General features: G+C 48.4%; 1 protein-coding gene and 1 pseudogene across 1 annotated transcript; both read right to left on the bottom strand.

The window, feature by feature from the left end:
• Nucleotides 1–30,470: 30,470 nt before the first annotated feature.
• LOC127326876 (replication protein A 70 kDa DNA-binding subunit B-like) lies at nucleotides 30,471–51,647 on the bottom strand (annotated as a pseudogene).
• Nucleotides 34,654–35,634, bottom strand: LOC139830318 (uncharacterized). Its single transcript, XM_071818327.1, has one exon. It carries the CDS (start codon nucleotides 35,632–35,634, stop codon nucleotides 34,654–34,656), a length of 981 nt encoding a protein of 326 aa, XP_071674428.1.
• Nucleotides 51,648–72,089: the final 20,442 nt, after the last annotated feature.

Below are 72,089 nucleotides of genomic sequence, written 5' to 3'. Positions count from 1 at the left end.
ATGTTGATTATCAAAGTTATATCTATGTGTTGTTTATGATTTTGCATGCTCTCCGTTACTAGTAGATGCTCTGGCCAAGTAGATGCTTGTAACTCCAAGAGGGAGTATTTATGCTCGATAGTGGGTTCATGCCTGCATTGACACCTGGGACAAAGGATGAAAGTTCTAAGGTTGTGTTGTGCTGTTGCCACTAGGGATAAAACATTGATGCTATGTCTAAGGATGTAGTTGTTGATTACATTACGCACCATACTTAATGCAATTGTCTATTGCTTTGCAACTTAATACTGGAGGGGGTTCGGATGATAACCTGAAGGTGGACTTTTTAGGCATAGATGCAGTTGGATGGCGGTCTATGTACTTTGTCGTAATGCCCAATTAAATCTCACTATACTCATCATGATATGTATGTGCATGGTCATGCCCTCTTTATTTGTCAATTGCCCAACTGTAATTTGTTCACCCAACATGCTGTTTATCTTATGGGAGAGACACCTCTAGTGAACTGTGGACCCCGGTCCAATTCTCTTTCTTGAAATACAATCTCTTGCAATACTTGTTCTACTGTTTTCTGCAAACAATCATCTTCCACACAATACGGTTAATCCTTTGTTACAGCAAGCCGGTGAGATTGACAACCTCACTGTTTCGTTGGGGCAAAGTACTTTGGTTGTGTTGTGCAGGTTCCACGTTGGCGCCGGAATCTGTGGTGTTGCGCCGCACTACATCCCGCCGCCATCAACCTTCAACGTGCTTCTTGGCTCCTACTGGTTCGATAACCTTGGTTTCATACTGAGGGAAACTTGCCGCTGTACGCATCACACCTTCCTCTTGGGGTTCCCAACGGACGCGTCTTTGAACGCGTAACAAGCAGCTTTTTCTCGCGCTGCTTGCTTGGGAGATCAAGACACGCTGCAAGGGGAGTCTCCACTTCTCAATCTCTTTACTTTGTTTTTGTCTTGCTTAGTTTTATTTACTACTTTGTTTGCTGCACTAAATCAAAATACAAAAAAATTAGTTGCTAGTTTTACTTTATTTGCTATCTTGTTTGCTATATCAAAAACACAAAAAAATTAGTTACTTGCATTTACTTTGTCTAGTTTGCTTTATTTACTGTTGCTAAAATGGCCAACCCTAAAAATACTAAGTTGTGTGACTTCACAACCACAAATAATAATGATTTCTTATGCACACCTATTGCTCCACCTGCTACTACAGCAGAATTCTTTGAAATTAAACCTGCTTCTTGAATCTTGTTATGCGAGAGCAATTTTCTGGTGTTAGTTCTGATGATGCTGCTGCCCATCTTAATAATTTTGTTGAATTATGTGAAATGCAAAAGTATAAGGATGTAGATGGTGACATTATAAAATTAAAATTGTTCCCTTTCTCATTAAGAGGAAGAGCTAAAGATTGGTTGCTATCTCTGCCTAAGAATAGTATTGATTCATGGACTAAATGCAAGGATGCTTTTATTGGTAGATATTATCCCCCTGCTAAAATTATATCTTTGAGGAGTAGCATAATGAATTTTAAACAATTAGATACTGAACATGTTGCTCAAGCTTGGGAAAGAATGAAATCTTTGGTTAAAAACTGCCCAACACATGGACTGACTACTTGGATGATCATCCAAACCTTCTATGCAGGACTAAATTTGTCTTCACGGAATTTATTGGATTCAGCTGCTGGAGGTACCTTTATGTCCATCACTCTTGGTGAAGCAACAAAGCTTCTTGATAATATGATGATCAACTACTCTGAATGGCACACGGAAAGAGCTCCACAAGGTAAGAAGGTAAATTCTGTCAAGGAAACCTCTTCCTTGAGTGATAAGATTGATGCTATTATGTCTATGCTTGTGAATGATAGGACTAATATTGATCCTAATAATGTTCCATTAGCTTCATTGGTTGCACAAGAAGAACATGTTGATGTAAACTTCATTAAAAATAACAATTTCAACAACAATGCTTACCGGAACAATTCTAGTAACAACTATAGGCCATATCCTTATAATAATGGCAACGGCTATGCTAATTCTTATGGGAATTCTTACAACAATAATAGGAATTCACCCCTGGACTTGAAGCCATGCTTAAGGAATTTATTAGTACACAAACTGCTTTTAACAAATCTGTTGAAGAAAAGCTTGGGAAAATTGATATACTTGCTTCTAAAGTCGATAGTCTTGCTGCTGATGTTGATCTTTTGAAATCGAAAGTTATGCCTAATGAAAATCATCATAATAAAATTGGTACTACAGAAAATGCCATCCAAGTTAGAATTAATGAAAATATAAGATTGATGGCTGAACTGCGTGCTAGGTGGGATAGAGAAGAAAATGAAAAACTAGCTAAAGAGAAGAATGTAGCTAAAGTTTGGACTATTACCACCACTAGTAATGCTAATGCTACACATGTTGCTGCACCTCCCACTAATAATAATAAAAGAATTGGTGTTAGCAATGTTTCTACTTCTAATGCAAAGCGCGAGAAACTGCCTGAAACTGCTAAAACTGCTGAAACTGCCTGTGATAAAGCTGCTGAAATTTTTTCCAACATTAGGGATGATGATCCCATTGCTTTAGATTATAATGGTTTGAATTTTGATGATTGCCACATCTCTGAAGTTATAAAGTTCTTGCAAAAACTTGCTAAAAGTCCTAATGCTAGTGCTATAAATTTGGCTTTCACACAACATATTACAAATGCTCTCATAAAAGCTAGAGAAGAGAAACTAGAGCGCGAAGCCTCTATTCCTAGAAAGCTAGAGGATGGTTGGGAGCCCATCATTAAGATGAAGGTTAAAGATTTTGATTGTAATGCTTTATGTGATCTTGGTGCAAGTATTTCTGTTATGCCTAAGAAAATTTATAATATGCTTGACTTGCCACCGCTGAAAAATTGTTATTTGGATGTTAATCTTGCTGATCATTCTACAAAGAAACCTTTGGGGAAAGTTGATAATGTTCGCATTACCGTTAACAATAACCTTGTCCCGTTGATTTTGTTGTCTTGGATATTGAATGCAATGCATCTTGTCCCATCATATTGGGAAGACCTTTTCTTCGAACTGTTGGTGCTACTATTGATATGAAGGAAGGTAATATAAAATATCAATTTCCTCTCAAGAAAGGTATGGAACACTTCCCTAGAAAGAGAATGAAGTTACCTTTTGATTCTATTATGAGAACAAATTATGATGTTGACACTTCGTCTCTTGATAATACTTGATACACACTTTCTGCGCCTAGCTGAAAGGCGTTAAAGAAAAGCGCTTATGGGAGACAACCCATGTTTTTACCTACAGTACTTTGCTTTTATTTTGTGTCTTGGAAGTTGTTTACTACTGTAGCAACCTCTCCTTATCTTAGTTTAGTGTTTTGTTGTGCCAAGTAAAGTCTTTGATAGAAAAGTAAGTACTAGATTTGGATTACTGCGCAGTTTCAGATTTCTTTGCTGTCACGAATCTGGGTCTACCTCTCTGTAGGTAACTCATAAAATTATGCCAATTTACGTGAGTGATCCTCAGATATGTACGCAACTTTCATTCAATTTGGGCATTTTCATTTGAGCAAGTCTGGTGCCATTTTAAAATTCGTCAATACGAACTGTTCTGTTTTGACAGATTCTGCCTTTTATTTCGCATTGCCTCTTTTGCTATGTTGGATGAATTTCTTTGATCCACCAATGTCCAGTAGCTTTATGCAATGTCCAGAAGTGTTAAGAATAATTGTGTCACCTCTGAACATGTTAATTTTTATTGTGCACTAACCCTCTAATGAGTTGTTTCGAGTTTGGTGTGGAGGAAGTTTTCAAGGATCAAGAGAGGAGTATGATGCAACATGATCAAGGAGAGTGAAAGCTCTAAGCTTGGGGATGCCCCCGTGGTTCATCCCCTTCTTCATCGACAACATTATCAGGTTCCTCCCCTGAAACTATATTTTTATTCCATCACATCTTATGTGCTTTGCTTGGAGCGTCGGTTTGTTTTTGTTTTTTTTGTTTTGTTTGAATAAAATGGATCCTAGCATTCACTTTATGGGAGAGAGACACGCTCCGCTGTAGCATATGGACAAGTATGTCCTTAGTTTCTACTCATAGTATTCATGGCGAAGTTTCTTCTTCGTTAAATTGTTATATGGTTGGAATTGGAAAATGATACATGTAGTAATTGCTATAAATGTCTTGGGTAATGTGATACTTGGCAATTGTTGTGCTCATGTTTAAGCTCTTGCATCATATGCTTTGCACCCATTAATGAAGAAATACATAGAGCATGCTAAAATTTGGTTTGCATATTTGGTTTCTCTAAGGTCTAGATAATTTCTAGTATTGAGTTTGAACAACAAGGAAGACGGTGTAGAGTCTTATAATGTTTTCAATATGTATTTTATGTGAGTTTTGCTGCACCAGTTCATCCTTGTGTTTGTTTCATATAAGCCTTGCTAGCCTAAACCTTGTATCGAGAGGGAATACTTCTCATGCATCCAAAATACTTGAGCCAACCACTATGCCATTTGTGTCCACCATACCTACCTACTACATGGTATTTTCCGCCATTCCAAAGTAAATTGCTTGAGTGCTACCTTTAAAATTCCATCATTCACCTTTACAATATATAGCTCATGGGACAAATAGCTTAAAAACTATTGTGGTATTGAATATGTACTTATGCACTTTATCTCTTATTAAGTTGCTTGTTGTGCGATAACCATGTTTTCTGGGGACGCCATCAACTACTCTTTGTTGAATTTCATGTGAGTTGCTATGCATGTTCGTCTTGTCTGAAGTAAGAGCGATCTACCACCTTATGGTTAAGCATGCATATTGTTAGAGAAGAACATTGGGCCGCTAACTAAAGCCATGATCCATGGTGGAAGTTTCAGTTTTGGACATATATCCTCAATCTCAAATGAGAAAATTATTAATTGTTGTTACATGCTTATGCATAAAAGAGGAGTCCATTATCTGTTGTCTATGTTGTCCCGGTATGGATGTCTAAGTTGAAGAATAATCAATAGCGAGAAATCTAATGCGAGCTTTCTCCTTAGACCTTTGTACAAAGTGACATAGAGGTACCCCTTTGTGACACTTGGTTAAAACATGTGCATTGTGATGATCCGGTAGTCCAAGCTAATTAGGACAAGGTGCGGGCACTATTAGTATACTATGCATGAGGCTTGCAACTTGTAAGATATAATTTACATGATACATATGCTTTATTACTACCGTTGACAAAATTGTTTCATGTTTTCAAAATAAAAGCTCTAGCACAAATATAGCAATCGATGCTTTTCCTCTATGGAGGACCATTCTTTTACTTTATTGTTGAGTCAGTTCACCTATTTCTCTCCACCTCAAGAAGCAAACACTTGTGTGAACTGTGCATTGATTCCTACATTTTTGCATATTGCACTTATTATATTACTCTATGTTGACAATATCCATGAGATATACATGTTATAAGTTGAAAGCAACCGTTGAAACTTAATCTTCTTTTGTGTTGCTTCAATACCTTTACTTTGAATTATTGCTTTATGAGTTAACTCTTATGCAAGACTTATTGATGCTTGTCTTGAAGTGCTATTCATGAAAAGTCTTTGCTTTATGATTCACTTGTTTACTCATGTCATATACATTGTTTTGATCGCTGCATTCACTACATATGCTTTACAAATAGTATGATCAAGATTATGATGGCATGTCACTCCAGAAATTATCTGTGTTATCGTTTTACCTGCTCGGGACGAGCAGAACTAAGCTTGGGGATGCTGATACGTCTCCGACATATCGATAATTTCTTATGTTCCATGCCACATTATTGATGTTATCTACATGTTTTATGCACACTTTATGTCATATTTGTGCATTTTCTGGAACTAACCTATTAACAAGATGCCGAAGTGCCAGTTGTTGTTTTCTGCTGTTTTTGGTTTCAGAAATCCTAGTAACGAAATATTCTCGGAATTGGACGAAATCAACGCCCAGGGTCCTATTTTGCCACGAAGCTGTTATCACCAGAATTTGACCGAGTCAGAGGTGTGCCACGATTGAGATAGACCTGAAGATGTACATGGAAGGAAGAACAAGAATTGGCCTTATACGCGAAGTTGGGCTGAATTGCCCATGTATCTGTAATATAGTAGATCGCATCTTAGATTGGAAGTTAGAGTTTTACTCGTGCGCGGTTAGGTGCACGTCCGAATTAGAAAGTCCTCTGGACTATAAATATGTATCTAGGGTTTATGGAATAAACAACAACACAACGTTCACCCCCAAAACAAACCAATCTCGGCGCATCGCCAACTCCTTCGTCTCGAGGGTTTCAATCAGGTAAGCGACATGCTGCCTAGATCGCATCTTGCGATCTAGGCAGCACAAGCTCCACGTTGTTCATGCGTTGCCGTCTTGAAGCGTCTTTGATGGCGGGCAACGTAGTTATCATAGATGTGTTAGGGTTAGCATAGTTCTCCGTATAACATGCTTACGTAGTGCAACCCTTGCATGTCTAGCCGCCCTCACACCTATCTCAGGTGTGGGGGCGGCACCCTGCTTGTTCATCGTTTAGTAGATCTGATCCGTTACGATTGCTCCTTGCTCTGCAAGGATTAGTTTAATATCTGCAATAGTTAGGCCTTACAAAGGGGGGGAGGATCCAGCGGCACGTAGGGTGGCATTCGCAAGTCCTAAACAGGATGTTCCGAAGATCAACACCATGTTGGTTTTGTGGCCTTGTTTAGGATCGGCTTACGAGCACCGTGCGTGGCCGCGAGGCCCAACCTGGAGTAGGATGATCCGATTATGCGGTGAAAACCCTAAATCGTCGTAGATCTCATTATCTTTATCTTGATCAAGCAGGATCACCAAGTATTCGTGCACCCCGCACGAATCATGGGTGGATCGGCTCTTTGAGCCGATTCACAGGATAACCTGAGAGCCGATCGAGGCTCTTATTTAATGTTTACGTGTATGCCATGCAGGAACTAAGCGAGGCATTCCCATCACCTTCCTGACCAGGTATAGGTCAGGTGGCACGCCCTTGCACTTCGCATCGCCGCGTGTGACCAGAAGAGCATTGCGGGCCGTCGCTCGGAGGGGTCTCAGCCAGCCGCAGCTCTAGGCTCTTCCCGGCTCTACCGTGTTGATTCGCCGCTGCCCACCGGTGGGTTTTGGCAGTCAACACATTCTGGCACGCCCGGTGGGACAATCATCTACATCAACCACATCGCCATCTACATCTGAGATGGCGGCGGACGGCACGCCAGTCACCTACGAGGAGTTACCTGCCGAGCTCAAGAAGAAATACGACGAGATCAAGGTCACCCTCGAAGCCGACCTCATCGGCTCTTTTCAGAGAACCCGTACCCATGGCATGAGATGGAAGGGATTCTCACCACAAGGTGCACTCGATGGGATAGATCTCTCCGCCCCGTCGGAGGAACGCACCAGGGGCCTACGGCAGGAGATCAACTACTTGGTGGCTCACTCGCTACACCGCCACTCTGAAAACTTGGTCAACGTGTTGGAGCGTCTCGCTCTGCGCGTGATCCAGGAAATCATGAGCCACCAGTACTCGCCGTCAGGACCAGCTCTCGGGACGCATCAAGGGGAGTTGCCACTCCAGTCCCGTCCACCGCTGCCATATGCGTTGGCAGCACCAGCTGAAGTGCCGGCTACACCGGCATTCGTCGTCTACAAGATCGGTGGTGACCCTAGTGACTACCAGTTCTTGGCTGAGGCGCCGAAGGAGATCCCTCAAGGATACGCGTGCACATATGTGCCAGATTGTGGCAACTGGCCACTCTCAAACCAGGCCACAACGTCAGGGACTCCGGCGCAAACAGGAGGAACGTCAGCAACAGAGCTTGAGAAGCAGACGTGGCTAACCAAGTACGCCACCCCGACGAAACTCCCGAGCCCAGCTCCTGCAGTTGGCTCAGAGCTGGAAAAGCAAACATGGCTGGCTAAGTACGCCACCCCGGCGAATCTTCAGAGTGCATCTCCTGCAGCCAGCACAGCGGATCAGATCAGTACCATACTGAGAGACCAGTTCGGCATGGTGCCGAAAAGAAGGGCAATCGGCTATTCCAAGCCGTACCCCGACGAGTACGAGATGATCCCGCTTCCACCTAAATATCGGCTCCCTGACTTCTCCAAATTCAGTGGATCAGATGGCTCCAGCTCCATCGAGCACGTCGGCCGATATTTGGCGCAACTAGGACCGGCTTCAGTGTCGGATCAGCTACGCGTGAGGCTCTTTTCACAGTCCCTCACGGGATCGGCTTTTGGATGGTACACCTCTTTGCCAGCAAACTCCATCCGGTCTTGGAAGCAATTGGAAGAGCAGTTCCATACGCAATACCATTCAGAAGCTTCCGAGTCCAGCATTGCCGATCTAGCACAACTACGTCAGAAGCGCGCAGAAACGGTGACAGAGTACATCCAGCGCTTCAGGAATCTTAGGAACCGATGTTATTCAGTTCGTATAACTGAAAAGGAAGCAGTCGAGTTGGCAGTAGCTGGCCTTGCAACATAGCTCAAGGACATGGCCTCCCAAGCAGATTATCCCTCGCTGGCGCACATGGTTCAGAAACTATCAGCATATGAACAGCGCCACCCAGACCTGTACCAAGACAAGTTCAAGCGTGCAGTAGTCATGGTCGATACAGAGGAAGGTGAAGTGCCTGCGGGAGACCAAGAAGTAGCAGTGGCTGAGTGGACTCGGGGAGGAGCCCCCGTGTCCTGCAAATGGGTAAAGCCACCAGGGCCGCCCAGGGGATTTGATTTTGACGTTACCAAGACTGAACAAATCTTCGACCTCCTGCTCAAGGAGAAACAGTTGACGATTCCTGAAGGTCTCAAGTTCCCCACGGCGCAAGAGCTAAACGGAAAGCCGTACTGCAAATTCCACAACTCGCTTTCCCATGCCACCAACGACTGCAGGGTGTGGCGTCAGCACATCCAAGCGGCGATAGAGAAGGGGCGTTTAATTTTCAACCAGTACGCCATGAAGGTAGACACCCAGCCCTTCCCCGCCGTTAACATGGTAGAAGTCATCTACCCTGAGGGTTGCCAGCCAGGTCCCACGTTCAGCATCAACATGGTAGGACTTGGGAACCACTCTGGCAAAGATGGAGATGAGGGCAGCTGCTCTCATAGCAAGGACACAGAGGAGGCCGCTCCACGCGATCGGCTCCATCATGATGGCAAGCGCTACGTCACAGAGGGAGAAGTGAAGAACATAAGATATCAACGACCTCTCTCTGATCACCTCCTCAACAAATATGTGAGTCAGTATGACCAACGCCGACGGTCCAACTATGATGATGAAGGAGATCGTCTGGCTAGAGAAGCCAGAAGACATCGTCGGCAGGATCGCGATGAGGAGGAGCACGAGTGCCGTTCCACAGACAAGTCAAGGGAGCAAGACGACAACGCCAGACACTGGGACTGCCCTTTCTTCCGACACTGCTGGGATTCAGGAATGAGCCGATTGCCCACAATCGGCAATTGCCCAGAATGCAACAAGAAGAAGAAGGAGGCAGCCAACGTGTCTGTGTTTGAGCGCTTAGGGCCTCTCCCACCACCAAGCAAACGCGCTGAGTCACCTCGTTGGGCAGATCTTGAGGATTCCGAGGACGAGGGACCAGAAGAAGAAGACAGGTACCACCGTCCAAGGTGGTGCCCTGACGGACTCAGCCGTTCACAAAAGCGCAGGGTTCAGCGGTTGCGCGGCCTGGAGGAAGCCGAAAGGTTATACCTGCATACGCTAAGGAAGGCACGGCCTGATCTGGCTGCAAAGATTCAGCGAGCCCTGGATGAGGAGGGTCGTCCACGGAAAATGGAGTGGCGCCCCAAGCAAAGGAGAGCCGATGATGGAACATCGGCTGGCACGAACATGGTGTTCATCCTCCCTTCAGAGTTTAGTGCTCCAGGGTTAGATGAGACATCCGTGGCACAACTTGACTGCGGCCCACGGCCGGTTATCTTTGAGAAGCCACGAGATAAGAGCTACGAGCATCGAAGGCCCTAAATTTGCGCGGATATCTCGATGGGAGCCCTGTAAACAAGATGCTGGTGGACACCGGAGCGGCAGTTAACATCATGCCGTACTCTATGCTACGTCGGCTGGGACGCTCTAGCTCGGATCTAATCAAGACCAACGTGACATTGAGCGATTTCAACGGCCAAGCGTCTGAGGCACAAGGAGTTCTGAACGTGGATCTGACCGTAGGAAGGAAGACTATCCCTACAACGTTCTTCATCGTTGATAGTACGAGCAGTTATGCTGTGCTGCTAGGAAGAGATTGGATCCACGCCAACTGCTGTATTCCCTCCACAATGCACCAATGCATAATACAGTGGGATGGAGATGAGGTAGAGGTCGTCCAGGCCGATGACTCAGCCGAAATTTCAACGGCTGGCATGAACGCATGGGAAGCAGCAGGCCAAGAACCCCTCTCAGGCATCAACTTGGACGACTGCGAGCGCATCGATGTGACAAAGGGAAGGGTTAAGCTGGTTTTATCCACTGGCCTGACCATGTAGTTGAAGCAAAGCGATGTGCAACTTGGCGAGGCTGATCCTTGTGATCGGCCCCAGAGGTCTATGAAGGGACATTACAGAACCTTCAGTCAGCGCTCCAATCATTATGGAGGCCGATCCTAGCAATCGGCCAAAATTATCCTCACCACATGTTCTGTTTGTGTTCACCCTCGACCCTATCAGGAGCCGACGTGCGAATTACAGAGCCGATATCTGCCATTCTTTGACAGCCTCGGCTCGGGGGGCACCTAAACAGAGGAACAGATGCAGGGATGCATGTGTGCAATGAAATACTGGGGGCCGATAGGAGAAAATCGGCCAGTAAAAAAAAATTTTTTACAGCCGATGCAAGGGCATCGACTTTAGAATTGAGAAACAGCCGATGCGCAGCCATCGACTCTAGTGGAATTATGCGATAATCCAGGCCAGCGGTGGTGCCTTCTGTTGCTTCGAGGGAATAAAACAATGGAAATTTCTTCAGCTGCTTCGAAGCCGATCTGGGTTCCTGAACCTTTTTGTCGAGGATTTCCAATCTTTGGGGCTAGTTCAGCCGAAACGGAAGATTATCGGCTCTCTGAGGAAGAAAGAGGATCGGCTTTGGCGCATTCTCTCTGACATTCTCGCCTCGAGTAAGGCTCGGGGGGCAGCAGGCTCGAGTAAGGCTTGGGGGGCAGCAGGCCTGGTGGATGCTCTGTTTTACTCGGTTTAAAGAGCCGATGGGGATACCATCGGCTGCTCCTTCATTGCAACCTTCTTCACAATGATGAGTACTGAAGAGGTTTGTTGGATTTGGTTGGAAAAGTTCAAAGGTTTCCCTGAAGATCCTGCATTTTCCACCAGATTTAGAAAGTCATCAGTTGAAGAAGGGAAGGGTGAGTTTTAAAGAACCGATGCGGTGCTATCGGCTCAATACGCATTGGCAAAGGGGACGAATCGGCAAGGTCAGTAGAAGAGGGAATCGGCTCAATTAAACTCCGAAGAAATCGGCAAAGCCAAATTGGGGAAAAAGTTCTTCATTGATAGGCGAGATTTCTTACATAAAGAGCTAATTGCTCTCAAAAGGAAATGCTAGGGGATACATTGCCCCATCTACTACTACTGGCCCTATTCTAGAGGTCCTATCTACGGGCCATCACTGCCCTCGTCGTCGCCGTCGTCGCCGCTGTCGGCGCTGCTTCCGGCGGGCTCGTCGTCGCTCCAGTGGCCGCCGATCGGGCCCTCATTGTCCTCATCTTCTTCGTCAGCGTCATCGTCGCTGTCGAAATCGCTGAGGTTGCCCGGCCAGGGGCAGAACCGCTTGGCCGGCGGCTCGTCGGAGGAGGTGTCATCCTCCTCCTCTTCCTGCTCCTCCTCCTCCCCGGAAGAGGTGAAGTCGCAGGAGAAGCTGTCGTTGTCGCTCTCCTCCTCCGTTTCCCCAACGGCGAGGAAGCGGAGGTCGCTCTCCCCGTCCGTCGAGGACTGGTCATCTTCGGACCAGATGGAGAAGTCGTGGTCTGACTCCTCCCCGGCCGCAATGGCGTGGCGGATGTTCGCCGCGTGGACCTCTGCCGGGTTGTACTCCGGCGTCGGCTCACGGGATGTGGAGGACTGGCTGGAAGGATCCGATGGAGCAGAGGAGGAAGAAGACATGGTGGCCGGAGGGCTTTTGGAGTGCTAGTGCAGAGGAGAACTGTTCGTAGCGGTTAAATAAAAGGAGATATAGTGGAAATTCAATGCCACAGCAGTTTCCGAGGAAGTGGTGCCTAAAGAAAAAAAAAGCTGCCAGATCACACGGAGAAGTTGAGAAGGCAGGGCATCATGATAAAGGATACTGCAACGTTTCTGCCATGACATGACCCGACGAAGGGAAACGGAGTGATTTTAGAATTACCAATTCCAAAACCAGGGGGGCATGTGTTATCACCAGAATTTGACCGAGTCAGAGGTGGGCCACGATTGAGATAGACCTGAAGATGTACATGGAAGGAAGAACAAGAATTGGCCTTATACGCGAAGTTGGGCTGAATTGCCCATGTATCTGTAATATAGTAGATCGCATCTTAGATTGGAAGTTAGAGTTTTACTCGTGCGCGGTTAGGTGCACGTCCGAATTAGAAAGTCCTCTGGACTATAAATATGTATCTAGGGTTTATGGAATAAACAACAACACAACGTTCACCCCCAAAACAAACCAATCTCGGTGCATCGCCAACTCCTTCGTCTCGAGGGTTTCAATCAGGTAAGCGACAAGCTGCCTAGATCGCATCTTGCGATCTAGGCAGCACAAGCTCCACGTTGTTCATGCGTTGCCCGTACTGAAGCGTCTTTGATGGCGGGCAACGTAGTTATCATAGATGTGTTAGGGTTAGCATAGTTCTCCGTATAACATGCTTACGTAGTGCAACCCTTGCATGTCTAGCCGCCCTCACACCTATCTCAGGTGTGGGGGCGGCACCCTGCTTGTTCATCGTTTAGTAGATCTGATCCGTTATGATTGCTCCTTGCTCTGCAAGGATTAGTTTAATATCTGCAATAGTTAGGCCTTACAAAGGGGGGGAGGATCCAGCGGCACGTAGGGTGGCGTTCGCAAGTCCTAAACAGGATGTTCCGAAGATCAACACCATGTTGGTTTTGTGGCCTTGTTTAGGATCGGCTTACGAGCACCGTGCGTGGCCGCGAGGCCCAACCTGGAGTAGGATGATCCGATTATGCGGTGAAAACCCTAAATCGTCGTAGATCTCATTAGCTTTATCTTGATCAAGCAGGATCACCAAGTATTCGTGCACCCCGCACGAATCATGGGTGGATCGGCTCTTTGAGCCGATTCACAGGATAACCTGAGAGCCGATCGAGGCTCTTATTTAATGTTTACGTGTATGCCATGCAGGAACTAAGCGAGGCATTCCCATCACCTTCCTGACCAGGTATAGGTCAGGTGGCACGCCCTTGCACTTCGCATCGCCGCGTGTGACCAGAAGAGCATTGCGGGCCGTCGCTCGGAGGGGTCTCAGCCAGCCGCAGCTCTAGGCTCTTCCCGGCTCTACCGTGTTGATTCGCCGCTGCCCACCGGTGGGTTTTGGCAGTCAACAGAAGCTTCCAGAAGTCCGAAGAGGAGACGAAGAGGGGCCACGAGGGGGCCACACCCTAGGGCGGCGCGCCCCCCCCCCCTTGGCCGCGCGGCCCTGTGGTGTGGGGCCCTCGTGCCGCCTCTTGACCTGCCCTTCCGCCTACTTATAGCCTCCGTTGCGAAACCCCCAGTACCGAGAGCCACGATACGGAAAACCTTACTGAGACGCCGCCGCCGCCGATCCCATCTCGGGGGATCCAGGAGATCGCCTCCGGCACCCTGCCGGAGAGGGGATTCATCTCCCGGAGGACTCTACGCCGCCATGGTCGCCTCCGGAGTGATGTGTGAGTAGTCTACCCCTGGACTATGGGTCCATAGCAGTAGCTAGATGGTTGTCTTCTCCCCATTGTGCTTCATTGTCGGATCTTGTGAGCTGCCTAACATGATCAAGATCATCTATCTGTAATTCTATATGTTGCGTTTGTTGGGATCCGATGAATAGAGAATATTTGTTATGTTGATTATCAAAGTTATATCTATGTGTTGTTTATGATCTTGCATGCTCTCCGTTACTAGTAGATGCTCTGGCCAAGTAGATGCTTGTAACTCCAAGAGGGAGTATTTATGCTCGATAGTGGGTTCATGCCTGCATTGACACAGGACGATGTGAGAAAGTTCTAAGGTTGTGTTGTGCTGTTGCCACTAGGGATAAAACATTGATGCTATGTCTAAGGATGTAGTTGTTGATTACATTACGCACCATACTTAATGCAATTGTCTATTGCTTTGCAACTTAATACTGGAGGGGGTTCGGATGATAACCTGAAGGTGGACTTTTTAGGCATAGATGCAGTTGGATGGCGGTCTATGTACTTTGTCGTAATGCCCAATTAAATCTCACTATACTCATCATGATATGTATGTGCATGGTCACGCCCTCTTTATTTGTCAATTGCCCAACTGTAATTTGTTCACCCAACATGATGTTTATCTTATGGGAGAGACACCTCTAGTGAACTGTGGACCCCGGTCCAATTCTCTTTACTGAAATACAATCTACTGCAATACTTGTTCTCATCGTTTCTGCAAACAATCATCTTCCACACAATACGGTTAATCCTTTGTTACAGCAAGCCGGTGAGATTGACAACCTCACTGTTTCGTTGGGGCAAAGTACTTTGGTTGTGTTGTGTAGGTTCCACGTTGGCGCCGGAATCTCTGGTGTTGCGCCGCACTACATCCCGCCGCCATCAACCTTCAACGTGCTTCTTGGCTCCTACTGGTTCGATAACCTTGGTTTCATACTGAGGGAAACTTGCCGCTGTACGCATCACACCTTCCTCTTGGGGTTCCCAACGGACGCGTGTTGAACGCGTAACAAGCAGTGCACCCTCGCGCGGAGAAATCTAGGGGGGTAGACCCGCCGGGGCACACGTTCCGCTGTTTTGGGGGGAGGAGGGGGAGAACAACCGCCGGAGCACCGGAACCCCACCAAATCTTGCATGTGGGCCTATGCTATGTGTCAAAGTGTGGTGCAAGGTGTGATGGTGCAAAAGTGGCTCCCCTAAACCCTAGACCCTAGCCCTGACCCTACGCCGAACCCTAACCAGTAGATCAGGCACACCCTCGATCGTGTGATAATGGCTCGAGCTGCGGGTGTATGTGCCAAAGGGTCCCAATCTTGGTTCTCCATGTGTATATGTACCAAAAAAACCTAAAAGAATGAAAAAGTACATTGGTGCACCCTCGCGCGGAGAAATCTAGGGGGGTAGACCCGCCGGGGCACACGTTTCGCTGTTTTGGGGGGAGGAGGGGGAGAACGACCGCCAGAGCACCGGAACCCCACCAAATCTTGCATGTGGGCCTATGCTATGTGTCAAAGTGTGGTGCAAGGTGTAATGGTGCAAAATTGGCTCCCCTAACCCTAACCTAGCCCTAACCCTACACCTAACCCTAACCAGTAGATCAGACACACCCTCGATCATGTGATAATGGATCGAGCTGCGGGTGTATGTGCCAAAGGGTCCAAATCTTGGTTCTCCATGTGTATATGTCCTAAACAAACCTAAAAGAATGAAAAGTACATTGGTGCACCCTCGCGCGGAGAAATCCAGGGGGGTAGACCCGCCGGGGCACACGTTCCGCTGTTTTGGGGGGAGGAGGGGGAGAACGACCGCCGGAACACCGGAACCCCACCAAATCTTGCATGTGGGCCTATGCTATGTGTCAAAGTGTGATTCAAGTTGTAATTGTGCAAAAGTAGCTCCCCTAAACCCTAGACCCTAGCCCTAACCCTACGCCGAACCCTAACCAGTACATCAGGCACACCCTCGATCGTGTGATAATGGCTCGAGCTACGGGTGTATGTGCCAAAGGGTCCCAATCTTGGTTCTCCATGTGTATATGTCCTAAACAAACCTAAAAGAATGAAAATGTACATTGGTGCACCCTCGCGCGGAGAAATCTAGTGGGGTAGACCAGCCGGGGCACACGTTCCGCTGTTTTGGGGGGAGGACGGGGAGAACGACTGCCGGAGCACCGGAACCCCACCAAATCTTGCATGTGGGCCTATGCTATGTGTCAAAGTGTGGTGCAAGGTGTGATGGTGCAAAAGTGGCTCCCCTAAACCCTAGACCCTAGCCCTAACCCTACACTGAACCCTAACCAGTAGATCAGGCACACCCTCGATCGTGTGATAATAGCTCGAGCTGCGGGTGTATGTGCCAAAGGGTCCCAATCTTGGTTCTCCATGTGTATATGTGTTATCACCAGATTTTAACCGGATCAAGAGGTGGGCCGTGATTTAGATGGGCTTGGAAGCTATGCACGTAAAACGGTCATGAATCGGCCTTGTGCAAGAATTTGGGCTAGATTGCCCGTGTATCTGTAAACTATAGTAGATTCCGTGTCGGTTAGAATTAAGATAGAGTTTAGTTCGTTCACGGTTGGGATTATTCCCAAGTTAGAAAGACTACGGACTATAAATATGTATCTAGGGTTATTGAGAAGGAGGACGATCACGTTCACAACAAACCAATCTAGGCGCATCGCCACCCCTTGTTTCGAGGGTTTCTTTCGGGTAAGCGTCATGCTGCCTAGATCGCATCTTGCGATCTAGGCAGTATCTGTTTATTCGTTATATGATGTTGCTCGTACTGAAGCCTTGTTGATGGCGAGCAACATCTTTATCGTAGATGTTTTAGGGTTGACGTGGATGCTTTTCTAATACACTTGTTTAGCCATGCCACCCTTCAATGTCTAGCTGCCTTTACACCTATTTTAGGTGTAAGGGCAGCATCTTGCTTAGTCTTACTTGGTCGTTCCGATCTGTTATAGTTGGTCCTTGTTCTCCAAGGATTGGTTTGATATCCGCATGGTTAGGCCTTGCAAACGGGTTGAATGATCCAGTAGCGCGTAAGGTGTAGTTTGCTGCTCCTAGAGGGATTGTTCCGGGGATCGACTTTATGTTGGTTTTTAGGCCTCTTTAGGACTAGTTTTTCTATTATCTTACGTGTCTGCTAGGCTCAATTACGTGTAGGATGTTCCGGTTATGCGGTGAAAACCCTAAGCTGTCGTAGATTGATTCTTCTTAGTATTGATTAAGCAGGATTCCCATGTTATCGCAAATCCAACATGAACCATGGGACAATCGGCTCTTTGAGCCGATCCACAGAGTAACCTAAGAGCCGATTGGGGCTCGTATTTAATGTTTACGTGTTTTGCCATGCAGGAAGCTAATCGAAGCAATCCAACACCTTCCTGACCAGGTATAGGTCTGGTGGCACGCCCGGGTATTTCAGCCGGGACGTGTGCTAGGGCATTGCGGGCCGTCGACCGAGGGACCAGGGCCAACCGCAGTTCTGGGAGCCTCCCGGCTCTACGGTGTTGCACGTCGCCAGCTCGCCGGTGGGTTTTGGCAGGCAACACATTCTGGCACGCCCAGTGGGACAGTCTTCAGCAACCACGTCAACATCTGCAGTTGAGATGGCAGAAGAACCAGTCACGTACGACGATCTGCCTGACGAGCACAAGAAAAAGTATGATGAGCTCAAGGCTCTCTTCGAAGCCGATCTCATCGGCTCTTTCACGAAGACCCGTTCGCATGGCATTAGGTGGAAGGGTTTCTCAGCCGAGGGTGCTCTCGATCAAGTAGACCTGTCTACCCCTTCAGAGGAACGCACCAGAGCTCTGCGCCAGGAAGTTAACTACATGGTGGCTCACTCTGTACACCGCCATTCTGAGAGCTTGGCGAATGCCTTCGAGCGCGTTGCGGTTCGCGTGGTTCAGGAGATCATGAAGCATCAGTAGTCTCCATCGGGGCCTGCCCTAGGTACTCACCAGGGGGAAATCCCGTTCCAAACCAGACCACCGCTACCATTTGCACTTGCCGCTCCAGAACCGCCGGCTTCACCGGCGTACGTCGTCTACAAGATTGGAGGCGATCCTGGCGATTACCAATTCCTGTACGAGCCGCCTAAAGAAATCCCACATGGATACGTGCGCACGTACGTGCCAGATTCTAACTCCTTCGCGCGTACGAACCAGATGTCAGCAGGAGGGGTTTCTGGAGCATTAGCAGTGATTCCTGGAACAGACGCAGATAAGCAGGCGTGGCTAGCTAAGTACGCCACCGGAACAAGTCATGACAGCTCAGCTCCTGCAGCTAGTACAGTGGAACAAATCAGTATGATCTTGAGAGACCAGTTCGGCATACTGCCAAAGAGGAAAACAATTGGCTATTCCAAGCCGTATCCTAATGATTATGATCTGATTCCACTACCACCCAAGTATCGGCTCCCTGAGTTCTCAAAGTTCAGTGGATCAGAGGGGTCCAGCTCAATTGAACACGTGAGCCGATATTTGGCACAGTTGGGCATGATTTCAGCATCAGACCCACTACGTGTGAGGTTTTTTGCGCAATCTCTCACAGGACCAGCTTTCGGGTGGTACACTTCATTGCCACCAGATTCCATCAGGACATGGAAGCAGCTGGAGGAGCAGTTTTACATACAATATCACTCAGAAACTACCGAAGCTGGCATTGCCGACCTAGCGCAGGTACGGCAGAGGCGTGGAGAAACGGTGTCTGAATATATCCAGCGTTTTAGGACTGTCAAGAACCGATGTTATTCGGCTCGTATAACTGAGAAAGAAGCAGTCGAGCTGGCAGTGTCAGGCCTCGCAGCACCAATAAAGGACCTGGTTTTCCAAGTGGAGTACAACTCGCTGGCGCACATGGCTCAGAAGTTAACGGCATATGAGCAGCGTCACCCTGAGTTGTACCAAGACAAGTTCAAACGTCCGGTAAGCCTGGTTGAGACGGACGAATTCGGAGACTCAGCAGAAGACCAGGAGATAGCCGTAGCTGAATGGGCTCGGGGGCAGCTCCCGTGACCTGTACATGGGTGAAACCACAAGGGCCAGCAAAAGGATTTGACTTCGATGTAAGCAAGGCTGAGCAAATTTTTGACCTGCTGCTTAAAGGAAAACAGCTGAAATTACCCGAAGGCCATAAAATCCCTACCACGCAAGAGCTAAACGGGAAACCATACTGCAAGTGGCACCACTCGTTCACCCATGTCACCAACGACTGCAAAGTGTTGCGTCAGCAGATCCAAATGGCGATAGAACAAGACCGTCTGATCTTTGGACAGTTTGCCATGAAAGTGGACACGCATCCATTCCCTGGCGTCAACATGGTAGAACTCAGTCGCTCCGCGAGGAGTCGGCTAGATTTCTCGTTCGATGTCAACATGGCAGGGCCTGTATACCACCATGGCAAAGATAAAGAAGAAAGCAGTCACTCCCGTGGCAAGGACAAGGAGGAGGCCGGTTCAAGCGATCGGCCCCGATATGATGATAAAAGGTACCTCACTGAGGAACAAGTCAGGAGCGTGCGGTACCAGCGACCACTCTCAGACCATCTCCTTAACAAATACGAGCGTCAGTACGACCGACGTCGGCAGTACGACACAGATGACCAAAGGTATCATCGGTCTGACGTAGATAATGGAAGATATCATCGATATGATCGAGATGACGAGAGATATGAACGCCGCGCAAAGGAGACGTCACGAGAGCAGAAAGACATGGACAGACACTGGGATTGTCCTTTCTTTAAGCACTGCTGGGATTCAGGGATGAGCCGATTGCCTACAATCGACAATTGCCCGGAGTGCAGACAGAAGAAGAAGGACACAGGCGACGTGTCAGTGTTCAAACGTCTAGGGCCGCTCCCACCCCAGAAAAGGCGAGCTGAACCACCTCAGGAGGAAGATCTTGAGGAATTAGAAGACGAAGAAGAAGACCGATACCATCGGCCAAGGTGGTGCCCAGATGGACTCAGTCACTCCCAAAAGCGTAGGGTTCAGCGGCTACGTAGCTTGGAGGAAGCCGAGGCGCAATACCTGCACACATTGAGGAAGGCACGGCCCGATCTGGCCGTGAAAATTCAGCAAACCTTGGACGCAAAAGATCAACCACCAAAGAAGGAATGGCGCCGCAAACAAACAAAAGCCGACGCGAAGGCATCGGCTGGCACGAATATGGTGTTCATACTTCCCTCGGAGTTCTGTGCTCCAAGAACCGAAGAAGTGCCGATAGCGCAGTTCGACTGCGGCCCACAGCCAGTTATCTTTGAATAGCCACGAGAGAAGAGCTACAGACATCTGAAGGCCCTGTACCTGAAAGGATATATCAATGGGCAGCCCGTCGGCAGGATGCCGGTTGACACGGGAGCGGCAGTCAATATCATGCCATACTCCATGCTACGGCGTTTGGGACACTCTAACTCAGATCTGATCAAAACCAACGTCACGCTAAGCGACTTCAACGGCCAAGCATCAGAGACTCAAGGTGTTCTGAACGTGGACCTAACTGTGGGCCGGAAAACTGTCCCTACATCGTTCTTCATCGTCGACAGCAAAAGCACCTATGCTGTCCTGCTAGGGAGAGACTGGATTCATGCCAACTGCTGCATCCCATCTACGATGCACCAATGCCTGATACAATGGGACGGAGATGAAGTGGAAGTCGTCCACGCCGATGACTCAGTTGGGATCTCGACAGCTGGCATGAACATCTGGGACGCGGACGGTCAAGAGCCACTCTCTGGAGTCAATTTGGACGACTGTGAGCGTATTGAGGTTACAAAAAACGGGGTGAGGCTGGTCTTATCCACTGGCCTGGCAGAATAACCACACCAAAGTCACTAGACATGTGTAGCAAGGCCGATCCCTGCGATCGGCCCCAAAAAATAAAAATAAGTTGTAAACCTTCGTTGAATAATGCAATAAAAAAGGAGGCCGATTCAGGCAATCGGCCCATATTACCCTCGTCATATATTTTGTCTGTGTTCATCATTGATCTAGCAGGTGAAGGAAAGCTAGGGTATGGGTTTACATCGTCTGATGAGCTAGAAGAGGTCGACATCGGTCCTGATGTAGCCGATGCTCAGGTACAGTTCCTTGGACAGGATGACTAGAGAGCCGATATCTTCAATTGCCTGAAAGATTCGGCTCGGGGGGCACCTAAACGGATAAACATGTGTGATGATGGACACATGTGCGTTGATGGACAGTCGAATATAGGGGCCGATGCATAAAAATCGGCCGGTAAAAAAAATGCACACACAAGTCATAGCCGACGCACAAGCCATCGACTCTAGAGGTACAAGCTCGATTGAGCAGTTATCAGCAGTTATTAGATTACATGGAGGGGCTCTACTGAAGGAATACATTGAGGGCATGGAGGGCGTCAGCACGAACACGATCCACCTCGGCGATCTCGGCCTCATCATCCTCGTCCTTGCCTGTCACCAGCTGGCTGTTCAGGGAGTGTATTTCGGCCAGATCAGTCTTCAGTTCAGTTCTGAGGCCTTCTGCTTCCTCTCGGGAGCGGGCAATGAGAGCCTCCTTTTCTTGGATAAGCTGTTTGGTTACCCTGACCCTCTCTTCGAGGTTCTCAAACTCCTTGCGCAGGGTCTCAAGTTCGGTACTGCTGACAGAAGTATCAGTTTTGGCGTCCAAGGCAGCCTTTTTCTCATTGAGCCGTTGACACTTGTCTGCGATATCAGCTTTCAATGGGAGCTGGGCGTGGCGAAGGTTAATTCTCTGACGAGCCAGCTGCACCCTTGACTTGAAAGCTGACAGAGTCACGACTGGCCAGAGTTTCACCTGCAATGTCACAGGGAGATGGGGTGGAAGGTCTTCAAGAATGCCCTTCACTTCCTCGGGGTTTTCAACCAATGTCTCAATGGAGGAGGAGAGAAAATCCTTGAGACGCTGGAGTTGACCATGGGTAGTGCTGGGTCCTGGCTCTTCGCTTGCCCTGAAAGTAGCTGGTTCGATGGATTCAGGGTCGAACGTTAGCAAGCTTGAGAGGTCACAACCCTGACAAGCAAACAAGAGCAGCGTCAATATGCAGCAAAAGGGAAAGGATAGAGCCAAGAGAAAGGAATGTACCTCTCCTAGGACCAGAGGGACAGCCGATGATGAGATGATCGGCTCTTGTGTTTCTGCTGTGGGCTTAGCCAAGTTGACTACCTGGTCAGCTACGCTCTTAGAGGTTGCTAGGTCCAAGGTGGCGGATGGCATCAGTACCTCCTCAACTTCCCCACTAGAGGTGTCATCAGTCTGCAAAGGGAATGGTTAGCCAATGCGAGCAGTAATGAGTCAGCATGAAATATGAGCCAAGGAGGGTATGGAGAGTAATTACATTTGAAGCTTCTTGATTGGACGCAGGGGCTTGCGGTTCCTTTCGAGCTCTCTTGATGCATCGGCTCTTTGTGCGTCCCTTGGTTGGAGCTTGGGGGGCAACAAGTTCAGTAACTGACCTTTTCTTGGAAGCCGATGGTGGCGAATCTGGCTGGCTCTGCATAGTGATCTTCCCAGAATGGCCCGAGCTTGAATACCCTTGACTAGTTTGCGTTTCCTCACTGGAGTTGTCATCAAGGGAGGTCTGTAAGAGAAGAGTTATTAAGCCCCAACATATTTACAACCCATGAGACAGATCAGTCAGGGCACGAGCCGACTTATGTGTGAACTCTCTGGAATTGGAGTAGGGTTTTGGCGCTTCAGGGTCTTCCTGGCAGCTACTTTCCTCACTGCTGCTCTCGAGACTCGGGGGGCAGCCGGCTCGGAAGATACTCTGCTCTTGGAAGCCGATTTTGGTGAAATCGGCTGGCTCTGCATCACCACCTTTTTCAAGGGTGGCGAGTTCTTGCAGAAGAGGAACACCGGAGCCGGTGGGAGAAATGTGAAGGGGGAGCCGTCATCATGCATAGGCTCTGGACCGTCCTGCTGCTGCAAAAAGACAGGGTAAAGGTGTGAAACCAATCCTGTTGCCTTGTGTAAACTACTTCGAGAGAATTCATGGGTAGTGATACCTGTTCTGCGGGGACGTCATATTCAGCATCAAGTTGTTTCAGCAATGGCCCCAGAGCTCTCCTGAAAGCATGAGTCTTTCACATTGACCACCAGGTCTCGAAACCATCAGTCGACGAGGTAAAAGAGAGGTTGTGAGGGACTGGGATGGCTAGAGTGTCAAAGAAAGTGTAACACCTCTGACCAGTGAGGACGTCAGGCAACTCAGCCCTGCTCTCTGATAGGTGGTGGAGGAAGAAATGAGGAGACACTTGCCCAAGACCGAACTGCCGGGCTGCTACGACCGGCTGGTAAGATTCGTAACCAGGTTTGATGACCCGGTTGGAGGAGCTCATGCCAACTGGAAGGAAGCAGGGACGGATCATGATGGAATACAATTTCCGGGTGCTGGCGTCATCGGCAAAGCTGTCTAGCCTAAAGGAGACTGGATTCTCAAAATTTTCAGACTCTTCGTAAGGGAAGAAGAGAGGGTTGTCCAGGCCCTGGTAGAAAACTTTGAACCATTCTGACGCTTCCTGGGGAATCAGTTTGCTACCTGGAAGACTATACAGAGCTTGGCCATAGCTGGTGCATCGGATTGGCTTCCCATTAGCATTTGGAAAGGAGCAGGTGGCCAGAGATGGGAAGTTCGGGATGTGATTCTGGAAATACAGCTGAGCCCATAGCTGAATAAACCACCAGGGACCTCCTGTTTTGACTGTCTTTTGGGAAAATAGATTGACAGACATCAGTTGGAGATATCGATAGACTTCTCCAAGGAACAGCTTGCCGATGCCAAGCTGAGTGCCTTTGGCGAGTTCATAGGACAAGGAAAGGTAATTCTTGGTTGGAGCAAGTGAAGGGCCACAGAATATGAAGTGTTCCAACCAGAAATTCAGAAAAGCCGTATGTTCTTTCTCTGTTACAGGGCCTTTAGTTTTCATGTGGCGTCTAAGATAAGCACCCCAGTTTGTGCACTCTGTTTTGGAAGAAAGTTTGAAAGGGACCTTTGGCAGCCTAAAGGCAGAGGGGCTGGGGGATGCAATGTCTAGACCAGTGATCATGGCCACATCTAGTAGAGTTGGTGTCATGGGGCCGTGGCCGAAGATGAAACAGTTCAGAGCATCAGACCAAAAGTAGCCGATGGTTTTCAGGAGGTTTTCATGCTTCTCAAGCGAAGACAACGATAGAGATAAAGCATCGGCTATTCCTATGGTTTCCCATTTGGCTTGTTGGGACTTGGATACTCTATTGTACCATGATACCCAATCTTCAGGAGGGTTAGGCCAGGCTCGTAAGCAGTCGGCCCAAGAGGTCGGATCTAGATTCTGGTTCACGAAGGGAATTCTATTGGCCTCGCATGAAATCAAATGGGCAGGACTCTCGGTAGAACGAGGACCAAGACAAAGGGAATTTGGAAGAGAGGGATGCGGCAGCAGGATGTCTGAAACCTAAAATTATTGATGAGATGAAACATTAATTCAGGGTGTTTTGCCGTTAATTCTAACATTATGCTCGGATGGCGAGGAGCGGTTGAGGATTACCTTCAGGCCGAAGACCGTAGCAGTGGCGCTGGATGATTCTGCCATCAGTCTTGCTGCATAACTGAATCTGCGATTGGGATCTGGGATTCTCGTGGTTGAGATTTGAATCTGTTCGAGTGGCGATTTGGGGATCTGAGTTTACTCTCTTGGACGAAGGTTGCAGGTTACCGTTTGAGGAGACAACTAAGTTTGGCCTTATTAGCGTTTTATGGTAAAGGCCGATGCGCTGCCATCGGCTCTTTAGGTGTTGACTTACTTTGACTATCGGCAAAATCAGTTGGAAGCGGTTTTCATTGATAAAGGGGATTTTTTACAGTGAAGAGCCGATTGCTCGAGGAAAGGAAGAACAAAAGAAAAGCCGATTACTACTACTAGTCCTATGCTAGTAGTCCCTAATCTAGGGACCGTCGCTGTCTTTGTCGTCGCCGTCGTAGCTCTCATCGGCGCTGCTGCCGGCGACATCCTCGTCACTGCTGCCGAAGCCCTCGGCAGGGGCTCCGTATTCCTCCTCCTCGTCGTCGTCGTCGTCAAACGACCCGGCGCGGAAGCGCTTCGCCGGCGGGTAGTCCTCGAGGGAATTGTCGTCCTCTTCTTCCTCCTCGTCGGAGGAGGTATAGTCGTCCCAGGAGAAGCGGTCGTCTTCGCTCTCCGCCTCCAGCTCCCCGTCGATGAGGAACTGGAGGTCTTCTTCTCCGTCTGTCAAGGACTTGTTGTCCTCAGACCAGACGGAGGAGTCGTGATCTTCCTTGTCCCACGTGGTTGGGGCGAGGAGATCGTGCGCCGCCAGCGAGCCCCATTCCGGTGTCGGCTCGCGGAAGGGAGAAGACTGGTAGGAGAGGCCAGAGGAAGCAGAGGAGGATGAGGAGGAGTCCATGGTGTAGAGGAGGGTTTTTTGCCGATGGCTAGTACGGAGCAAGGGGATGAAGAGCGAACTGCGGTTTCCGAGGAAGTGGTGCCAAAAAGAACTGTCAAGTCACGCGGTACAGAGAAGTTGAGAAGGCAAGGCATCATGATGAAGGATACTGCGACGGTTCTGTTCTGCCACGACATGACCCGACGAAGAAAAAGCAGAGTGGTTTTGGAATTACCATTGCCAAAACCAGGGGGCATGTGTTATCGCCAGATTTTAACCGGATTAAGAGGTGGGCTGTGATTTAGATGGGCTTGGAAGCTATGCACGTAAAACGGTCATGAATCGGCCTTGTGCAAGAATTTGGGCTAGATTGCCCGTGTATCTGTAAACTATAGTAGATTCCGTGTCGGTTAGAATTAAGATAGAGTTTAGCTCGTTCACGGTTGGGATTATTCCCAAGTTAGAAAGTCTACGGACTATAAATATGTATCTAGGGTTATTGAGAAGGAGGACGATCACGTTCACAACAAACCAATCTAGGCGCATCGCCACCCCTTGTTTCGAGGGTTTCTTCCGGGTAAGCGTCATGCTGCCTAGATCGCATCTTGCGATCTAGGCAGTATCTGTTTATTCGTTATATGATGTTGCTCATACTGAAGCCTTGTTGATGGCGAGCAACATCTTTATCGTAGATGTTTTAGGGTTGACGTGGATGCTTTTCTAATACACTTGTTTAGCCATGCCACCCTTCAACGTCTAGCTGCCTTTACACCTATTTTAGGTGTAAGGGCAGCATCTTGCTTAGTCTTACTTGGTAGTTCCGATCTGTTATAGTTGGTCCTTGTTCTCCAAGGATTGGTTTGGTATCCGCATGGTTAGGCCTTGCAAACGGGTTGAATGATCCAGTAGCGCGTAAGGTGTAGTTTGCTGCTCCTAGAGGGATTGTTCCGGGGATCGACTTTATGTTGGTTTTTAGGCCTCTTTAGGACTAGTTTTTCTATTATCTTACGTGTCTGCCAGGCTCAATTACGTGTAGGATGTTCCGGTTATGCGGTGAAAACCCTAAGCTGTCGTAGATTGATTCTTCTTAGTATTGATTAAGCAGGATTCCCATGTTATCGCAAATCCAACATGAACCATGGGACAATCGGCTCTTTGAGCCGATCCACAGAGTAACCTAAGAGCCGATTGGGGCTCGTATTTAATGTTTACGTGTTTTGCCATGCAGGAAGCTAATCGAAGCAATCCAACACCTTCCTGACCAGGTATAGGTCAGATGGCACGCCCGCGTATTTCAGCCGGGACGTGTGCTAGGGCATTGCGGGCCGTCGACCGAGGGACCAGGGCCAACCGCAGTTCTGGGAGCCTCCCGGCTCTACGGTGTTGCACGTCGCCAGCTCGCCGGTGGGTTTTGGCAGGCAACAATATGTCCTAATCAAACCTAAAATAATGAAAATGTACATTGGTGCACCCTCGCGCGGAGAAATCTAGGGGGGTAGACCCGCCGGGGTACACGTTCCGCTGTTTTGGGGGGGGAGGGGGAGAACGACCGCCGGAGCACCGGAACCCCACCAAATCTTGCATGTGGGCCTATGCTATGTGTCAAAGTGTGGTGCAAGGTGTAATGGTGCAAAAGTGGCTCCCCTAACCCTACCCTAGCCCTAACCCTACACCTAACCCTAACCAGTAGATCAGGCACACCCTCGATCGTGTGATAATGGATCGAGCTGCGGGTGTATGTGCCAAAGGGTCCCAATCTTGGTTCTCCATGTGTATATGTCCTAAACAAACCTAAAAGAATGAAAAAGTACATTGGTGCACCCTTGCGCGGAGAAATCTAGAGGGGTAGACCCGCCAGGGCACACGTTCCGCTGTTTTGGGGGAGGAGGGGGAGAACGACCGCCGGAACACCGGAACCCCACCAAATCTTGCAAGTGGGCCTATTCTATGTGTCAAAGTGTGATGCAAGGTGTAATTGTGCAAAAGTAGCTCCCCTAAACCCTAGACCCTAGCCCTAACCCTACGCCGAACCCTAACTAGTAGATCAGGCACACCCTCGATCGTGTGATAATGGCTCGAGCTGCGGGTGTATGTGCCAAAGGGTCCCAATATTGGTTCTCCATGTGTATATGTCCTAAACAAACCTAAAAGAATGAAAATGTACATTGGTGCACCCTCGCGCGGAGAAATCTAGGGGGTAGACCCGCGGGGGCACACGTTCCGTTGTTTTGGGGGGAGGAGGGGGAGAACGACCGCCGGAGCAACGGAACCCCACCAAATCTTGCATGTGGGCCTATGCTATGTGTCAAAGTGTGGTGCAAGGTGTGATGGTGCAAAATTGGCTCCCCTAAACCCTAGACCCTAGCCCTAACCCTACGCCGAACCCTAACCAGTATATCAGGCACACCCTCAATCGTGTGATAATGGCTCGAGCTGCGGGTGTATGTTCCAAAGGGTCCCAATCTTGGTTCTCCATGTGTATATGTACTAAGCAAACCTAAAAGAATGAAAAAGTACATTGGTGCACCCTCGCGCGGAGAAATCTAGGGGGTAGATCCACCGGGGCACACGTTCCGCTTTTTTGGGGGGGGAGGAGGGGGAGAACGACCGCCGGAACACCGGAACCCCACCAAATCTTGCATGTGGGCCTATGCTATGTGTCAAAGTGTGATGCAAGGTGTAATTGTGCAAAAGTAGCTCCCCTAAACCCTAGACCCTAGCCCTAATCCTACGCCGAACCCTAACCAGTAGATCAGGCACACCCTCGATCGTGTGATAATGGCTCGAGCTACGGGTGTATGTGCCAAAGGGTCCCAATCTTGGTTCTCCATGTGTATATGTCCTAAACAAACCTAAAAGAATGAAAATGTACATTGGTGCACCCTCGCGCGGAGAAATCTAGGGGGGTAGACCCACCGGGGCACACGTTCCGCTGTTTTGGGGGGAGGAGGGGGAGAACGACCGCCGGAGGACCGGAACCCCACCAAATCTTGCATGTGGGCCTATGCTATGTGTCAAAGTGTGGTGCAAGGTGTGATGGTGCAAAAGTGGCTCCCCTAAACCCTAGACCCTAGCCCTAACCCTACGCCGAACCCTAACCAGTAGATCAGGCACACCCTCGATCGTGTGATAATGGCTCGAGCTGCGGGTGTATGTGCCAAAGGGTCCCAATCTTGGTTCTCCATGTGTATATGTACTAAACAAACCTAAAAGAATGAAAAAGTACATTGGTGCACCCTCGCGCGGAGAAATCTAGGGGGTAGACCCGCCGGGGCACACGTTCCGCTATTTTAGGGGGAGGAGGGGTAGAACGACCGCCGGAGCACCGGAACCCCACCAAATCTTGCATGTGGGCCTATTCTATGTGTCAACGTGTGGTGCAAGGTGTAATGGTGCAAAAGTGGCTCCCCTAACCCTACCCTAGCCCTAACCCTACACCTAACCCTAACCAGTAGATCAGGCACACCCTCGATCGTGTGATAATGGATCGAGCTGCGGGTGTATGTGCCAAAGGGTCCAAATCTTGGTTCTCCTTATGTATATGTCCTAAACAAACCTAAAAGAATGAAAAATTACATTGGTGCACCCTCGCGCGGAGAAATCTAGGGGGGTAGACCCGCCGGGGCACACGTTCCGCTGTTTTGGGGGGAGGAGGGGGAGAACGACCACCGGAACACCGGAACCCCACCAAATCTTGCATGTGGGCCTATGCTATGTGTCAAAGTGTGATGCAAGGTGTAATTGTGCAAAAGTAGCTCCCCTAAACCCTAGACCCTAGCCCAAACCCTACGCCGAACCCTAACCAGTAGATCAGGCACACCCTCGATCGTGTGATAATGGCTCGAGCTACGGGTGTTTGTGCCAAAGGGTCCCAATCTTGGTTCTCCATGTGTATATGTCCTAAACAAACCTAAAAGAATGAAAATGTACATTGGTGCACCCTCGCGCGGAGAAATTTAGGGGGTAGACCCGCCGGGGCACACGTTCCGCTGTTTTGGGGGGAGGAGGGGGAGAACGACCGCCGGAGCACCGGAACCCCACCAAATCTTGCATGTGGGCCTATGCTATGTGTCAAAGAGTGGTGCAAGGTGTGATGGTGCAAAAGTGGCTCCCCTAAACCCTAGACCCTAGCCCTAACCCTACACCGAACCCTAACCAGTAGATCAGGCACACCCTCGATCGTGTGATAATGGCTCGAGCTGCGGGTGTATGTGCCAAAGGGTCCCAATCTTGGTTCTCCATGTGTATATGTCCTAAACAAACCTAAAAGAATGAAAAAGTACATTGGTGCACCCTCGCGCGGAGAAATCTAGGGGGTAGACCCGCCGGGGCACTCGTTCTGCTGTTTTGGGGGGAGGGGGGAGAACGACCGCCGGAACACCGGAATCCCACTAAATCTTGCATGTGGGCCTATGCTATGTGTCAAAGTGTGGTGCAAGGTGTAATGGTGCAAAAGTAGCTCCCCGGTGTGACCTTCCTCACATTTGGGCGATAACACTTAGCAGATTTTCCGAATCGCGTATTAATTGCTCCGAAACCCTGATATATGTGGGGGATGAACATGGAGAGTAATTTTGTATTGCACATTGTCTTAATTAACACTAATAAATATTCATAAAAAAGTAAAAGTAATAAAAAAAATATAAGTATTAGATGAAATAAAATAGAAAGAAAAACAAATAAAATGAAGTATGGCGCACGACAAAGAAGGAGTCGCACGGCAAAGGCGGCTTTGCCGTGCACATTGTCTGGCCGCACGGCAAAGGGAGGCCCACGGCAACGTCCCAGCCCTTTGCCGAGCGTATTTTCTTTGCCGTGCGGCGTTTATTGGCTTTGCCGTCCTGGCTTCTTTGCCGTGCGGCGTTTGGTGGACTTTGGCGTGCAAGGTGACGTTGCCGTGCGACACTGGTGAGTTTGCCGTGCACTGTACCTTTGCCGTGCGCCGCGCTGTAACGTTGCCGTGCGCGTAGTGTTTGCCGTGCGTTCCTCTTGCGGCGCACGGCAAAGAAGTCTTTGCCGTGCGGTGCCTAACGGCAATGATAGGCCGCACGGCAGCGCCTGATTTTCCTGTAGTGAGCAGACCAATTGGAAGCAATATAACACGTAGCTCCATCATACCAAATAACCAGAGTATCGATCACAGTGGAGATAACATTAACAATAATGTAGATACTTAAAAACATGTACGCATTAAACCGGTAGATAAGGTAGCATAGAATTGTCTAAAACGAAATACAACACCATCAACATAGCAGTTTCTGCAGTAAACCTAAATACAATACCATAGAGTGGGCTTGTTCTTGTCTAGTTTAATAGGATATCAGGTCATGCAGACCTGTATAATACTAAAGGTGGTGTTTGGAGCATATATTACATATCACCATTATGTCCACCTAGGCACATAATTTACAAGCAAAGTAAAGCGTAATAACATGGACGAGCGTGCAGCAACACCAACATGGATCCAAAATGAGCATGCAGCCTATCAAAGAATAGAACAAACAATTCAGGACGCGCCAATTAAAGGAGAGGCCTGAAGTAAAGAACCAGGTCATAGATGATGAAGCAATCACCTTGATAGGGAATGACAACATGGCACTACTTTCCCTTCTTTAGCGGCGACTTCTTAATTCGAACACTAGGAGTTGCAGAGGGAGGATCAGCCACATTTGTCAGCACCTTACTGCCAAAGAAGAAGAAACACACTGGAAAGTAAGACAGGAGTACATGGACATTTGACCTCAAGGAAAATAAAAGTACAAGCAGTAAGAAGCACCTTTTCTTTGCCGCATTGTTGTTTGCATCTTCAAGGCCTGACTCAGTATCCTGGTGAAACAAGACACACCTCAGCCAATAGATTCTGATGAATTTAACTGGTGTGACTGACTAACCTAAACAAAATATTGTTAATCACACCTCATTTCATATCCCTCTTTCAGTAGCTGCTGCACAATAAGATACTTTTTTTTGTTTTTATGAACTAAAAGAACACAACAAAAGGAAAAAATGTCGCATATGATAGCAATAATCATAGGTTTCGAAATGTTCATCATCACATGCCCAGAGGCGAACGAGAGCAGCAAATATGAATTAGCTATAACCGGAAGCAGTATACGTGGGAGAAAATTCATAAATAGTAATATGACACGTAACTAGAATCATTGGCAGCCATTGCTAAGGATAGAAAACATCACCTTGGCAGTTAAAGAGGAACCTTCCGTCTCAGCGGCAGTGTTGCTGCAGAGCAAATCAAGAGGAAGTAAAGCCGATGAAGGAACACTAACAAACGAGACAAAGGATCTAGGTTTTGAAGGAAAAAATAAGTTTAACATGCATCAACTGGATGAGAAGGTGAGGAACAACACAAGATAACAACTCATTTAGGGGTTAAATGACTTACACTTCAGCTGTGAGGTCCGCAACAGCTGTGACAGAGGTGTTTGCAGCATTATTAGCAAGAGGATTCTTGAGAGTACTAGGGCTATGATCTTCAGGCTGCTTTCTTTTAAGGTTACGAAGTGGCTGCGACAAAGGCAATACACATGTTAGTGAGGGTAGAAGGAAGCATTGGTAACCATGAAATGAAATAAACACATAAGAGAGCATACCATGCGAACTGGACCTGGTTTCTTTGGGACATCTTCATTGGGGATAGGGAGGTCAGGAATAGCCACAGATGAGTCACCGGCAACTGGCTCACCAAGAATTTGATCGAGTGAAGATGTGTCTGTCGTAGGCAAGGGAAGTATAGTAGGAAAGCGGGTGGACTGTGGCATAGAGTTTATAGCAGGGATGCGGGTGTCATGTGGCACAGAGTTCTGCCTTCCAAAGAAAGTTTCAATTGCATTGACTTGGAACGATATGTTCCTCTGCTGTAGACTTTTCTGGGTCACCGACACAGCAAGAGTATATTTCTGACAAACAACGGCAGCAATCTCATGAGGAAGGCCGGGGGATCTTAAGAGAGACATCACTGTTTTTCCAACCAGCTGCTGAGCAACACTGTTGAAGAACACAAACTCGGCAGTACCGGTGCCATCGGTCCCAACAAGGCATAGACGGTACCTATAACAAGACAAGCATGATGCAGCTTATGAATAAACATGAGTCGTAAGAGGCTTGCTTCATAAATATACGGAGCTTGAAGAAATGAGAAAAAAAAGAGGCACACTTTGGATAAGCTTTTGTCGAAACACAGCCTCCGTTGCATTTGTATTCTGATCCATAAGAGGTGGCTGATCGGTGACACTTGGAGCATGAATGGAACCACCATGCATGTTCAGGTGCCACGCTTGAAATTGTCACAGTACAGAGGAAGTCTGTAGCCTGCACATCAGCGAATGGACGCAGTTAAGCGACAGTCAATTTTTTGGTCATCCAAGTAAATTATTTTGGGTGGATTTTACAAAAAAAAGAAGCAAACAAGTGATCTACTGAAGGGAAGGTATACCCGTATACCTCTGTTTCCCATGGATCCAATTCCCTAAGCTCAGCAACTGTCTTGTGTGGAAGATCACCTCTATTGCGCGGCACAGCAAATTTTTCAGTACCGGTAGAAATCCACTGAACTTTAGCGAAGTCATCACCTAGCCTGGATAGAGCATACAGGATCAGCTCATAAGCACACCGGTTGGTTAAGCTAAAAAACACAGAGAGCACATCGGTAGGCTAAAGTAACCAACAAACACACTGACTATGAAAGATAGGCAGATACTTTGCACCACCTTTCAAAGTAAGAGTCAATCTCAGGAATGTCTTCGTTCAAGTACCATCTACATGCAGATCCACCACTCAGCGTCTCATCATCTACAAGGCATATGGCCAAATGGGCTGACATACAAAGCATTAACATAAAGCAAAAACTGACAGCCAGAAGAACAACTCACTGTTGTAAGATTTCATAAGCACACCCACAAAGACTCCAACAACAGGGGTATTCTGGCCGTTGTCAAACATAAGCTCCGCATCGAACTCAATAGCCCTCTGTCCCCAGAGGACAAGCTTCACCTCTGCGTTCCTGCATTTTTTTCAAAGTGATTGTAAACAAGATTGCTAAATATAGATGTGTACGGCAGCAGAGCATAAGAATCTTACCTGTCATCTCTGAGAGTAATAACCCGCTTAGGAGTGGCAGTTGTGTTAGTTGACATGTGAACATGACCCAGCTTAGAAACACCCACAATCTGCCCCAATACATCTACAGGCAAAATAAAATGCATCAGATTGCATCCAAGAATCACATCATCGAGCACATGTACATGGGTGTATTCTAAGCAGAATACACATACCCGTGAAGCAATCCTGAGCTCCAACACGCGACGGGAGGTCACAAAAAGGAACCAGGTTATAGACATGCATAGGGAATGTGTCAGGCACACCCTGCATCTCACTTACTGCATCTCACTTACAGTTGTCCAAGGTGCAAACTTCATCATGTATTTAGTAGGAAATGGCTTGTATGAGGATTTGCTTGTAGCCACAAAGAATTTTTTAAGAGAGTAGACTCCTTGTTCGTGAATCAGGTCTTTGAACTTCTTTGCCTCGGTACCAGCTATTTCTGCATACATGGCATTACCCTGTAAACACCAAGTAGATTAGTCAGTGCACTAACCTGATTTAAAATGAGAAGAAACAAAATAAACTAAGAACAGAGAACATGATGATCTGAACAAAAATATTACGTGCCCCAAAAGATTCTAGTGTGCAGCACAGGTACATGAAGAAGCAGAATCCCTTACCGTTACACATACCAATTTCTAACAGATGATGTAAAATTGGAACTAACTACCAGAGCTGAGCAAATAATCTTAGGTCGGTCCTCTAATGGAAGAACTACTGAATGAGCCTGCTTTGAAAAGCTAACAGCAACAAAATAGGATAATCATACCTTATCATCTATCAGCACAAGATCAACGTGAATTGGTGGCTGACCATCACGTGTCCCATAGTAGTCCCACATGCGAGCAACTCGGACATTCACGCACCAGTGCTTGCTAGCCGGAGAAATGTCAGAGAGTGAATCGAAACCCATCTGTAACAATAGCATGGCACGTTAAAGCTAACAATGCTGGAACTCAAGAGAACATGGAAACTAATACTGTACAGAGTGGAATCATACCCAAACAGTAGGACCAAACAGATAAGCGTAAGGAGAGAAAGTAGTATATACAACAGAATACACACAACATCATATATGACAATAATGATACAGACAGGAACACAGCTAATCACAAACATGAAACAATCCCCAATAAGATATATCACATAGACACATATGTACAACCATATATTGCATAGATCACTCTAACGCACTAAAAACCTCACGGTAGACAATATTCCTCGTCCATCGTGAGTAGTTTTGTGATTCATCTTCAATTAGAACTTTCAGGCCGCTCTTGGAAGTTACACGTGAGAGAGCCACATACAGTTGGCCATGAGAAAACACTGGGTTCCTGAGGTAGAGGCCAACCGCTGAAAGGCTCTGGCCTTGGCTCTTATTTATGGTCATGGCATAGCAGACACGTATGGGAAACTGACGCCTCTCCAACGTGTATGCCCATTTTTTGTGCCTGTGAGATAGCATAATCCTAGGAATGTAGACAGTCTCACCAACATTAGAACCGGTTATAATACATGCCTCAATCAACCTATCGCCTAACTCCATTATTATCATCCTTGTGCCATTGCACAGACCAGCTGTCGGATTTAAATTACGGAGCAACATGATTGGCACACCAACTTTGACAACCAGCTTATGCTCAGGAAAATTGTTAATTTTTATACTGTTCAGCAGGTCAACCTGATAGATCGCGTCTATATCGTTAAACTTTTCAGAAACGTTCGATACAGAGTCACAACTAAGATACTCCCTCTGCTCACCAGGAAACATGGAAATCATGACATCATTAATTTCATTGCACACGTCATTGGTGGGGGACAGTATAGCACGGCCACATAAGTAAGAAGTGTCTCTATACATGGAAGTGAAATCAGTACAAACAGCATCAATAATAGCCTGGATTTTATTAGCACCAGACATGATCAGTACATCTAATGGCAATTCTATCCAACTGGCTTCACTTTCATCTAATCTGCGAGACACGGGAGCAGTGCCATTACCCACTGCAAGTATCCAATCACTAAATTCAGTCAGCTCAGCCTGCGCTGCCGCATCGAGTGAGGGTGCTTTTAGACGCATGTTTTCCTTTAATTCCAGAACGTTTGCAAAAGACCACAGAAAAGAACTGGTTACAGCCGCGTTACCAGTCTGAGACCTCATTGTCGTCGTGGTGAACGGACAGATGCCATAGGATGGCTTAAGTTGGGGCCGAATGGACGCTAGAGGATTCGGGGGAGGGTTTTTGATTAGATTGGATGAACTTCCGGATGCTTTCCTCAAGAACCAGGCCTAAGCCAGAGGTAGAAGAAGAAAGACACAAGGAAGAACTCTGTTCTAGATCTTTCTATTCATTGATCTTGTGAGGTTACAAGTTTCTGGCTACAGCACAACACTTAGATCGTACCCGCGATGGGGTGTGCCCCCTCTCCTTATATAGGGGAGAGGGTGGCTTACAAGGGAAGAAACCCTAGAAACCCTAATGGCATCTTTGAACAGACAAACTACTTTACAAAGTTACTTTAATCATAGGTGACGCCGGTATCTTCTTTAATCAGGGAGGCTGACGTCCTCCGGTTGCTTTTGGCGTCACCTTCCTCTTTGGCGCCAGGGCTTCGTTTAAAGCTACTTTGCTTAGCTCATCCTTGTCCTCTAGCTCTGGAGAGAATCTTTGACCAGTCCTGCCGACGTGCTACAGTGCACCTCTTACCGGTAACCCGGTGTCTTCTCAGCTTATTCCGGTATACCCTTCTTGGGGATACCGGCATAGATTTACTTAGCCAAACGCTTAACTTCGCGCTCCGGGATAAACAATAAACCGGTATCTTGATGGCTCAAACCATCCGGTTTGGCATGCCTTTGGCATACCGGGGGTCATCCCCCAACATTAGTCCCCGAAGCTGGTATAGTCCGGTGGATTTTATCCGACGGACCATGCCAGATTCCCATATCTTAAGGTACCGGTTTAATCTTTCCGGTGTTCAGTTTAGATCTCCCGGCATCTTTGCCGGACTCACATCTTCCTCTCTTTGTAAAGTATTTCCGGTATCTGCCCTTCCGGTATCTATGACATTAAACTTCTCATCGGTGAAGTCGAGAATTTCTCGGGTACGGTGCACATCGAGACATGCGCCTTTGTATCGACACGCCGAGTGGGTCACTTCCCTTCGGCTTCTGCGCCAGCATTTATGGCGCCACACCGGATCCCGGCTGCCGTTCCGAATCTGTGCGGCCTCCCTGTGGCATTTTATTTTCCGCGCGTGTATCCTCGCGCCACGTGGCGGCCCACGAACTGAACCGCCGCGGCCCAGCGGTTGCCAGCCCACAACTTCCTTCTTCTACATAAAGGGAGTGCGGTTCCACTTCGTCTTCTTCCCCGCACTCGCCCACTTTCCAGCGCTCTGAGTTCCTCGCCCCTTGCGATCTCATCGCCGCCGGTCGCCGCCATAGCACCGCTCCCGACGAACCTTTCAAGGCGAAGGCCACGGCTTCCGGCACTCCTACCTCTGGCTCGCAGCACTTGGTGCTGCACGCCGGCCGCGCCGCTGTCGTGGCCGGAGAAGCGGCTTCTGGTCAGCTGGGCCAAATCACGGAGCTGACGCGCGGAGGCAACAAGCTGGGGCATTTGCTCGAATACGCTGAAAAGTGGAATCGAGCGGATGTGTCCGCGGCTACACACGGCCGGGGGAAAGACCGGCTTCCGGCGATTGACCCCGCTGGCCCCCGGTGTACTGAGCAGCACTTCATGCGGCTGCGGCGCGCGGTCAAGGAGCTTGACAATGCGTGGAACGATGCCACCAACAACGTGGTGGTAAGTTACACCAAACCCTTTGCAATTTTTCAACTTATGCCGGTTTCATTCTTTCCGGATTATTTATATCTTCCCAGTCCCCAAGTTTCGGGTTAAGAGCATAGCTCTGAGCGCGGAACTTAGTTAAGAACATAAAGAAACCAGCTTCTTCTTATAGTCATTTTTATTTGAACAGAGCACGGCGGACGCCCGAAAGCACCTCTTTGAGGAGCTTCTGTGGGAGCACCGGGACCTTGCCGAGGCCCACAGCCACTGCCAAGGTGAGCTCTTTTATCTCCGGCTTCTTTTCACCGGTTGGTTTTCCCTTTTCGTTACTTATAAATTTTTTGCACAACAACTATCCCGGAAGCCTCCATCGAGGCCCTCAAGGCCCAGCTCAGCACCCTTCAAGGTACCGCTCCTTTTCTGATTGACTCGCCTTTCTGCGTTTTACAAATTATAGTTTTGTTAAGATTTCCTTTCCGGACTCTAGGTGAAAAAGAGCAGCTTATCCGGGAGCATCGCAAGGCTCTGGACGCCCAGGAGCTCGTTTCCAGGGGGCTGAAGGACCAACTCATCCAATTCGGTCTTCGGCACGATAAGGAGATGAAGGATGCCAAAGCTGCAGCTGAGGCCAAGCTGAATGAGGTCCTGGAGGAGTTTACTAACTCCACCGCGGTGCTGCGGGCAGAGCTGGAGGAGGGAGGCAAGGCACGGAAAGCGGCCGAAGATCAGGCCGCCCTCCTAGAGGCAGAGCAAAAGGAGTACGACCATCTGGTCATGCAAACCGACGCGCTCGCCCTTAGTAAGTTTTTCTTCTTTCTTTTCCGGTTTCTGCTTATAAGCTTATATCTTCCGGTAGCATGTCCTTATCTTTTTTCTTTGTCATGCAGGGCTCTTTCTGGACTCGCAGGTGCACGCGCAGAAGAAGGTGACAGAGCAACGGGTTCAGCAAGAGTTCAGGAACCCGGATGCGCCCTGGGATCCTTATGACCACCTGGTCGCGCTTTCTGCCCGGGTCCAGCACATGCGCGCGGTGGACCGGCATCTCGCCGATCTGCCCGACGTGGCGATCCAGCTCTTCAAGGTGCTATGGCCTGGGGAGGAGATATCGGCTGACCTGACGCTTACCCCCGAACACCTGAAAGGTGCCGGCCGGAGGATCCGCGAGTGGCAGTGCTCAGCGGCTCGTGCCGGAGCAGATGCGGTGCTACGCATCGCCTGTTCCTGGTATGAAGACTTAGATCTGGAGGCCTTCCACACCTTGCGCGGAGATGCTCCCACCGACACGGATCCTGTCCTCACCGCTAAGCGGAAGGACCGCGCCTACCGGATAGCGGAGTATGCGCCGGTCCGCACCTTCATCCCTCCTCCTCCTGACGTCAAGGACCATCTTAGTGATGATGAAGAAGAGGAGGACGATGAGGATGCCGGAGAAGGTGATGCTCTTCCGGAAGCTGCTGACGCGCCTCCTGAAGCTCCAGAAGCCGGTGATGCTCCCCCTGAAGCTCCTGTTGCCTAAATGCGCTTACCCTGCGTTTGTTGCGTCCTATTGACTTAAGACAATGCTTGTTAAATTCTACCCCGGTATGCCGGGGTTTATGATGTAAGATAATACTTAGCCGCTCTTTTGGCTGTGTTACCATATTATCTGCCGGTATGTTATACTGGTAGCTTATTAACCTATGTTTGTCTGTTGACTTAGCATTTTTCTTATTGTTTGCTTTGATCTTGTACTGCGAAGATTCCGGAATCGTTTCCGCATCCAATCCGATACACACTTGGCTCTTTTGCTTTGGCTCTGCCTACCTCTTTTGGGTGTTTTGGCGTATGAGGCACAAAGTTCTTTTGCCAAGCAAGCACTTTCTTGAACTTAGAAACAACTCGAAATTTTCACAAAAAACCGGTTTAGCCGGGGTTAGTTAAATTTTTCCGGATTGTTCGTTCCCACTTTCTCTTTTCGTAGTTCACGTGCTTAATTCCTACCGGTTTATCTTTCTTGCCATGAAGCCGGGTTGCGGACAACAGCAGAGTCGAAGACTCCGGTAGGTTTAGCACGCTACTAAACCGGAAAGAAAAAATGTTCAACAACCAACCGGTAAACTGAAAAAATAAACATATTGCATGCAATTTCAGGAGTAGTCCCCGAGATTCATTCGAGGCTCCGACATCTTTTATTCATAGAAAATAAGGTACAAAAAGGAACTTCTTACACCACAACTTCATGAGTAGAAAGGACGCAACAGAGCTATGTTCCACGGACGCTTGGTCTCATCTCCGGATCTGTCCGCCTTTCCTTCTTTCCATTCATGTGCATCGATCAGGTAATAGCCATCATTGTGGAGAGCTTTTCTCACAATGAAAGGTCCCTCCCATGGGGGTGAAAGCTTATGCCGGCCTTTAGTGCGCTGCACTAGGCGCAACACCAGATCTCCTTCCCGGAATACCCTCGGGTTAACCTTCCGGCTATGATAGCGTCTGAGGTTTTGCTGGTAAATGGTTGTTCTTGCCAACGCCAATTCTCTTGCTTCTTCTAGCAAGTCCACATCGTTTTCTCGGGCCTCTTTTACCTCTTGTTCGGTATAGAGCTGCACCCTTGGTGAGTCATGGAGAATGTCGGTTGGTATGACCGCTTCTGCTCCGTAAACCATAAAGAATGGAGTGTATCCGGTAGACCGGTTTGGAGTCGTTCTTATGCTCCACGGCACTGATGGCAGCTCATCAAGCCAACATCCCGGTGTCTTTTCGAGTGGTTCAATGAGCCTTGGTTTTATACCGGAAAGCACCAGCGCATTTGTTCTTTCCACTTGGCCGTTACCTTGCGGGTGTGCCACTGAGCACAAATCCAACCGGATATTGTTATCCTCACAGAATCGCTTGAACTCACCTTGGGCAAAGTTTGAGCCATTGTCAGTTATGATACTATGTGGGTATCCGTACCGCAGGATGACATCCTTTAAGAATTTCACCGCTGTGTGCCCATCACATTTTGCAATAGGTTTTACTTCTAGTCATTTGGTGAATTTGTCCACCATAACCAAAATGTGGGTCATGCTTCCCCTTGCAGTTTTGAATGGGCCAACCATGTCAAGGCACCAAACAGCAAATGGCCAAGTTAGCGGTATAGTTTTTAAACCGGATGCCGGGGTATGATTTTGCTTGGCGTACCTCTGGCACCCATTGCATTTCCGTACCAGATCTTCAGCATTTTCCAAAGCAGTGGGCCAATAGAACCCATGCCGGAATACTTTTGCCACCAACGCCCTTGACGAAGCGTGGTGCCCACATTCCCCTTGGTGAATCTCCACAAGCATTTCTTTTCCCTCTTCCGGTTCCACACATCTTTGAAGGACACCGGTAACACTTCTCTTGTACACCTCGCCATTGATGATGGTGTATGCTTTGGACCTTCTCTGGATTCTTCTGGACTCACTTTCGTCAACCGGCAAGGTGCCGTTGATCAGGAATTCCTTAATAGGTTTAACCCAAGATGGTGCCTCTCGAACCAGAAACACCGGTACGTCTATCTCCATGTTATCCACCAGCATTGCTTCCTCCGGTATGGACGCAGCAGTCCCCGAGTTTACCGGAACAGTCCCCGAGTTTGCCGGAACAGTCCCCGGGTTTCCTTCATCGATATCCATTGGTACAACATGTGATTCCGGTACGAAAATGGACTCCGATTCCGGACTCGGTTTGATCGATGGTACTCTTAAGTGTGCCAAGGCTATTCCGGGAGGAATTTCTTGCCTAGATGAGCCCAGCTTGGACAAAGCATCCGCGGCTTCATTTTCCGCTCGTGGCACATGGTGAAACTCACAGCCTTCAAAGAAGGCGGCAATCTTTTGCACGTGAAACCGGTATGAGGCCATGTTGGCATCTTTTGCGTCCCAATCTCCGGAACATTGTTGCACCACAAGATCTGAATCTCCGTAGCAAATGATCCGGTGTGCACCGATTTCTTTTGCGACCTTAAGTCCATGAATCAAAGCCTCGTATTCAGCGACTTTGTTGGATGCCCTGAAATGCACTTGCAAAACATACCGGAGGTGATCTCCCTTAGGTGAGGTAAGTACCACACCGGCACCTAGACCCTCTTTGATTTTGGATCCGTCAAAGTGCATCTTCCAGTATTCTATTTTTTGATCTGGCGGCTTGTATTGCATTTCCACCCAATCAACCAGGAAATCAGCCAAAGCTTGCGATTTTATGGCATCTCTTCTTTCATATACTGGTACGTATGGTGATATCTGGATTGCCCACTTTGCAATCCTACCGCTAGCATCTTTATTGCACATGATATCGGAAATGGGTGCCTCACTCACCACCTTCATGGGGTGTTCCTCAAAGTAGTGCTTAAGCTTTGTGGCGGCCATGAACACGCCATAAGTCATTTTCCAGAAGTGCGGGTAGTTTTGTTTTGAGAGGGAGCGCACCTCGCTCAGGTAGTATACCGGCCTCTGCACGGTTTTTCCTTCCTCTTCTCTTTTCACTACCACTACAACACTTACAACCCGGTTGGTTGCTGCTATGTACAACAACATGGGTTCCCTTTCCAAAGGCGAAGCCAGTACTGGTGCGGTGGCTAGCATTGCTTTTAGCTCTTTAAATGCTTCGTCTGCCTGAGGGGTCCAGACGAACGTATCGGATTTTTTCATCAGAGCGTAGAGTGGCAGAGCCTTCTCTCCCAAACTGCTTATGAACCGGCTTAGCCATGCCAAGCTTCCGGTAAACTTTTGCACGTCCTTGAGATCTCGCGGTATAGTCATTCTTTCGATTGCTCGGATTTTTACCGGATTAACCTCAATGCCCCGGCTTGATACGAGAAAGCCAAGCAGTTTGCCGGCGGGAACACCGAAGGTGCATTTTGCCGGATTGAGTTTCATCAGAAATCTTCTTAAGTTATCAAATGTTTGCCGGAGATCGTCGATCAAGGTTTCTTTTACCTTAGTTTTTACCCCGACATCGTCCACATAGACTTGCACGTTTTTTTCCGATTTGATCAAACAAGCACTTTTGCATATAGCGCTGATACGTTGCACCAGCGTTGCGCAAACCGAAAGGCATAGTGACATAGCAATAAGCCCCATGCGGGGTAATGAACGCAATTTTTATTTGATCTTCCTTTTTCAAGGGAATCTGGTGGAAACCGGAATAAGCATCCAGGAAAGACAGCAACTCACACCCAGCAGTGGAATCAATCACTTGATCGATCCGGAGTAAGGGGAAAGGATCTTTTGGGCACGCTTTGTTCAGGTTGGTGTAGTCGATGCACATGCGCCACACCTTTGGAGCCTTTGCCTCAAGGTTCTCCTCTTTCTTCTTCTCGACCAGCACCGGATTGGCTAGCCATTCGGTATGCAGTACCTCCACGATGAAACCAGCAACCAACAACTTTGTCACTTCTTCTCCAATGATTTTCCTCCTATCCTCAGCAAACCGGCGTAAAGGTTGTCGCACCGGCTTCGCATCCTTCCGGACTTTTAGAGAGTGCTCAGCCAACTCCCTCGGAACACCTACCAAGTCATCAGTAGACCAGGCAAAGATATTCCGATTCTCACGAAGGAAGTTGACGAGCGCGCTTTCCTATGCCTCACTAAGGCTGGCACGGATACGAACGGTACGCTCAGGGTAAGCCGGGTCCAGCACGATGTCTTTTGTTTCCTTAGTTGGCTTGAAGGCCGGCGTGCCCAAATTGCCACTCATTGCCGCTAAGCTCAACTGTGAGGACTGAGCCAGCGCAACCGCAGTCTGCATCCTTCTTTTTTCTTCTGCAATCACCAACGATTCTGCCAGATTTGATCCGTCGGAAGCAGTTTCCAGCGAAATCTTGTAGTTTCCCACTACAGTCAAGGGTCCACGAGGTGCCGGCATCTTCATCTTGAGATAGGCCGTATGAGTTGAGGCCATGAAAGCTGCCAATGCCGGTCTCCCCAGCAATGCATGGTAAGGACTATCTAGGTCCACTACCTCGAATTCAATGTTTTCAACCCGGCAATTGTCACGCCCTCCAAACGATACATCCACCCGGACCTTTCCCACTGGCGCGCAGGACAAGCCCGGAACGATTCCGTGAAATGTTGTGCGAGTTGGCTGTAGCATGTTTTCTGTTATGCCCAGCGTATGCATGGTGTGCCGGTACATGATGTTTATGCTGCTTCCATTGTCTATCAGCACTTTGCTGAACTTGACTCGAGTCGTTGGCCCATGCATGATTGGGTCTACCACAAGAGCATAACCACCCGGATTAGGCATTATCTTGGGGTGATCCTTGAACGACCAAGAGATTTCTTGATCTGACCACAACATATATTTTGGTACTGCCGGCATCACAGCGTTCACTTCCATGGAACGGCGACGCAGGCTTTGCCTGTCGGTTGGCTCAATGACGAACACAACTCAGCACACGTCCGGATCCTGGTAAACGTTCCGGCCCAAAGGTGCCGGTGGAGGTAGTTGGCCATTGCCTTCTCCCACCTGATGAACTTGCTGATGCTGCTGCCGGTTCGGCTGAGGCTGTACCGGTAGAGCGTTTGCTCCCGTAAGCGGTGGTGGTGGTGGTAATGGTTGTTGATGTAACATATCATGCGAGGGTGGTAGTATTGTGGAACATCCTTGTGCTTGCGCATCTTTCGCCGCACCTCTCAGCATCAAGTGTTTGATCCAAGAACAATCTTTTGTCAAATGGTTTGCCTGCCTCGTCGGATTCGGAGTGTGAAATCGGCACGGCTGCTCCATTGTTGCTTCCATGGTGTATCTTATATGTTCTTACCAATCTTTTTTCTCTCTCCGCTTCTTCTTTTCAACCCATTGTTTTTTAGGACCCGCCCACGGCTGCGATCCGATTTTTTGCCTTTGGCTCCCGCTGGGGCCGGAGTTATCCTGCACCGCAGCTACTTGCTGTGGACCATACCTTCGATCCGGAAAATCTTCCCTTCTCTTGTTGTGCCGGTTGTCCCGGTATTGATCTTGGCGCGGTTGGCTCGTTTGCGCCGGATCAGCTTGCACTGCCAATTGCATTGGGTCTCCCAATGCGTAGCTATCTGCCACACGTATCATTTCCGCCAGAGTTACTGGCATGTTCCGCTGCAGCTTCTGCCACAACGGTGAACCTCTACGGCATCTATTGCAAAACCAAGCAATGGCCTGCGCCTCTATCACCCCTTCGCAGGAGTTTCTTGTGGAGTTCCACCGGGTCAGGTAATCCCGGTCTGTTTCATTTGGGCGCTGCACGTACAAGGCGAGCTGCTGCGGCCTGTTGGGCCTCCGGTATATGCTGCTGAAGTTACTCACAAAAGCTTCCTCAAAGTCCAACCAACCGTTTATGCTTCCTGCCGGCAAGTTGTTCAGCCAGATTCGTGCCGGTCCCACCAGGAATGATGGTACAATTCTCACGGCCCAGCGCCGGTTTCCTCCTCCAGTTACGGTTCCTCCGCCACCAGCGACGTACACCACGGTTACGTAATCCGCGAGCCAGTCTTCCGGCTTAGTGGTGCCATCATACGTTTTTGTGTCACGGGCAGCTGGAAGTTGCGAACTGATGGTTCCTCTTTCATGATCCTTGGACCAAAACATTCTGGGCCCGGAGGACCTTCTGCCTCGATCATTTCAGATAGATACACTCTATCCAGACGGTGTCTCGCATCCCGTTCTGGCAGGTGTCTTTCTCCCACGCGTTCCCCCAATGGGTTCCGGTATGCCGTGAGTCTTTCAGTTGTCGAATCAGCTTCATCGTAATGTTCCGGTACCGCGGCCCTTGCCTGCCGGTATCTTGGGGGAAGCATTTCCTCCTCTTCATACGCTGCCCTTGCAGCTCGATAATTTTGCCCGGTTTCGTGTCTACCGGCATGATTGTTTCCAGCATAACCTCTTCTGGCGTAGCCTCGATCTACCCCTTGGCTTTTTCTACCGGCATCATGTTGCCCGGCTTGTTGTTTTCCGGCAAGGACCGGATCATACACAGTCATCTGCTGCACATTCATTTCTTTTTCTTTTCTTCTGTCCGGATAGGGGGACGATGCCTGCCCATGGGACTTACTTCCGGCATTCTTTGTTGAACGCGCGGATTTTGAAGCCGCAGCCTTGTTCAGCTTAGCAAGCTGCTCAACATTCTGCTGCTCAATGGTTTCTAGCAACTCTCTAACACGCTCTTGCTGTTTTGCCAAAGCCTCTCCAGAAAGCGACTCACACAGCTCTACTGCAGCCTTAGCAGCTTTTATGGTTTTATCCGAACTGCTATACTTAGGTTTCTCTACGATGCTCAATGATGCAGAGGTACTCTTGCCGGCAAGAACTTCCTTACGCAAATCCTGATCTAGATTGCGAGCCTTAAGCCGGTTTTCCGGCATCCTAGCAGCCTGAGCGCTAACTGAAGCAAAGCCATGGGCAGCGTTATACTCACGTAGGGTTAGGTTCAGCTCGCGCTGCGCCCGGATGATGCCCGCGCCTCCGGAAAGCAGCGTCTTGCGCGTTGCCTCCAGCTCCGCCTGAGCCGCTGCTGGGTCGATGTTCTGCGCGATGGGCGTCGCCAGCACGTTCATCGCCGCTTGAAGTGGTGTCTCCGGTGGTGCGGAAGATGTTCCCGCAGCGCCTGCCTCGCGCTCCAGCGGTGGCTTGGCCGGACGGGTCGATGTCGTACGCCCAGCACCTTCATCCACAGCTTCCTTGCCAGCACCAACTGCGCCAGCCATCATTACCTCCACGCTGCCGGCGGCGCAGCCAGCACATAGCCACCTTGGCGGATCCGGCGCCACCAGCACCGGCGGAAGGCGTTGGCGCACAGGGACAGTGCCGAAGTTGACACGGTGGCCGCCGAACTCGATGACGCGGCCGTTCTTGGGGAAGATGCCGCCGTTGGCAAAACAGCCCGCGTTGTCGTTGATGAAGTCCATGGCGTAGATGCGCTGCACAAGCGCAGACATCGTCCGCTCGCCGGCGACGTCAAGGAGGCCCGCCCGAATGTGAACTCCAGCAAGCGTCGCTTCTTGCCCCACGGTGGACGCCAACTGTCGTCGTGGTGAACAGACAGATGCCATAGGATGGCTTAAGTTGGGGCCGAATGGGCGCTAGAGGATTCGGGGGAGGGCTTTTGATTAGATTGGATGAACTTCCGGATGCTTTCCTCAAAAACCAGGCCTAAGCCAGAGGTAGAAGAAGAAAGACACAAGGAAGAACTCTGCTCTAGATCTTTCTATTCATTGATCCTGTGAGGTTACAAGTTTCTGGCTACAGCACAACACTTAGATCGTACCCGCGATGGGGTGTGCCCCTTCTCCTTATATAGGGGAGAGGGTGGCTTACAAGGGAAGAAACCCTAGAAACCATAATGGCATCTTTGAACAAACAAACTACTTTACAAAGTTATTTTAATCATAGGTGACGCCGGTATCTTCTTTAATCAGGGAGGCTGACGTCCTCCGGTTGCTTTTGGCGTCACCTTCCTCTTTGGCGCCAGGGCTACGTTTAAAGCTACTTTGCTTAGTTCATCCTTGTCCTCTAGCTCTGGAGAGAATCTTTGACCAGTCCTGCCGACGTGCTACAGTGCACCTCTTACCGGTAACCCGGTGTCTTCTCAGCTTATTTCGGTATACCCTTCTTGGGATACCGGCATAGATTTACTTAGCCAAACGCTTAACTTCGCGCTCCAGGATAAACAATAAACCGGTATCTTGATGGCTCAAACCATCCGGTTTGGCATGCCTTTGGCATACCGAAGGTCATCCCCCCAACACTCATGCCTCCTTCCACCACAGGTAAAATCTGCCTCAAATCACCACCTAGCACAACAACCTTACCACCAAAAGGCACAGAACCAAGGGAAGCATCTTCTTCAGAAAGGACATCAAGCAAAGAGCGATCTAAAGCTTCGAAACAGCAACGGTGAGTCATAAGAGCCTCATCCCAAATGATAAGATGGGCAGACTGAACCAGGCTAGCAAGCATTGTACCCCGATTAATATCACATATGCTGGTCTCGGTTATGTCAATAGGGATTTTAAAACACGAATGAGCTGTCCTACCACCAGGTAAAAGCAGGGATGCAACACCAGATGATGCAACAGCAAGGTCAACCTTACGCTCAGACCTCAGACGAGTAACAAGCGAAGTCCATAAAAAGGTTTTGCCTGTACCGCCATAACCAGACACAAAATAGAAGGCAGGAGTGCCAGATTCCACTCACTATGGAGTCAAAAGCAAGGCGTTGGCCAGGATTTAGCTTCGCATACAGCACAGGAGCCTGGGCAAGAAGATCGCTAACATCATAAGACATCTCATCGTCAATCAACCTATTCGAAAACCCAGTTGAGCTATCATGCACAACAGGGGTAGATTATAGGTAGAAGGAGAAGAACCATTCCTAGCAAAGAGGATGTGCAGCTCCTCCATGACTATGCTCTTTAAGCTATTGTCAGGGAGGGTATAAGATTCATCGTTCAAGCTCCTAGCAGATTATATAGTATGTCATCTGACATAGGGCGCCAGTATTTCTCAAAAAAAGCAAGTTCATCTCCTATCCCACAGTACATGAACATCATCACAAACAGAGCTCGCAGCTGACCACCCATACCCCAACGAACAGCTTCATCGAATGCCTTGAACCACTCCTCATCATCACCCACCAAACCTCTTGCAGCACACGCCTCCTTAAAAGTCGCATACACGACACCCTCAAATGTTCTCACGTCCTCGTACGACTCTGCTCCTTTCACATACATTAGAAGCATACGCAGATAGAAGCACTCACCGGTATTCGGAGGAATATAGTATATTCGACCTATTGTGTTGCCATACTTTCTCTTGGTCCACTCTCTATTTTCACTCGACCACGTAAAGCTAGAGGGGTACTCGCAATACGTAAGAGACCTACCAGAAGGGAACTTTTTGTTAGCCACAAACCAAGAAGTGAGTGTTGTTCGCTGCAAACGCGGGGTGGAAAGGAGCGAGGGCAAATGGGTGGTGGACTTGAATATGACAGTGTTCATGCTAGGGAGATGGCATGCAAGGCGTTCTACGGTTGGAAAATGCATATGGACATCATAACCAAACAATCGCCATATGCATTCCTTATCACAGAGATAGCGGCAATTAAGGAAATCCTGGATCTCATCTTTCTCAAATTCAGCAGCCAGAGCGCCACGTAAACGCCTCTTCTTACGCCTACCATGGACATCGGATTGTTCAGCAGTATCAGTGTCAATAGAGACACAATGTGTTCGTTTTTTGTACTTTGTGAAAACAACTTTTGCACGATCAGTTCCTTTGGTCACGTACTTGAATAGATACTTTATTAATTCGGTCCTATTGCACCATTCTACCTTGATATGAGCCTGATATTTCTTGAGCAAAGCCATGTTATAAGGAACAACATGACGGTTATCAAGTGCACCATTTTTGTTAACAGCAACACCTGTGTCACGTTGCCTATAAACGACAAAACCATTGTCATCAACTGTGTTTTCGTTTTGGAAATCTTTAGGGAATATTTTGGAGCACATATTATCTTTCATGCAAGGGCAATTCTTATTAGCTGGACCACATGGACCATGCATCATAAACTCTTCGACAAGTGAGTATCCCAATGGATCTACCTTCGGATCAGGCATTTCCGCAGAGATGAACTTGTCAGCAAGCTGTGTCACACCGCCCTCCGTGCATGGGTTCTTAAGCCACACAAGAATGTGGGCATGTGGCAGACCTTGCTTCTGGAACTCTACACTGACAAGCACTACACACAAAGAAAGCAAACTATAATTGGAGGAAACATGCTGCGCATGAGAGGAAAAATGTGCACAAGAAACCTACTTGCAGAAACAGGACCAAATATTTGACCACCGGCGATATCTGCAACAAGCTCATCAAGCTTCATTTTGTAGACCCTACATATAATATCAGACCTATCGGTGTACTTCTGTCCAGGCTCTAAAAGAAGAGCTTCTTTTATTTCAGGCCACTTGGGAAAGCACGTGAAGGTTGGAAACAGGCGCGGGGAACCATGCACTCTACAGATAGCAACAGCATCCTGAAAATTCTGCTGCTGGTAACGGTCACCACCAGTGAAGCTTGCAGGAAGAATTCGTTTTTTACCTATCGTGCTACCATCGAGATTACCCTTCCCAACTGCATCAGCCACTCCCTGAAAGTGCTCACATCTGAAGTCATCCTGGTGGTTTGCTATATAAGTCAGCCTGCCTTCCTCGACGCACGCAAACGAATCAACCTGTGACTGAGCGGATAATCTACCACAACATATGAAGGGGTTGTACTGATTTTGCCTATAGTGACAACAGTAGCAGTAGTATTCCTGCATACTAATAGTGCTCCTTCCTTCGCTGCAACCGGGCTCTATATCTCTATGGGGGATTCCTAACTGGAAGCCTCTATCACCATGAGGAAACAACAACGGGTACTGGAGAGACATAAAAGCTGGGTGTAGGCTAGACACATGGTGCAGACCTTTAACCTTGCTATCAACTATAATATCACGGTGATAATTCTCACCACTAAAGTCATTTACAACCAAACCAGCAAGCTCAGTAACAGAGGGCAGATTGAACTGCACAGGATCACCCTTTTCAGCACCGACAATTCTAATACCAATACGATCATCACCCTGGTCCCTAAGTCGATCTCTAGCATCTCTAAACTTCTTGACAAGTGGATTACAAATATCTAGCATACCTTGCAGCCCATTTACTATATCAACATCAGCGTCAGCCTCGCTAGAATCAACCTCAGGCATCACAGCTTTAATTTGGTTATCAGCCTCGTTCTGAGTGTCATGGATATACATGGATATACAGCTCAACAAACTTGGGATCTGCACCTCGGTTTGGCAGCAAGGAACCTATGCGGTGATACGACTGGCCACTCATCTTAAAGACGTGTGGACCACCACGATCATTTATATGTCTATCGATGTCAGCTCCCATGGAAGTAAACGCAAACATTGAGTTATACTGCCGAATTTTTTGTAAGAAACGTTTGCTGCGTGAATCACCATCAAACCTAATGAGATCCGCGAGGAATGGTGGTGGCGCCTTGAAGGGTGGAATCCGGACCTTCCCACCCTTGCAGCACAGGCTGTACAAGACACGACGCTTCCTTACGGAGGTCTCGTCCTTGCAACGCTCAGGAAACCAGAACACGGCACCACAAAACTGACAACGGTAGTCAGGGGCGCCATGGTAAGACACACCTGCATAAGTAGCTGTATATCGACAGAATGAGCCTACAGCTCCCAGAGAATAAATGGTAAAACTACAAACAAGTCCTGCTCGCTAAATCAGAAAGCTACCTTTCAAGAATAAATGTACTGAACGTTGAAAAGACTCCTGGAAGCAGATGCTGTTAGAAAAGGGTAACGACCTTCGAATGAAAGCACAAAAACATGAGGACAGAGCTGCCACATGAACCTACAAATCGAAACAGCTAGGGGCCTAGGGCACACCTGAGTTTGCCCATCTATGCGTCCTCATCCTGTAAAGTCGTTGCTTACGCCGTATTCGACCATACTCAGGTGTGACAACAGGGAAAAACCCAGGTCCTGAATCGGCAGAAATGTCAGAACGTAACGAACAGATCGTAGGAGGCAAAATACTAACAGAGGCATATGACTTCTCACCTACAAACCGCGAAGTATCCATGACCTCTCCAGGAGCACGCTTATATCGAGGATTAAACGCAGCTACCACAACAGAAGACAAAAGAGAAGGGCAACCTAGGATAATCGCACGGTAAGTAAAACTAAATATTCACGAACCATCAAACAGAGCGACGCGAGCCGAAACTCGAGCACGCCGGCGCGCTACGGTACGGGAACGAGAAGACCCATCAGGCAACGAGTCCATTTAAATTTAGCGCGAATCTAAGCATCACACGCAAACAGAAAAGCAGCATACACCACAATACGATCAGTGACAATAGGATTGCCACCTCTCACACATAACAACAAACAGATAACCTGCACTGGCCAGACGAACAATATCACAAGCAATCAACAAAATAGACGGAAAAGAATGCAAAGGACGTGGTCCTATACCTTGGCAGACAGAATGCAAGAAATCCAAGGAACGGGTTGTAAGGAGCAGAGCACGGAGCGGGTCAATCTAAAAGCAAGTGAAAGATAATCGTGAGACAGCGTCAACATATAGAAGAGACCTGAACAAAGGAAGGCAATTAAGCACAATACCTGAGGAATCACTTAGGAACCAGCGATCCAACAAACTATGATGGACAGCAACCTAGGAAGGAGAAGAAAAAAAAAATCAGGAGCCAAAAAAAGAAGAAGAGCATCCTGGGCGGAGTATACCAACAAACACACCTCAACCAAATCCCTCCATGCCAGCGGCGGCAGCTTCGGCGAGGAGCTCGAACGGCGGCGGCGGATCGGAGCTCGAACGGCGGCGGCGGCGGCTCGGAGCTCGAACGGCGGCGGCGGCGGCTCGGAGCTCGAACGGCGGCGTGGGCGGAGCACACCAGCAGGTCGAGCTCGAGGAAGACGCAAGGGTAGTGGAGCTTCTGATTTTGGGGCACACAGAAAGGAATACTTAGGCGGCATGTACACGCGCAGAGTACTCTTGGTCCAGCAGACCTGAATCTCAAACATAAAAGTGACAGACAAGCGGGCCAGAACATTCTAAGGTCCACTGGCAGACAGACGTGGGCTGAAATAACTAAGACAAACAAAAACGACACGCACGTCCCATGGCCCTAGAAGCGGGGGGGTGCTGTACGCCGACCTGGTCGGCGCGGACCAGGCGCCGCACACCCCCCAGACGGGTTGTTGGGCCAGCCCAACATTCCCAGTTTTCTTTTGGTATTTCGTTTTTTCTGTTCAATTTTTCCTTTTACGTTTTTTAAAAGCTGATTCTTTATAAAACCGATTTTTAAAATCTGGAATTTTCAAATTTAGTTTTTTCTCAAATTTAAATATTTCAAAATTTGAACATTTTTCGAATTTGAAACATTTTTTTAGATTTTTTTTCGAAATTCGAACAATTTTTAAATTTTAACAAATTTTTTTTTGTTCAAAATTTGAAAATTTTCGAATATGAATATTTTAAAAAATTTGAACATTTTTCACGTTCGAACGGTTTTTAAATTTGAACGGTTTTCAAATTTGAACGGCTTTTAGATTTGAACGGTTTTCGGATTTGAACGGTTTTTAGATTTGAATGGTTTTTAGATTTGAACGGTTTTCAAATTTGAACATTTTTGAATTTGAACAATTTTTATAAATTACAATTTTCGAATCTGAAAAAATCTTTACCTACTAATAAAGGCAGTAAGGTTTCTCCCTAACTTTTTCGTCCGTTTTTTCTTACCCTTAATTTGAGATGCAAATTACAGGCAATGCCACCGGATAAGTGCGTAACGTTTCGTGCCGCCTGCCCGACGCCTCCCCAAACTTCGCTCCCGATCGAGTCCCGACCCTGCCGTCCTCCTCTGAGCGCCTCCCCCTAGGGTTCAGCCCCGCCCGCAGCAGCACCCTTCTCCGCCACCGACCGCCCGAACACCCGGAGATCTCCGTCGCCAGCCTCATGCTGTACAGAAGAACAACATCAACTAGCGACCCCGTCGGCACGTGCTACAGGAGAAGGGAATGGGGGAGGCACACGGAGTTCCCCTGCCCAGGAGATGAGCGCGGCCGGAAGTTCAGTAACCTTGGCCAGGCTGCTCGCCACTCGCCAGAATGCGAAGCAATACGACAGGAAAGTGAGGGTCGACGAGGAGAAAAAATAGAGGACCGCATGAACAGGAGATCCGCAGCTACGCTCTGAACCAGATCGGAGTTCAACTTGGTCCGGCACTGATTGGTTTTGGTAGTGCGTGGAATCTCGACAGGTCTGCTTTGGGTTTGGTAGCGGATGAAATCAGGGCAAGAATCAAATTGGTTTGGTCTTTTACATAAGGGAGCAGCAGTATTTTTTCCGCTTGGTACCAGACCAGGTTATTCTGCAGAAGACGAACCAGGCGTTTCTTGTGTGCACCTGCTAAATAAATATGATTACTATTGCTTTATTTCCTGGGATGTGTAGCTGCCCAGCTTCAACCTGGTACGTAGCTCATTACCTTCTACTTGCGGCAGCTACAAATAATTATGCATGGTGAGATATGTGGTTTGATCAACACCGCGCATCATACCTTATATGTCCTTTTACTGAAGTATTTATTCTTTATTGATTACATTTGTACTACACCAATAACTGGCTCTAAATTCCCTTCAGAAAATACAAGTGACACTCACGGCTATGAAGTGCCTTGTGGGGATCTATTTGTTTCTGAGAGTGTGAAGTAAAATATCCTAACACACTGAACTCTTAAGCCTTTCTCTATGTATGTCCAAACCATCAAATAGATTCTCTAAGCATTGGCACCCACCCGTTAGTCACTATTTTGTTTGGTAAATATATATGGCTAAGAGTTTATTGAAAAAATACACCATTGTATCACTTCACTTTATTTTAGATAAGGCCAAGCATAGGTGGTTGGCGGTTGCAATGGTTAAACTGGTGCCTCGGCTGGGAAGAGGGGACCTCAGGGAAGGGGGTACCCATTGTGTTGGTGTTGGCATGCGGCAGGTATGGAGGTTTGCGCTACAAGCGGCGCATCCGACGGCGGTGACGATGAAGCGCCATCACACCGTCGTACACGAAGTGGGGCAAGAAGGACACCAACTAGGTTGTTGTGAGGATGTAAAACACACATAACCCTTTCGTGTTTTCTTTTCTTCTGTGCCTGTTTCCACTACCTTTGCAATGCACTTCACGAACTCTAGAGGTTCTCTATTCCTCCGCACGCACACGACCGAACGAACAAAATACAGATTCTCCCACATATGAGGCCATCCATTCCATCGTCCCACCCTTAACAACCCACCCACAACCTAGGCATCATCCGACCACCCAAGCGTTGACGCAACATTGGAGAACCGGAGCACACAACAGTGATGATTCTGGCCTCCGTTGTCATCGCGAGGTCTGAGGTCTCGATTCCGGCATGCTGGCACCAAAACACTCAATTCTGGCCACGGCCGAGCCCCTTTTGAAGGATCTGTCTATAGGAGAGACAGCTCGTCATGGGTGGGCCTGTCTCATGGCACCACTCGGGGCTGCTACTGGTTGGAGGAGAGGGCAGATAGTTGCGCTTGACGGAGGGAGCGGTGTGAGGGTTGGATAGAGGTAGCGTCTGATAGCTCCATGATCCTCTGTCGAGCTGGCTCGGGAGGCCGGCCACGAGCGGCCCCTCATCCGTCAACCAGTCCTCTTCTTGTCCATGGAATAAAATTTACTACCTCCACTTGAATGAGAGTTTGCAAGGTTTATATTTCTTCTTAATTCTTCGCTAAACTTGTCAGGTCAGCGAGATGCTAAATTGTAACCTTTTTTTAATCTAAATTAGGTTTATATTCCTTTATGATTCCTTGCTAAACTTGTCAGGCCAGTGAGATGCTAAACTGTAACCTTTTTTGGGTTTTAACTGCAGTCCAAGAAGACTTAATCCTGCAGCGGCAGGAGAAACATGTGCAGAGACATGACAGGTGTATTCATGAGCAAGGTGGGTGCTTTCGATGCAACACGTTACACCTTGTTTCCCCTAGCAAAACTTGCAGCTATTGGAATCAAAGATCTCTGAAAAATGCAACTTTTCAAAGCAATTTGTGGAGCATATATATACTCCCTTGTCCAGCAAATCATCAACCACCAAGCTAGGCTTTTTTTCAACAGGCACATTGACCAGATTATACTGTGCATCATATATGGAGTTCCAAAGGTATGTTTAAATCACTTGACTTTGAAAATCTGAAGATAAAAGTCCCGCTCAATACAGCTTTGTTTATTGTTCATTTATCGTTATATGCAAATATCTAAATTGGCATTTACATTTAAGAAGCTTATTTTAGCAACAGAAAGCAACCTCATTGCAAACCACATGTTTTCCGTAGTGTTTATGTTCATTAACCGTCAAGAAGCCGCAGTGGGGTAAGGCGCCACCTTGTTTTTGAGAAAATGATGATTATTTTCTTTTTCGGAGCATCTAAGAGTAGAGTATCCTGACCTAATTTAAACGGTTGTCAGGATACTCGGAGATTGGGTGAAACCTAACATAATTTAAACGGTATGGAATCAAAATCTAGGTGAAATCTAAGATGTTTGTAATGCTAATTTTAGACATGTGAAAGAACAAATGGTAATCTTAAATGGTGGTAAATGCTTTCAAGGTATGTGTCTTTTTGATCATATATCCGTTAGTTTCGACCCGTTGCATCGCACGGGAAAATTGTCCTATCTATACCTAATAATAAAGGGAGAAGCGTTTCCGCGGTTTGGTCCGTTCGTCCGTTTTGTCTCCCTCCCAAAATTTTCGTCCGCCTCAATCGTTAGTTAGGCATCATCGTTTCCTCCGTTTCTGCCGGTACAGAGAGTCCTTGCACCGCCCGTACCACCTTCATCAAGTCCATCCAGCAGAGTCCGTACCGGACAAAACCAGGCTAGGTACTCATCAAGTTTCTATATACAAAAGTGATTGGCCGTCCCTGATAAGCTCATCGTATCAACAGAGGGTTACCTCTATTAATTAGGTCTCGAGGCGAGGTTCTCGCCGGACTGCAGGAGCTCGAACACGGCGACTCGGAGCGTGATCCATATAATCTCCACCGGAGACCTCCGGCGACCGGGGTCCCTTTTATTCGTCACCCAGAGATCTCCGCCGCTGGCGCAGCGCTAACCCCCACCATGGCCTCGGCGGCTACGTCCTCTGCCCCATCCCTCCTGCCTTTCGTTTGTCTAGGGAGTTCAAGGGAAGCAGCTGACGGGGCTCTTATCGGGATCGACAGCTTGAGGAAGTGGCGTTGTGCGGTGGGCTGCCTCGCAAGCTCGGATAAATACTATTCATCTGGCAGAATTTGATGAGTTGTCTCTACAGACTACATGATCAGATGGTTGCGGCCTCTGCCCCGATTCCTGAATCCAACATTGCCCTACCGATCGAAAGTAGGGTTCCCAATCAATAATCCCTAGACCAGCCAATTGTCCATGGTTGCGCGGTGGTGCCAAACTACGCACAAGCGCTGCACTGCCAAAGGTTCGGTGGTTGTGTCCAGCCACGGCTTCACTGTCAGTACAACTCCACAATCTCAAGCTGCATAATACCATGCTGAACTACAGATTACAGACAGTGAACTCGTGCATGACTGAATTGCAAATAGTGAATAGATTGATTTCCGGAAATACTCTTCCATAGAAGAGGTGCTTAGTGATTTGAGAGCTCAAGTTTATCTGAAGCAACCGTTATATAAGCTAGAAATCATCAATACAGATCAGGAGCCTGGTACGGACATGTTCCAGGTTTGATTCTATTCGGCACTCCTTGGCATATTTTCACTTGAGAAAGGTAGACCAAGGCGTGTTGGTTGATTAGCGTGGTCTTTTCTGTATATATGAAGAAAAAGGGGTACTACTAGGGCAGCTTGCTTTTGAGTTGTTTGTTAGCTAAAGCAAATATTTTGGAAGCATTGCCTCAGGTGATCTTGAAATTATGTGCTCCTCTTTTGGCATTGCTGTCTTGATCAAGATCAGGTTTTTTTCGAAAAACCCCCCGATCTATTAGCCAGCATAGTAGGTACAACACACCCCCACGAAAACCAGAAATTACAACCGGGTACTTGGGATCCTAGCACTCAGCCACCACCGACGCGGAAGGGGAACGCGCCGCCACATCGCCGTCCCGGCACCCACCTGGTGCCGGCGCATGCTTGAACGCTGTCGACGAATTCTTTGCAGACGGGAAGTTGCCCTTCTCAGCCTCTGTGTGCTCGCACGATGGAGGTGAGAAGCGATGGAGGAGCACCACTGCGCGGGAGTTGTCTTCCTCGCCGGCCGGCTTGGAGGACGAAGAATTGGATCAGGCCGAGGCATCCGTAGATCCGCGACCAACAAAAGTCATGCGCGCCACGACGGAGCTCCGAGGAACCATGCCGCAGAAGGGGAGTCGCGCCGACACCATTGCCGCTTCCACGACGCCACCGACAGGATTTCTATCACATACTACACTATGTACAGGCCCCGGGGATCCCCCACCCTCCCGCCGCCGGAGCGACGCCGGAGGGGGAAGGATCCCGCGAATCACCGGCGAGCGAGGTGGACGGACGGAGCTTCTCAAAAATCGCCTCTCGATCTACTGTAGAAGGAGAGAGGGCGGTCAGACTATCAAGATGAGGTTTTTGAGTGTATATTAGACAAGTAAACTGCTGAGTTCACTTAAAGAGGCTCGAGATCTTGCATACCACCTGATGTGCATTAGTTGAAGGTAAATTTCAATGTCCCTGCCGGTGTTGAAGCTTTTGATCTTTTATGATAGGATGTGTGGACTGAGGAGTCCACTCTTGATTTGTTAGATTTCTCCATGGGTATGTGTTGGCAGCCACCGATATCTTATTTACTGTGCGCAAAGGACTACTCACATTGTTTTAGCTCAATCATTGGTTTGGGATAGACTAATTTTGTTTTTTCCTTTAGACATCTTTTTTCATTTTCCATCATACTATTTGTCTAGCGTCGAGGAGTACTAGCGAACAACCATTCCATGTTCGTCCATCATCACTTGAGAGCGTCGACCACTGTCCACTCTCGTCCATCCATCATCACCAGAGAGGTCATCATCCTCATATGTATTCATCTTATCATAATGGGAAGTGTCCGCGGCCTAGCCATCGTTCCTCCCTGTTGCAGCTGCGGTTGAGAGCTGACATGGAGTAGGGGTTTTGTTGATTAAAAGTTCAAGAAATCATGCACAACTCCGTGGCACCTGTTTAGTGGACTAAACCGTAGCAACGCACGGGCAAATTTACTAGTACCTAATAATAAAGGGAGAAGCGTTTCCGCGGTTTGGTCCATCCGGTTTCGTCCGTCGTGTTATTTTCTTTTCCTGCTTTTGCTTCGTCCGTCGGCCGTGTTTCTTTCGTAGGTTTGTTCCGTGTAATATACCGACACCGATATACCCTCGCTGCAGGAATCTTCCTACACTCCTTTTCTTCCACGGTCGCACATATGGGCCACGTAAAGCCCAACAAGGCTTCTGTCGGTTTGAGCTGTAACACCCCAACTTTTGCAAACATGTTTAATTATCCAAAGTGCAAAAATTAGGGGGAACATAAACTTTTTCTATAGACTAATTATATGAATTGCCTTGATCTGCTTGTTGTTATGAATTGCTTGTTTTGCTTGTAGATGATTTTGCCTTCATCTGTTGGTTCAATTAGATTGTCTTGAGTTACTCCACCACATGAACCTCCTAGGTAAAAACCAACTCGCAACACATTAAACTAAAAACCTTTCCATCTATGGAACCCTGAAGGCACCTATCTTGGGATCATCTCTGTTTTGCACTTTATCTCACCCTATCTTCTAGTTAAGTTTGAATATCATCCACTCCATATTTTATCTTTTTTTTCCTTAACCTTGTCACAAACCCTAGGACCTCACAAATTTGGCTAAGTCCTAAAACTGTTACCAGGTTTCATTTTGGAGCCCCTGGGTTAAGCTACCCCTTGCCATCCAAGACAATGTACCTAGTCCTAGACCTACCTTGTCATGAACACTTCCCAACCATGTCCTTGCCTGGAACCATATCCCTCTTATACTCATTTATCCTTGTCTGCTCTGAGACCTAGTCAAAAATCTGTTTTGGCAGGCTTAAAAAGTTCTAACTTTGGCAGTTGATCTCTTAGCACCCTCAAGTGTTATTGGTCACCTTAATACATGGATCTCATCTATGCAACATCCCCTACAACTTCCAAGTCTTGCATGTACCTTAACACCTTAGCAACCTATATTTTTCACTTGATCTTACACCCTTCTCACTGCTTCAGCACTAGATCACCACTAGTAGGAAAAGGGTAACTGTGGGGCACCATTTCCTCTTTCTGTGGCGCACGAGGCCGTCGCCACAGTTGCCACGCGACTAGTATTAGAATTCTGTGGCGCAGCACTGGGTGCGCCACAGAAGTTTGGAATTCTGTGGCGCATGCGCACCAGTGCGCCACAGAATCTTTGAGAATTTTGTGGTGCACCTGCACACATGCGCCACAGAATTTAGCTGTAGATTTTGTGGCGCATCTGCTTTCGTGCGCCACAGAATATTTATAAGTTTTTATGGCGCACTACCATTGCATGCGCCACAGAATGTTAATTTTTGGATTTTCGAATTTTTCCCATTTTTGCAGTATATACTGGTATTTGACAGGAAATATACAGGAAATACATAGCACAATCCAGAAATAACAGAAATACTCACAAATGAACAAATCTTCATCATTACATCATTTAGATCCAAATTATTACACAAGTACAAATGTGTTCATCGTCGCATACACATGCATCGTCACCGGCCACCTAGACTAAAGTAAAGTATAGTACAACCGCGGTGGCGGTGAGTAAGAGGGGGACCAAGAACTTCAGCCGGTTCTTCTTCTTCCCCACGTGTGCCCTCCACTGTGCTACCGCCTCCTCTCTAGTCGCGTATCCCTTGTAGCTGTTCCCGCTGAACTTGTGCACCTGTTCGAGACAGTCCTGCCACTCCTCATAGACACCTGGAACCCGACCCTTGTACACAACGTACGTCGGCATCTGTATTGACAAGGCATATTAGTATATCATATTAGTACATCACGCATATATATATATGTTCATAAATATTAGAGGAAAGCATATAGTAAAGTTGAACACGTCAACAATAAGTTTGCGAGGCGCACACACAAGACGACGTCCATCAATATATACAAACTAACCGATGAAGATAGCTAGTACTTAGAGTTTATGATCCACACACACTAAGTCAAGGCTCGCAGGGCTCCGGGAACAACTTGTACAGATCTTTCGTATTCCACGTCCTCCTGTCACCCTGCGCTTGGAGGCGTTGTTTGATGTCCCTCTTGCATAACGCTCTACCCTGGTGTAAGAGCCCTCCCCCTGTGATGACGTCTTCAATGATGATATGTGATAACTTGACCTGGGTAGCATGGAGGGGGAGAGGGGAGGGGGAGACCGTGGAGGGGGAGAGGGAGGGGGGACCGTGGAGGGAGAGGGGCGGGCGAGAAGCTTCCTAGGGGAGGCGCGGTGGTCGTCGACGAGGCGAGGGCGCGGGCGCGGACGGCGCTCCTCCTACTGCTCCTCCGGGCGGGCGCGGGCAGCGGGCGGCGCTCCTCCTGCTCCTCCGGGCGGGCGCGGGCGGCGGGCGGCGCTCCTACTGCTCCTCCGGCGGGCGCGGGCGGCGGGCGGCGCTCCTACTGCTCCTCCGGGCGGGCGCGGGCGGCGGGCGGCGGGCGGTTGGGCGACAACGCTAGGGTTGGGGAAGAAGTGAGCAGGGACGCGAGGAGCAAGCGGTATATGGCTAAGTGTTGAAATTCTGTGGCGCACCAAGCCCCATATGCGCCACAGAATTTCAACTTGTGGCGCACCAAGCCCCATATGCGCCACAGAATTTCAACTTTCTGTGGCGCACGAAGCCCCATATGCGCCACAGAAGTTTTTTCGACGGAACTATGGAGGAGCCTTTGGCTTCCCATAATATGGCTAAGTGTGAAACTTCTGTGGCGCATATCGTGTCTGGTGCGCCACAGAAGTTATTTTCCTTATAAAATTTATTTCTCCCCTGCATTATATGTCCCTAATATAGATAATTCAAAAAAATCACATCACACACATATACACACTTGTGTTTTTGCCAAAGAACATATATGTCTGCATTAGAGTAAACAAAAAAACCACATCACACACATGCATGGTGCTTGTGTCATACACACACATGTACACACATGTGATTTTTGCCAAAGTACATATATGTGTGAATTAGAGTACAAAAAAAAAGGCACAATGAACTTCTCGGTTCCGATTGGTGGCTAGCTAGCGTTTCTTGACAATGTTCTTGCCCTTCTTCATCGCGGCCGTTGTTGAATACTTTAGCCCGGCCACCTTGAGATTTCTTCTCGTGTACGGGCAACCTTTAGCCGGTAGGGTGGTCTTCCTTCGTACTTTCGAATAAGTAGTAGGCTTGTCGAAGTACTTGTCAAATTCCTCTTCGATCTTCGGATCGCCGTTCTTGTCGATGTCTTGCTTGTCGGCGTCTCCTTCCATTCCGATGATGCTCCTCTTGCCCCTCCTCACGACCACACGGCTGGGCTTTGACGGGTCGGTAATGAAGAAGCATTGGTCAACTTGGCTAGCGAGCACCCACGGCTCATTTTTCGCGGAGGGGGTCTTCGATTTGGCATCGGGTATAACCATGGTGGTGAAATACAGTCCATCTTTTTCGACGCTCTTGGCCCATCTCACACGGAACATCGGCATCGTCTCTCCAACATAGTCGAGTTCCCAAATCTCCTCGATCCTTCCGTAGAATCTTTCCTTGACATCAGTCTTGTCATCGGTGTAGGATAGCATAGTTACTCCTGAGTTTTGATATTCGCTATTCTTGTCCTTCTCCTCGGTGTAGAATCTATAGACGTTGATGTCGTACGACTGATAGGTCCTTACGTTGTGCCCGGGTCCCTGTGACAGGGAGAATATGAGTTTCTGCTCTTCAGTACAAGGCGTCGGTGTGGGACTTTCCAGTAGCCTTTTCTTGAACCACCCCGTGAAGCTGGAGTTGTGCTCTTTCGTAACGTCTCCCGTTTTCCTCGGCCGGCCTAGGTCGATGAACTCCTGCTCGATTAAGCTTTTGTGCTTATCCACCCAAGGGCTGACCAATTCTATGTGTTGTAGCGCGACTCGGTGTGCCCTGTCAAAGTCGGCGCGTCGACCAGCGATGCCGACATGCATTGCGCGGTAGCCCTCGCGGTGACCAAACCCTTCTAGCCTGCCGACGTGCTTCCTGGTGGGCAGACCGACATCCTCGTTCTCGGTGCTTAGGTAGTTCTGGCAGAAGGAGATGCACTCGTAGGTGAGAAAGCCCTTGGCTATGCTTCCATCTGGACGTGCCCTGTTGCGAACGAATCCTTTGATGACACCGTTCAACCTTTCGAATGGCATCATGTTGTGCAGGAATGTCGGCCCGAGGTGGATGATATCATCCACTACATGGACAAGCAGATGCACCATGATGTCGAAGAACGCGGGCGGGAAGTAAATCTCGTGCTCGCATAGTATCACGACGATCTCTTCTTGTAGCCTGTTGAGCTGCTTAACGCCGATGGACTTCCTAGAGATGACGTCGAAGAAGTTGCAGAGGCCAAACAGCGTCTCGCGGACGTGGTCGTCCATTATCCCTCGCATCGCAACGGGAAGTATCTGCATCATCAGGACGTGACAGTCATGAGACTTCATCCCGCTAAACCTCTTCTTCGCTACGCCCAGATATCTGCTTATTTTCCCAGAGTAACCGTGAGGAACTTTGACTCCTAGGAGGCACTCGAAAAACCTCTCGAGCTCCTCATCGCTCAGAGTGAAGCAGGCAGGTTTAAGCACCACCACCTCATTTATCTTAGCCCTTTTGTGGCGACCCTGAGTCGTTTCCGTCGGTTCATCATCATCACTATCGGTGGGGTACTGAAGTTCTTTCTTGAGGCCAAGCAATTTCAGGTCGGTTCTTGCTTTCGGGCCATCCTTGGTCCTCTCTGGCATGTTCATCAGAGTGCCAAGTAGGCTCTCGGTAACGTTTTTCGTGTTGTGCATGACATCGAGGCTATGGGGCGTGTGGAGGACCTTCCAGTACGGCAGGTCCCAGAAAACGGACCTCGCTTTCCATACGCCTAGCAACGGTGATTCTCTTGGTCGCTTCTTTCCCGGCGCGGGGCAATCTTCCCAATTTTCCAAAAGCTCGGATATTTCTTCGCCGCTGCTCGGTCGTGGGGCTCTTTCGAACTCCTCTTCGCCATTGAACAGATCCTTGCGTTTTCTCCACGGGTGATCGAAGCGAAGCCACATTCGAGTCCCTTGGAACACAGTTTTAGAAGACCCGGGCACCTTCGGCAGCTGCAGATGCGGGGTCTTATCCATGCACTTGACACATGCGTTGAATCCGTGGTTCACTTGGCACGCTACATATGCGTAACCAGGATAGTCCTGCACTGTCGTTAGCAATGCGGCTCTGAGAGGGAAATAATCTCTTTTGTACGCGTCCCAAGTACGGGCCGGCGTCTCCCACAGCGTGGCTAACTCCTCTTTCAACAGATTGAGATATAGATGCATGTCCACACCCGGTTGTTTCGGCCCCTGAATAAGAATACTCATGTGTACGTACCGCTGCTTTGTGCACAGCCAGGGGGGGAGGTTGTATGGCCATATGTTGGGGGGATGACCCCCGGTATGCCAAAGGCATGCCAAACCGGATGGTATGAGCCATCAAGATACCGGTTTAATATTGATACCGGACATGGTCGTCTCTAACCAAAGATACCGGATAAAAGAATAAGATACCGGATTGAAGAGTAAACCGGATTATGATGGCTGAGTTCAACAGTGTTGGATGAAACAATCCGGTATACCATGAGGGTATACCGGAGTAAAGGCACCGGAGCAAAGATACCGGTAAAAAGATAACGGAAGAAAGATACCGGATCAAAGATACCGGTAAAAAGATACCGGCATAACAGGCAAAGGTACCGGAAAACCGGTACCAGGGTCACTGTAGCACGTCGGCAAGACTGGTCAAAGATTCTCTAAGGAGCTAGAAGACAAGTATGAGCTAAGCAAAGTAGCTTTAAGCGAAGCCCTGACGCCAAAGGTGGAGGATGACGCCAAAAGCAACCGGGGGCGTCAGCCTCTGTGGTTAAAGAAGCCGGCGCCGCCCTTTTTGACTAAAGTGACTTTGTAAAAGTAGTTTGTCTAGTCAAAGATGCTGTAAGATGCCATTAGATGCCATTTAGATGCCATTAGGGTTTCTTGCTCTGTAAGCCACCTCTCCCCTATATAAGGAGAGGAGGTAGCCCCATTACGGGCACGATCTGAGGGACGACCTAGCACCTACGTTCCTGTAACCACAAACCTGTAATTTGCTAAGAGCAATAAAGAGAAAGATCTAGAGCGGAGTTCATCCTTGTGTTCTTCTTCTTGTTTCGCTACCCTTGGTTGTGTTCTTGAGGAAAGCATCCGGAAGTTCGTCCAATCTTATCACAAACCCTCCCCCGAATCCTCTAGCGCACATTCGGCCCCAACTCAAGCCATCCCATGGCATCTGCTCGTTCGCCACGACGACAGTTGGCGCCCACCGTGGGGCCAGCAGCTGCGCTTGCTGGAGTACATATTCGGGCGGGCCTCCTCACCATCGACGGCGAGCGTGTCGTCACCGCGCTCGTCGACCGCGTCCTCGACACGGACTTCATCAACGACAACGCGGGCTGCTTCGCCAACGGCGGCATCTTCCCCAAGAACGGCCGCATCATCGAGTTCAGCAGCCACCGCGTCTACCTCGGCACCGTCTCGGAGCGCCAGTACCTCTCGCCGGTACTGGAGGCGCCAAGACCCGCCAAGATCTTCACCAACTCGCGGGCTGCGCACCGACCGCGCAGCCGGCAGCGTCGAGGTTATGATGGCCGGCGCAGGAGGTGTTGGCGAAGCGGCAGCTGAGGAGGGCGCTGGGCCCTTCAAGTTCGGGCACATGGCAAAGCATCCAATGGAGCCCGACGGGATCATCCCGGCACCTCTACCGCGCCACCGGCAGCAACCCTGCTGCAGGCCGCCATTGGCTCGTTGGCCACGCCTATCGCTATTAACCCCGGTAATGTAAGGAGTTCTTTTCTCTGCCTGATTTGCTGTCTGTAGTATGCCGGTACCTCGAATGAATCTCGGGGACTGCCTCTATCGAAATTGCATGCAATATGTTTATTCTTTCCGTATAACGGTTTGTTTGCTTAAGGTTCTTTCTTCCGGTCTGGTAACGTGCTAAACCTACCGGAGTCTTCGACTTTGCTGCTGTCCGAAACCCGGCTTCATGGCAAGCAAGATAAACCGGAAGGTCCTAAGCACGTGAAAAACGAAAAAGGGACCGAAAACGAACAATCCAGAAGAAAATTTAACTAACCCCGGTCATACCGGTTTTTTGTGAAACATTCCGAATTATTTCTAAATTCAAGAAAGTGCTTGCTTGGCAAAAGAACTTTGAGTCTCATATGCCGAACGCCCAAAAAAGGTAGGCAGAGCCAAAGCAAAAGAACCAAGTGTGCATCGGATTGGATTCGGAAACAAATCCGGAATCTTCACCATGCAAGGATCAGAGCAAAACCAAAACAAACCGGCAAGGTCTTAATCATGTAAATACCGGCTCAAGTTATAAGCCTACCGGTGTACCGGTTAAAGTCAGCACCACCAAGAGGGCTTAACGCATTAATACAACTCCCACCCGGTATACCGGGAAAATTTCACGAGGTTGCTTTTCATGAGACAGGAACAGAGTTTTCACAGGTAAAATGGAGATGAGCTCTCCGGGGCTTGGGCGGAAGTAGCAGGTATTTCTGTGGCTTGTTTAGGGGCAGCGAAGCTCGGACAAAGCCGGGCTCGAGCAAAGCCGGGCCGACCTTCATGTGCGTCGACTTGCAACTAAGGTAAAATATTTATGATGTATATGCATCGACTAACCCTGTCTTTAGGCACAACTATTTTCCGATGAAAATTCATCGCTACCATCATTTTTCTTAGCTCATAATATATCATGGCACCATCTAGTATCTCAGATCGCCGTTTATCATGGCATCATCCAAACTCTCAGATCGCCGTATATCATGGCACCATCTAGTATCTCAGATCGCCGTTTATCATGGCATCATCCAAACTCTCAGATCGCCGTATATCATGGCACCATCTAATATCCCAGATCGTTGTTTATTCTGGTTGGCCAAAGTATCACGCCAAAGTTAGCTACATCATGTCACAACTAACGTGGCATTGACTAGTGAGTCAAACCACTGCATATCTGGGTTGACCAGTGGCCATAGCTCGTCGAATATCATCTTGACGTAGTCCAAGAGGGCAAAATGTCAAACATGCCAAGATGGCAAAATTTCAATCCGGTATACGCCAAGAAGGCTATACACACCGGTATGTGACAAGCCCAAGAGGGCAAAATGTCAAACATGCCAAGATGGCAAAATTTCAATCCGGTATACGCCAAGAAGGCTATACACACCGGTATGTGACAAGCCCAAGAGGGCAAAATGTCAAACATGCCAAGATGGCAAAATTTCAATCCGGTATACGCCAAGAAGGCTATACACACCGGTATGTGACAAGTCCAAGAGGGCAAATTGTCAAACATGCCAAGATGGCAAAATTTCAATCCGGTATACGCCAAGAAGGCTATACACACCGGTATGTGACAAGCCCAAGAGGGCAAAATGTCAGACATGCCAAGATGGCAAAATTTCAATCCGGTATACGCCAAGAAGGCTATACACCGATATGTGACAAGCCCAAGAAGGCAAAATGTCAAACATGCCCAAGATGGCAAAATCTATTCCGGTAAACGCCCAAGAAGGCTATATACCGGTATAATAATAAAAAAATAAAAAATAAAAAAAAAAGATGCCGGTTTCTTGGCAAGTTCGCACTAAGTACTGCGTGCTTAACCCGAAACTCGGGGACTGTATATACCGGTATAAAAAAAAAAAAAAAAAAAAAAAAAGATGCCGGTCTCTTGGTAAGTTCGCACTAAGTACTGCGTTCTTAACCCGAAACTCGGGGACTGTATATACCGGTATAAAAAAAAAAAAAAAAAAAAGATGCCGGTCTCTTGGTAAGTTCGCACTAAGTACTGCGTGCTTAACCCGAAACTCGGGGACTGGCTATGCCGGTTTTTTGTTTCCAGCAAAGTTTCGCGCTAAGAACTGCATTCTCAACCCGAAACTCGGGGACTGGGAGGATGTACATATAAGCTGGGAAGTTGAAAACCGGCATAGATTTGAAAGATGAAGCTTTGAAGTTTAAGGTGTGCGGCTTACCACCACGTTGCCGCTGGCATCGTGCCAAGTGGTGTCAAACTCCTTGACGACACGCGTAAGCCGGCTCAAGTGCTGCGCCGTGCTCCGCGATCCGGAAGTAACAACGACCGGAAGCTTGTCCTTGCCCGGGCCGCGGGTAGCCGGAGACAACTCCGCCTGGTTCCACTTCTCAGCGTTTTCTAGCAGCGGGCCCAGGTTGACCTCGCCGCGGTTGAGCTCAGTGATCCGGCCCGGCTGCGCTGAGACCTTCTCGCCGGCTTCCCTTGCAGCGCGCCCAGTATGGGCAAATGCAAGGGTGCAAACCGGAAGGCTGTGATGATAAGGTTCACCCGAAGGAGACCGCAATCTGGTTCTTCCTCTTTCGGCCTGAGGGCGCTTGGCAGCCGGAGCAGCGCTGCCTCTGGCATCAAAAGCCGAAGCCTTCTGCACTATGGAAGCCGGAGGATCCCCGACTTTGGCACCAATGGAAGTCACGTGCTATAGCACCGAGGGTTACCAGTCGGCTGAAATCGGCGCCACAAAGAAAGCACAAGATAACGCAAGTGATGTAAATACCTCAAGCACAACACAGTCGTTGTCATCATAGCCGGAACCGGCGGCCCGAGTTCCGGAAGGGTCACATGGATCCGGTGCGCCACATTAACTGCGCGAGGGAGACGAAGGATTTGAAGCCTGACGCTGGCATGCCAGGTACAGTGTGCATGTCTCTCACAGGCACAAGTTTCGGGGTATTCTGGACTTCGTCAAGACAAGCATTGAAGACCAAGGAACCGACAGAAAGAAGCCGGAGGTGTTCGATGATGGTTGTTCAGCTAAGTGGGTTCGGCAAGGGGCCGGATGAGTTTAAATGGAAACCGGAAGGATTAATCCGGTACGTTTGGAATGGGAACCTGGCATGACGCGTCAGAAACAGTGCGTATGTCTCTGACAGGCACTGCTCCCCACATATTCTCGACTTCACCGAGAAAGTTTTTGACAACAAAGATACCGGATCAAAGATACCGGAGCAAAGATACCGGAGCAAAGGTACCGGAGCAAAGATACCGGAGCAAGTATACCAAAGCTGAATTCGGTGTGATGAGATGGTTTCGGTAGAGACGCCGGAAGGTTTTCAACTAGACGCCGGAAGGTTTAAACCGGTACCTTGAGAAAATAGAACCTGGCATGGTCCGTTGGGTAGGATCCACCGGACTATACCAGCTTCGGGGACTAATGTTGGGGGGATGACCCCCGGTATGCCAAAGGCATGCCAAACCGGATGGTATGAGCCATCAAGATACCGGTTTAATATTGATACCGGACATGGTCGTCTCTAACCAAAGATACCGGATAAAAGAATAAGATACCGGATTGAAGAGTAAACCGGATTATGATGGCTGAGTTCAACAGTGTTGGATGAAACAATCCGGTATACCATGAGGGTATACCGGAGTAAAGGCACCGGAGCAAAGATACCGGTAAAAAGATAACGGAAGAAAGATACCGGATCAAAGATACCGGTAAAAAGATACCGGCATAACAGGCAAAGGTACCGGAAAACCGGTACCAGGGTCACTGTAGCACGTCGGCAAGACTGGTCAAAGATTCTCTAAGGAGCTAGAAGACAAGTATGAGCTAAGCAAAGTAGCTTTAAGCGAAGCCCTGACGCCAAAGGTGGAGGATGACGCCAAAAGCAACCGGGGGCGTCAGCCTCTGTGGTTAAAGAAGCCGGCGCCGCCCTTTTTGACTAAAGTGACTTTGTAAAAGTAGTTTGTCTAGTCAAAGATGCTGTAAGATGCCATTAGATGCCATTTAGATGCCATTAGGGTTTCTTGCTCTGTAAGCCACCTCTCCCCTATATAAGGAGAGGAGGTAGCCCCATTACGGGCACGATCTGAGGGACGACCTAGCACCTACGTTCCTGTAACCACAAACCTGTAATTTGCTAAGAGCAATAAAGAGAAAGATCTAGAGCGGAGTTCATCCTTGTGTTCTTCTTCTTGTTTCGCTACCCTTGGTTGTGTTCTTGAGGAAAGCATCCGGAAGTTCGTCCAATCTTATCACAAACCCTCCCCCGAATCCTCTAGCGCACATTCGGCCCCAACTCAAGCCATCCCATGGCATCTGCTCGTTCGCCACGACGACACCATACAAACACGGGCCAGGTGCTATGCGTGCTACTCTGGTTTCCAAAGGGATTGAGTCCGTCGGTGCTCATGCCCAAACGAACGTTCCTCGGTTCGCTCCCAAACTCATCTGCGAACTCAATGTCCAACGCATTCCACTGGCTAGCGTCTGCAGGGTGTGTCAGGATCTTGCCCTTCTCCGGATCATCTGTGGGCTTCTCCCTTTCCGCGTGCCATTGCATGAGCTTTGCTTCCTTAGGATCTACGAAATACCGCTGCAGACGGGGAGTGATAGGAAAGTACCAGACAACTTTCAGAGGAACTTTCTTGTTCCCTCTCTTGTACCGTCCGTGCCTGCACACTGGACATGTGGTTCTGTCCTTGTACTCATCCCGGAAAAGTGCACAATCATTGATGCATGCGTGGTACTTTACGTGCGGTAGGTCGAGTGGGCAAACTATTTTCTTGGCCTCGTCGATACTTCTTGGCAATGTGTTGTCCTTGGGAAGACGAGCATGCCAGGATTTCATGTTATCGCTGAAGCTGCTGTCGGTCCATTTGTGTTCCGCCTTCATCTCCAGACACTCGAGCGTTACACTCAAGCGTGTATCCTCGGGCCGACACCCTGGATACAATGGAGTCATCCCGTCTACCTCCATTTGTGCCAGCTTGGCTTCAGGTTTGGCGTTGCCCGTGTCCTTCAGGAGCAGCTCTTGAACATGAGGGTCCCGCAAGGCCGACGTTAGCGGCGTCTGCGTGCTCTCGGCTTCTCCACCACCATCTGCTCCGGCATCATCATCTCCTTCATCGGCCTCATGATGAACACCATGTTCGGGAGACTCTTCGTCTTCTCGCCCGATGTCGTCCTCTTCTTCATGACCAACATTTGCCGCCGGCTCCTCATTGAAGCCGAGCATGAAACCGCGCATGAGCAGGTGTTCCTCCAGTTGTCCAGAATCAGGGTCGATCCACTGCCGGAGTCCGCATTTTCGACACGGACATCTTATCAGGGTCATGTTGTTCCTAACCATGTCGGCCTTCGCGTTCACCTTGTATCTAACCACTTGGCCTTCCCTCATATGGACGACCATGGTTCACTGCGCGTCATACATAGAGCAAAAGAGAGTTAATTAGAACCACACACATCATGCACAAACACACATGCATGCATGATCGCCGGAAAATTTCGGCATGACCTATCCTAAAAGTAGGACATATGGCTAGTGCAAAAATTTGCCGAAATGGAAATGAATCAACATTTCGGCAAACATCCATGCACCACACGCCGGCACAAACCAACAACACCAACAACACAAATAAGCTTCTTCGCAAGCAAACATTCAACCACAACACAAAGCTCAACAAGTATAAACATCATCGTCTCGCCATCGCAAACCGTCCGGGAGCGCGATAATCTTCACCTACAAAACATCCATACATACAAAACATGCATCCAATAGTACTCAACCTCTCACAAATCTACCAATCATGGTGGAGCAAGAGGATGGGGTGGTGGAGAGAAAGCAATGGACCATGCAAGAAGGAAAATGGAGGAGGGAAAGAGAATTGTGGTTTTTAGTACCCTCTACAAGTTGGAGTGGCTTCCCCTTACAAATATGCCCACAAAATAGGCTTAGAGCTATCAACAATGGAGGAAAGTATGACTAAAATGGAGTGAAAGAGAGGAGCAACACGAGCTAGTTAGAGTAGACAAGAATGGAAAGTGTGGTGGGTGGAAGAGAAGAGGGAAAAGCCTAGATCTACTGTGCTCATTCTGTGGCGCATATGGTGATATGCGCCACAGAATGTTTGACTTCTGTGGCGCATACTAGCAGATGCGCCACAGAATCTTGGTGGCATGAGCCGGGGGGTGGTCCCCGCTGGATATTCTGTGGCGCATGGAGCAATGTGCGCCACAGAAGTTTAAATTTCTGTGGCGCACATTGCCCCATGCGCCACAGAATATCCTTCGCCCATGTGCAGTGGTGGACCCCGCGTGGGCCCCACTAACTTTCTGTGGCGCACTGGCCATAGTGCGCCACAGAATGTCCTCTTTCTGTGGCGCATGCGCTGAATGTGCGCCATAGAAGTTGCTCCATTTTTGTGGCGCATAGAGGATGGTGCGCCACAGAAATTGTTTTGTGGCGCATTGTTAATATGCTGCGCCACAGTTGTTGTTTCTACCTATAATGGTTTTCCTACTAGTGCACGTCTCCCTCTTTTACCTCTTGTTTTTATTTTTATCCATGTTCAATCTCCATAAAACCAAGAGGAGAGATTGTAGCTACCTTATGTAGCCACCATCCACTCTCGAGATCAATCCTCCCAAAATTAGTTTTTCCTTCTCCCTCTCAAGACCTATTGTTTTCTTCCCTAGTATTAACCACAAAACCACTTCTAGTTTTATTAAAACTCTTCAAATATTTTCCTCAAATAAAACAAGGAAATGGAATGAGTTTTTTTATCATCCCAAGCATTGATTCCGAAAAACATTACTTTCTTTTTCCTTTCCCTTTTACAGAAGACTTATGGTACTTATACCATTTCTAGTTTATTTTAAAATTTGAGGGAACTCTACCTTGCTTAATAAAGAGAGTAGGACATTTTTTTTAAATTCATATATTCCACCTAGCTACTCTCAACATTTTCAAAATTTACCTTTCAATAAAATCTCATTTCAAAATTTGCCATAGCCATATAAGTGATCCTACTCCTATTTCTTGAGCCATTTTTTTAGTAACCTTTGTGCACCAACTATAACTCTTTGTTGACACCTAATAATGCTGATGCATTATTG

The sequence above is a fragment of the Lolium perenne genome, chromosome 4 (assembly GCF_019359855.2).
Source record: "Lolium perenne isolate Kyuss_39 chromosome 4, Kyuss_2.0, whole genome shotgun sequence".
Taxonomy (NCBI): Eukaryota; Viridiplantae; Streptophyta; class Magnoliopsida; order Poales; family Poaceae; genus Lolium; species Lolium perenne.
The sequence above is the reverse complement of the archived record's forward strand: the minus strand, read 5'-3'. Positions and strand labels throughout refer to the sequence as shown.

Coding starts and splice junctions, on each gene's coding strand:
- LOC139830318 (XM_071818327.1), bottom strand. CDS start 35,634: ATGAGGTCTCAGACTGGTAACGCGGCTGTAACCAGTTCTTTTCTGTGG.